Raw genomic sequence first — 72,089 nt, 5'->3', positions numbered from 1 at the left:
AGTGTCGCTTAGTTCGAGATCAAGAGCACATTGCTCTGCAAACCTTGTGTACACAATCCCTTCCCTGCCATCCATTTGTTACAATTTGTTACCCCTAACCTCGAGATAGCCGCGAGTAATCGGCCCCCACTTTACTAACGTTAGTTTTAATTATTTTGTAATCTAAACAATGAATATCGGCTCCGCAAAGCTACCACAAATGAGCCTGGAAAAATAAACGCATTATAAAAAAAAAAGATGACAAACGAACATCATCGCTCGGGTTCCGGTCGATGTTTTCCATTCGTCATCTTGTGAGTCCCAGCTTTGTTTATTCAATTTGGGGTACTCTACTTTTCACGGATATAAGTATGAGATCCTACTCAAATTTGGGTTCTTTAAAAATAGCGTGTGTATCGTGTCAGATCGTCCTTTCACGTAAAGGTTATACTTTTACAAACGAGACTTTTCAGTGGAGTGAAAGGATATCCGAACCGCTATGTTTCACGAAATTCGACATTTACTTATGGCGTTTCCCTATAGGAGTGAACAGTTGCAGAGTCGTCGTCAACGCGAATATTTTCACCAATACCAAAACAATGCTATCCTAAGGCGAACACAACGTTATCAAATATAGTATGTAGGCCATATGGCGCGATTCACAAATTACGTAACGCAAAAAATACGGATTACATCCTGTAGCCCTACAATGAGAAATGACAGACATCATAACCCTTGAAAAATGTTGCAAAACTACGGCCGAAACGTCATCACCATAAACAAGCATCATTATAGATTGAGAAAGCCACCCTGGAAAAATAGTTCCAATAGAATTCTAAACATTGGACAACGTTGTCAAAATTGTGCAAGCTAATACCATAGAGGTAACTCTAAGACCAGAAGGTCCCGAAGAAACTTGCTAAATTTTTTGACTCAGCTCTGGTACTATCTTCGGTCCCAAACTAATAGATGCACCTCTCGAAACATAGGAAAATCCACGAACCCCTAATTTTATCTATCAAACTTTCATACCGAATGAAAACAAACATAGTGTAGTACTAGAATTTCTACAGGAATGGGGAACGTTAATCGATTTGCTTGTGACCAATAGGCTAATCAAGTAGTGAGCCAATTTAAAATCGTTAGTTTCCACCGATTGCTATTACTATTTATAGCAGCACTTATATGTATAAGATATTACGCGTTTAAATTTTACCCCGCACATCGTTAAATGGAGCATCCTGTAAATATATAAGGGTAAGTGCATAAGTCTTGGCCATAGTTTCCTATTTTGATCATACCTCCGAAAAACGATTAATCCCCAAATTCGTGCGTTTTGTGGGCAATATTCATGTGTAACCCAATCATTCTCAAGATCTGAAACATAAAGCAACGTTAAATATTGTCAAAACAGGCCTAAAATAACAGCATGGTCAAAATATGTGCGTTCCGTTTACCTATTTTGATGTGTCCTTTTTCCGCTTATGATGTTAATAGGAAAACCTATTCTTCTTACAAGTGAATAAATTAAGAGGTCTACTATTGCATAATACTGTATTGATTGTGCGGCATGAACCTAACTCAGGAACGACGAAATAATTGCAATCCAAAATTCTCGGGTAAAAAATATCTTCCACTAGACGGGAACTTATTTTCATCGATCAGGTACTGAATTATACATAAGTTTAACACATAATTGAGAATTAATAAATGAAGCAACACGATCACTGTATACTGTATATCCCTGAATGTTCCTAACAAAAAAAAAACAAAATCAGCTTTGCAGTATGGAACCCTAGCCGGTTTCTGCAGCTGTTGTTGTTGTAATCCTTAATTGCTGCAAGCCCATTAAAAGTGGAAATATCCTAGCTGTGACACTTAAGCTTCAGGTATAAGATGGCAGACGAAAAAACCGCCCTGCCACCCAGTTCACATCACTTATACCAGATGACCGACTTCCAATTAAACGCGCTAATCCAGTCTTATCCACACATTTCCTGGATTGTCTAGGCACCCATCTAAAGACTTTTACTTGATTACATCATTAACCTCCGCGAAAGCTTCACGAGTTAGACTGACTTCTGTAATCATCTGGAAGCTTGCACACGACACGGAATGCCGGTCATCAGCCACTTCTAGCCGCAACGCAATGGCCATCAGATGCTTGCACAGGTTCAACCGGTCATCGTCTAAATCCAAGTGTTGGGAATTTTTTTACCCCTGAGAAGAAAGTCTTGCACACTTCCCGCTCGCGTAGATCCTCATTTGTTGACTGTAGGAAGACAAGCTGTTAAATAATATTCATTACTGATCATTAACACGCATAGGCTTGATTGCAGCTGGCCCAGCCACTGGAAAACGGTGATCACGATCTTTGCGCGCGAAGACGAGAGTTTTCAGCGGGAAATTATTTGCTTTTACCTTATGGAACGTAAGTGTAGCCAAGCTAGAGCTGCGGTTCGTTGCGGTCCATCTCAACAGTAAGCAGGGAATCCACAGAGCATGAATGGCGCGCCAATCAAGTCAATCCAAATTAATAAAAATCTAATTAGATAACAAGTTTCATTGGTTATCGTGCGCACGAAAAAGTGAGCCAATCACATGGAGCTTGTTTGTTTATATTGGATAAAGCATGCGGCGGTCAGTGGATAATTTATGGCCCTGAATGTGGGTAACAAGACCACTAGTACTGCGTGCAATTCCGGACCCTAGCGGTTCTTTGCGGATTTTGCGGCTATAATAGGTAGCTTTGGAAAACGAGAAACACTATACGATTGTGGTGATAAATGACATTCAGCTACACCACTTGTGGTGGATTTGAAACCGGTTGACAGTCACCGGAGGAAACGAATCGGACCGATTGGCGGTTTTTGCATGGTAAGAACTGTTTATAGACATAATTCGCACCACTTATTTCATCTTCAATCAATTCTTCCACGATCGATATTCAGCCTTCGAGAAGAGAATGACCTCATCAAAAACATAGCGAACCGATGGTTCATTGGACGGACGCTGCCGGTAGCTTGTTCTGATGTTGTAAATTCTGGCTCTTTTTTGCTTTCTTTGTTTACCTATGCCGAAACATCCGTAACAAATCTGGTAATCTCTTCATCGATTTCGATTTCATAAGCATGGTTGCCTGACTTGGTGCGTATCTTATAGGTATAGCCACTCGTAGATGAACGGAGATGATGCCAAGTCAGGCGGCGTGAGCTCCCGAAACAAGAAACGACAGATTCGGCGTGAAGAGCAAGATTACAGAAGAAGTATAGGTACAATGTTGTAGTTTGGAAATGTGTTTGTGCTTCGGGTTGCTAGGGATGTAGAGATGAAAAGAAATCAATTTCAATCGATGGCGTTAATAGCTTCCGGCGAGTGTTCAATGTGAGGGGATTTTGGCGTTCGTTGTTGCTGCAAGGGCCGAAGGAAGGCCTCCCGGCCAGTCGCCGAGGTTCTAGTGCGCGCTTCATGCCGGGCTACAATTAGTTACTTTTTGAAGAAGCATTAGACGAGAAAGCTTTCCGTTGCAACCGGATGATTGAGCATGTTTTGATCCATCAAACACTGTTAATACACCAAAAACATTCTTTTTTCAACTTGGCACCAGTGGCATTAGTTTTGTCGAGACTAAAAGGGTCTCCTGGTTTTTTTTTTTTTTCTCGATTGGTCAGTTGGTTTCCATTTGTTTGATGATAGTGAAGAATTGCATTTATGTGAAAGTTTCAATAACAATTTAGCTCGTGGAAGAAAGTTAAAGATTCTGATTCGTAAAAGCTTAGAGAAACTCTCGTACTTCGATATTCTGGGACATTTTCAGATATTTTAAATATGTTTTTTAAGATTCTGAGACTAATAAATTTTGGACACAGAGAAATTTCCGAAGTGTTGGACTTAATTTTTTCATAGTTTCTGCAACTGACAATATTTTATCTTTTTTGTTTGCGTGGATTCCTGATTCCGGTAATTTACAAAATGGGATATTTTGTGATTTTGTCAAACTGGAATGCAAGATACTCTAAAATATAGATATTTTCGGCATAGATAAAACGCGAAATGCCAGAAAGCAATGTCAAAAGATATGTGGGAATTGACATGGTATCTTCCGGTTTATGCAGGAAAAGTATCAGGTACTGAGTTAAGGATTATACCAGATTGATAACAAGTTCTGATACCCGGTTATCAAGATTTGATAACTGAATATGTTATCACTGTGGTTGAATAAGCAGCCAACATAACACAAATAATAACAAAAAATTACTCGTGGATATAAAAAAAATACTGATTTAGTTATCATTGAAAACATCTTGGGGCCTCCCTTAGCTCAGTTGGTAAGGGCGCAGCTACAAAGCAATACCATGCTGGAGGTGGCTGGGTTCAATTCCCGGCCCGGTCTAGGAATTTTTCGGGCTGGAAAATTTCTCGACTTCCCTGGGCATAGAAGTATGATTGGACTTGCCACACAATCATACCAATGCAAAAATGGTACAGGCATCGAATGCTCTCAATTAATAACTGTGGAAGTGCATCTAGAACACTAAGTTGAGAGCACGCAATAAACTAATATGCGATATGCAATAAGCTTGAAATGCGAAGCAGAAGAAGAAGAAGAAGAAGAAGATGATGAAAACATCTTGATAACAAATCCTGTGATCCATGCAAATATTTTCAATAAATTTCAAATAATTTTTTCGATTTGGTATTAAATCCTTACGGACCATGCGGATAATATTTGAAGTTTTAAAGTAACCTTGCATCATTTCATATTCTTACATGATAACAACTCATAACAAAATTAGTCGATGTTTGTAACTAAATTAGTTATGCGATAACAACTGAAAACAAAATGATATCTGGAATAACAAGACTTGTTTTTAAGATGATATCAGGTTATTATTTTACTTTGCTCGGGTACCCTACACCGATTAAAAATGCATGTACATTTCCGCAATATATAGCGCTAGATTTGACGAGAATGTGCACGATATTTCATATAAATTTTAGCGAAATACTCAATAAATCAACATTGTTGTATAATTGTAAACATTCTCATTGTTTATGTCAGCTATAATAGCTCCAAATTAAACGAAGAATTTCCATCTTTCTATCAATTTCTATCTAGATACTTTCGGAACCCGGATGTAAAAAATCGGTGACTGTCATTAATAATAAAATTATATTATTATAAAATACAACTTCCGATTTTCTAAGGAGTGTCAAATAGTGCCGTAAATATTGATATTTACGGAACGAGTATAAAGAGGACTCACGGTGTCCGTGTTAGCATAGCATCATAACAAAAAAATCATTCCCGAAACCTTAATCAATCGGAAACAGGAGACTTTTACTGTCATTTTGAGGCTACTAATGATATGTTTCACCGGGTGCATCTTTTCGTACATAATATGGGTCAATATGGGATCACTTTTCTCTCAGACAAAAAGTCAGATGGTAAATATCGAGAAAAAAAGCAATTGTTCCAGACCCCTCGATGAATCTATGTAATAGTCTCTAAATGACGGGAAAAGTTTCCTCTTTCGAATGGTGACGGTTTTGGGAATGCTGATGTTTTTCTTTAAAGAAACCTCCACACGCATCAATTTATTGACGAGAAGGAGAACTTATGACAATAATATTGATGATGTGAATACCAAAATCCGTTGGTCCCCGGTTCATGAGTTGATAAAAAAAATCATGTAAATTTCCGTGCCCTGAGACCGACACATGCAAGCGGCATAAATGACATAAGAATCAGTCAAAAGAAACGAGAAAATAAATTCAATCAATCGCACTTTTCGTCAAGTTGTCGTATGTTTCGGTTTGGGAACACTTAATTTTACATGACATGTTTGTTTACGTTCCATAATTTACGTCAAAGATGGATTACGTCTCGTGTAAAAATAGTTATCTTTAAGTGTGTAGGGTCCAGGTGTGCAAGCTGCATCCCTGGCATCGGTAGCATTGGTACGCAGTACGGGAAACAAGATCGGTGAAAAACAAATCAAAGAACGTTTCCATTCTATTGGGATTTTCTTAAATTTCTCTTGGGATTATAAGGAATCTTTCTTGAGACTATTTATAACATATTCCTTAGTAAGATTCTCCGATTTTCTTTAATTTTCAAAAAAATGTCATTGATTGTCAAGAAATATTACGCAATAATCCTTCTTAGAGTGCTTCGGCAATTTATATGCTATATCCTATATCCAATTTTTCGGTATGGATTCTCCAAAATTCTAAATAATATTTATTCCCTCAATTCTTCGTGAAATTAATCTAAATTCATTGTTATGTTCTTCATCTCTTGTTGGCATTCTATAGAATTTCGATTGGGATTTTTTGAGTTATTTGATGTTCCTGTTTGACTCAGAATGATAGTTGGAATACTCTAGAATTCCAATCAATTTTCTACAGAATCGCATTTGAGGTATCTCTAAAATAATTTTATTCAGGGTTCTGTATTTTCGAAACAAAGAAAACAAAATGAACTCTCCGCAAAATCACTTCATTTCGAGCAATATCATTTTCGTGTAAGTCATCGTGTGTCTTGTTATCGAATCACGATGAACATTCCTCTTTTCAAACATGACAGGACTATCACTTGTTTCGTTCGTCGAGTGCTTCAGTTCATTTCATTTGAAGCAAAGACTTGTTTCAATTGACGCAATGAATGACTTGAAAACTGCTTCCTTCGTTTTTTTCCACTTTCACTTCAATTCGGGGCTCATTCGACTTGTCACGACCTGACGACTCAGTTATCAAAATATAGTATGCGGATAGTATCCGTACAATATAGGTTGCCGATAGGAAAGGCATCCAGATAAGGTGTAGTAATAATATATTATTTTATATTGAACGAAAATTAAATTAACGACCATTCTGCACTCCAAGATGGCAGTCATCGGGGTCAGGGAAAATCTCAAATACCCCACAATTGGGTATTTTCGGAACGAAGACGACATGAAGGTGTGGAAAATCGATATTCGACGTTATTATGGAATCCAAAATGGCGGCCATCAAGTTTCCTAAAACGTGTCAAATACCCTAAGATATGGCTATTTTCGGAACGGAGACAACGCGTGGCTGCCGAAAATCGATATCAGATACCATTTTGGAATCCAAAATGGCAGCCATCAGGGTTCAGAAAGTGTCAAATACCCTACAATATGGGTATTTTCGGAATGAGGACAACAGAAGAACAGAAAAGCACGGGAAAGTAAAGTAAACTCTTTTTATTCATACGGCCCAACGTGTACATGCCAAAAATCGATATTCGATGTCATTTTGGAATCCAATGTGGTGGCCATCGGGTTTCACAAAAGTGTCAAATACCCTAAGATCTGGGTATTTTCGGAACGGGGACCACGCGTAGATGCTGAAAATCGATATTCGATGCCATTGTAGGCTATTTGACACTTCTTCTTAAATTGAATTTCAAGATGGCTTCGCATTCCAAAAAACACGGCGTGACATCAATTTGCGGCATCTATGTCTCATCTTCATCCTGAAAATACCTATATTTTAGGGTATTTGACACTTTTTCGCAAATCGGAAGCCGCCGTTTGGATTACAAAATGGCGTTGGATATCGATTCCCGGCTTCTAGACGTTACCCGGATTCTTTAAAAAAAAACGTTTGTATGGGTATTTGATGGATTACAAAATGGCGTCGGATACTAATTTCCAATCTCCAGACGTCACCCGATTCCAAAAATACCCATATTGATGGGACGACATCAGCATTTCCCATTTTTCTGAAATAAGAAGCCGTCATATTGGATTTCAAAATGGCGTCGGATATCGATTCCCGGCCTCTAGACGTCATCGCGATTCCAAAAATACCTATATTGATGGGTATTTGACAATATTTCCCACTTGTTCTGAAATCGGAAACCGCCATCTTGGATTTCGAATTGGCGTCGCATATCAATTTTCGATTTGTAGACTTCATACCGATTACAAAAATTCCAATATTGATGAGTATTTGACTGTATTTCTACTTTTTCGTAAATCGGAAGCCACCATCTTCGATTTCAAAATGGCACCGGATATCGATTTTCATCCTCTAGACATTATCCCGATTCCAAAAATGCCTTTATTGATAAGTATTTGACAGCATTTCCAACTTTTTCTTAAACTGGAAGCCACCATCTTGGATTTAAAAATGGCGTCGCATATCAATTTTCGATCTCTAGACGTCACCCCGATTCAAAAAGTATCCATATTGATGGGTAAACAAACTACCCAACAATGATAAATTTAACAACCACTTGCACAGATCTATGCGCACACGCTTAAATGAACCGAGTGAACAATCAACAAAAGTCATAAAAACTGCGTGAATTTGGATCAAACAGCTTCGCTTCAATGTAAAAGAAAGTTCATTTGACAATGAAAGAAGAAATGAACACGACTCAAGCCAAAACAAACAGCATGAAAACCGATCGAAAGTGGTTCTGTTGATGTTGACGGGGATCTGCTCGAAGCGAAGACAGAATGACTTTCAATTGAAAGTGATGGTTTAGAGCTTCATCGTCACTTGAAGATTTTCGATTGAAAGTGACTTTGTGGGGCCCTGATTTTATTCATACTCTGGCGTCACCTAACAAGTCAATTAATAACTAAACTGATTGCTGCCTTAATGTTCTTATCCAGATAAACAACTTTACTGAAGTAAACGAAACAAATCTGGTCACGCTCCTGATTTATCACCGAAAAAAGAATTATACACAACTCTATATTTTTTTTCTGCAACCAGTCAATTCCCAATTAAACTCTTCACTGCTGAACGGGTCTTGTACATTCTTCCTCTTTATGTGTACTCTGGCGCCACCAAGTGAGTCAGTTCCCAACTAAACTGTTCAGTACTGAACGGATCTCATCCATTTGAACAATTTTGCTGAAGACATACCTGGTCTCGATCCTGAGTTATCAATGGAAGAACTTTATTTGTACTCGAGCGCCACGTAGTGCTGAATATCAGAAACTGCTGTCTGGTCTCGATCCTGACTTATCACTTTAAATTCCCAGCTAAACTGTTCACAACTGAACGAATGTCGTCTATTTGAACGATTAGACGTGTTTGTTATCGGTCGCTGGAGTTGTCGGTTCTGATTTCGCAGTTGATCGCTAGTCGATTCAGCCGGTGACGAGCTGGTGCTGCATCTTACAGACCGTGCACTGGCGAACTGAAGCCGTTGTGTCGCGAGTGAATTATTTCCATCACCACGGACGCAGTCCTTTTTTATCTGCTGAGATCCCTCTAGTTGGAGCAGCTAGAGTGTGTTTCGTGGTAGAGAAATATTCAATGTGTTATCAACTCTTGATAAAGATTGTGAGAAGGAGTAGGCTGTGCGTGTGATCGAACCTGACGTTTTTTTCCGTGGAGTTTTTTTTTTATCTATAGTCGGTTGCTGACCTGGTCAAAACGAGGCATAGGAGACAATTTCTAATTCCTCAGTCCCTATTATTTGCCGCTGAGAAGCTGTTCCGAAGCCAAGTAGAACCTCCACGAGGCGTCCCAACATTCGTCCCATCATTAGTTCCATCATTCGTTGAGTCGCAGCGTTGAACCTGACTATTCCTGTTCAATCCCAGTCGGCGCCGCCGGGATGTTCTGAGGCATAACATCTCTGATCACGCCTTCCTTCGGAAGGGAAGTAAAGCCGTTGCTCCCCGGTTCATGACTTGATGGGTCGATAGATGTAGGGTCCAGGTGTGTGGGAGCTGCCTTCCTGGCGTCGGTAGCATTGGTGCTCAGCACGGAAATCAAGATCGACGGAAAACAATTCAAGGAAAAAAAGAGTTAGTGCTCATGTCCCAACTGTCAGAAGAAAATGGAGCATCACTTAACCTTTCTAGCTTTGATGCTTCCAACGACCAACCAATCATATAATTACCAAAATCGGAACGTACGGTACGAGATGACCACGTTTCATCCGTTTATTGGATTCTGAATCTTCGATTTAAACAGGCCCGATGTTTTCTGAATCATCTTGCTTCTTAAATGCTGCACAGTAGGCCTGGCCGGTTTGATATGTGTGACGCATCTTTGAAGTGAAACATATATCAAATTGACAAGAAAAATTATGGAGGTATATCCATCATTTTCCAGGATGCTTTCAAGAACTGACTGTGTTCGTGTTAGATTAGATTAGAGCGAGTGTCGTCTATTTGAACAACTTTTTTGAAGAAAGGAAACTTCTATCTGTTCTCGAACCTGAGTTATCAATTGAAGAACTTTATTTATATTCTGGCACCACATAGCAATTTCATACACACCAAGCAACTATTCCTTTGTCTTACGCATACTTATTTAAAATCTCCTATATTAATTATACATCTGTTTCACCCAAACTAATGAATATGGATACTCCAAATGATCATTTCACTAATACATACTTATACATGTTTTATCAGGAATACTGAACCCTCTGTGTACAAGAGGATTTCTTTTCCTCCGTGACCCCTTTTTTGAACCGTGCAAATGTTTCGTGCAGTTTGATTCTACCTTGCACTTCATTGCTTACCTGTCATAAGTCTATCTCGGCCATAGAGCTTTTTCTCGTTTCATTATCGAGGAGCTTTTTGTATGGAATGACATCACTACAGTAATGTCGACTAATGTTTACCGTAAATAGTAAACATTAGAAACGATCGAGCTGTCAGCGTCGAATGCTAAATATTTTCACATTTTCAATCAAAGGAAGTTCATGGTAAGTACTCTGTTCAAATTATGATGTATTAACTATTATTTCGTTCCAGCATATCTCTTCCACAGAGAGTTGACTGTAATTCCACACACACGATCCCTCCCTCGGTTAACAACTTACTCTTAGAGAACTTTGATGAGTTTTCAGTCCATTCGTAGCTAGAACGGCAACTGGCAACTTCAATGGATCGAATTCGACAATACGCGCTATGATTGTTTCATGATCTCCGAGAAATGAGCGAGACATGAGCTATTGTTGAGCTATAATGTTGAGACAATAACTACATGGTAATCGGTGAAGTCAGGTGGCTATTTAATATACGCCGAACACACTGAAAATAAAATTTCGGTTATGCAACGAAATCACTCAATTGTTCCACGAATCTATTCGTTGATTTCTGAAACGAACTATATTCGTACATCAACTTGACGATCCCACCTCAAACAAATCCATCAGCATCATTCACAGCATAACAGCAGCAACAAACACCTTTCCAACACACAAAATTCAACACATCACCGCCATCAAGAACAGGAGCAATAAAATATGAACGGGCACCTTTGAAGACGAGAAGAGCAGCGGTTTGCAGGTCCTTACGAAATTCAGCTCGTGTATTATGCAAATAATGCATAATATTAGCATTTAACCCGATGACAGGCAATGCGATTATTTCGTAAAATTTTCTAAAAATATGTCTTATCTATGAATCTCATTTGTACGAAACGAACTTAAAATAATCTACGGAAAAATATGTTCAGTGCAGCAGTGAAAAGGTCTTTCGTTGAAGAACTTGAGATCTAAGCAACAGATGTTCCGAAAATAACACTGCTGTGAGATGACAGTGGGACTAAAATCAATTTTGTGGATTGTTCAGAAAGATTGGAGGCGAACCAGCCTAAGGCTGAAAGCCTCCTAAATAAAGCTTAATTAATTAATTGTTCAGAAAACAGTTATTTTTGTGAAAAACACATGTAAATTTCAGTGCTCTAAGACCGACACGTGCAAGCGGTCCAGGTTACAATGTTCTGTCACCAAATACGAGAGGTTGAATTGAATCAAACGTGGTTTTCGTCACGTTCCTCATATTTTCCGCCATTTGTCGTGAATATTTTGCTTACTTTTTAACATTTACATTTACGTTAAATGAGAATTACGTTTAGTACAAAATTCACTTTTCTTAAGTGTTAACATGTTAACTGCAATCTTTATCAGTCGAGAACTTGAATGTTATGAATGATACGTATACAATCTATGTCCTCTGTGCATTTCCTCAGTTCGTTGTAGGTTAGTATTTAACGCTCGGCTGTCCAAGCCTCGATTGGTAGATCGGTTTTTTCAATGGTATTTTTGTTCTCCTTAAGCGAAAAGAGATATGTTTCATCTAGGCGAGTAAAATTTACTAAACGAAAAGAAGTTTAAATCCACATTTCATATGATGATATTTGAACTGTCATTGTATGATTCTCACCAAGATGCAGTTAAGTAACTTAAATATTATGTAGTATTCACGTACGTACGCTGGTGTAGTGAATAGAGATGCGCATTCAATGGACAACGATGAAGGCACAGAGGAAGTGGTTGAAGTGCTGGAAGAAGAGATAGTGAAGATGGATATGCCGTCTCCGGATGCTGACAAGAACAATGGAGAGGAAGCAAGTGCTGCTGAGAAATAGCAGCCACCAATTGCGCACATTAGAAGTGCGATCTTGAGTGCGGAAACCAGTCCAGTTTCAAATGCAAAATACAATACTAACTCGAATTCGGGATAGTGGACTACACCGAGAAGGAGCGGCTAAAAGACGAAGAGGAGGCCAAGCAGCGGGCGCTGCTGAAGGAAAAACAATTGGAACAAGTATAGTTGAGGGCACGACTGAATACTGAAGCTAAGCTCATTGTTCGTTATTCGTGGAACTTGTTCAAAGCATTATTTTGGGTAATTTATGCCAGGTTAATCAATATAATATTTAGGTTTCGGTTGGTATTAATATGTTAATTTCTCCGGCTCGGGTACACACACACATATATTCATTACCATTTATGTAGTAAAATAACCTATGCGTCAAATTTATCCATAAACACCATTAGCAATGTCATGACACATTTCGCTTAAACCATTCACCAAGTAAAATCACCTACCTGTAGCGAAAGCTATCCTGAATGGTGCAATCTTAATCCAGTGCACAACGCCTATTGATTTGCCGGCGACTTCTCCAATAAACAGCGAACGATTTGTTGTGCAATTTCCTGCCACAAATCTCCAATTGCACCACCGACCGTGATCAGACAGACACAATTATCACTTCACACTAATGTATCACTCACGTTGAATTGCAGCACAGCACTAAGATGCAGATTTAACGCTCTTTCCTCCTAATTCCATTTAATCACTTATTCGAACTCACTGCGCTTCGTATGGGTATTCAATTCCAATCGAAGTCTTGTCGGCACAAAACGGCTCTTCGGTTCACCTTTTATAATAAGCACCTTTTTCCGCACTCAAACCACAACAAACGCTGCAAATCCTTTTAACTAAATCGACTTAAGAGCAGTGTGCTCGTCATCTCCTACAACGGTCGATGGCGATGGGTGTGTAATTGGAGTAGGTTTACAACAACAACACATGAACACTGGATCCCGGACTGGCGATGATGGTATAGACCTGAAATTAACATAAATCACAGTAATAAGAACATCCTTCTTGGTTGCTGAAGTTGATGGGGTTGTATGTAGTACACGCAATAACAGAAAGGAACAAACAGCACAAAGCCTCCCGATGATGATGTCGTTTATAGAGTTGTACTTTTCAATATTGAGCCCTGTTTTTTCCCATAATCCCATCACGACCCACTGCAGTAGTGGTATCGGCTCTTCTTGAAGTCCCACCCAACCGAAGACGACCGAGCGCACGACCGGCTGTGGCTGGCAGCGGAGATGTGTCGTTGGCGTGTGAACTACTTGCGGGTGTACACTAATGGAGTGCGGTTAAGTAATTTGCATGAAACGCATATTTTTCTTATAATCGCTCTACTGCGCGCTCGGTACAAGATGCAACGGCAGATAGGGAGCGACGAGATAGCCGCCGGTGATGGTCCGAAACGATCTCTCCTCTCGAAAGCTACGGCGAAGAACGAAACACCACCGGCTTTGCGTGTGGGAGATGCAGTACGTAATCGCACCACACTCTGTGGTAGTGAGTCTGTAGCCGGTGAACGATGATAAATCGTGATGAGAATTTGGAAAATTATGAGTTACACTGTGGGTTCACGCTGCACTTTTTTTTTGCGATTCCACAAAGGGTTGATTAAAGATTGGGTTCTGGGAAACTGGGTAAGACTGTTTCTCACAGATGATGTTTCGCGTAACTTTGCTGACGGGATGCTTTCACTTCGAAATTTTCTAGTTAAACATCTTATGCTATTAGCTTGCATAATGTTGCTCATAGTTAAGACCGTAAAATTTCGTTAAATTCCGAAAAATTCCATCTAATACTGCATACACCCAAGGTGACTACATAGAAGGCATGTACTCGAAAAAATGCACCATTTTTATCCGTGTGTAACTTTTTTATCCGTGGGTAAAAATTGATGAAAATCTGGGTATAACGAGTTTGGAGTGGTGGTTGTTGAGATGTCATCGAAACAAGAAGAAAATCGCCGGAGAATTTTGCGCTCCGTCATGGAAATTTCGACTGCGACCATGAGATGGATCGGAAGACAACTGGGAATCACCCATACAACTGTGTCTCGGGTGGTAAAATCGTTTAAGGAGTCCCAGACGACCGAGCGGCGGGCTGGAAGTGGAAGAAAATCGAAGACAGCTGACCCTGTGAAGGCTCGGAAGGTGTTGGATTATTTCATAAGGAAGAAGAAAGTGGACAAATTCGACAAAAAATACTTGCTCTGGCAGGCCATATGCCAATGCGGTAAACTGAGTAAACCGTGCATCACAATGGGTACCATCAACAGCGAAATTTACCGCACCGAGTGCCTTCAGAAGCTGGGTAAACTAGTTTTGTTCTGATGAGTAGAATGTACCCAGATTCTGGGTAAATGATTCTAATTGAAATTTTCACAAACTTAAACATGACGCAGATTTGAAAGGGAGATTATTGCGCTGCCAGTGAAATGTTTACTGCTCAAAATATACAATTCTGACGCTAAAAATGTTGCAGCTACGGAACTTTTTCGGTTGCGAATGCTACAAGCACTATAGCTGTAAGTATATTGTTAGTTTCTGAAATTTAAACTTTCTTATAATTCTAGGTTATCGCTTTTCTTGATGACAAATGGTTGTTGTTGTTCCTAATTTATAAAACTTATTTAAAATCAAATCTGATCTGCATTTGTAACATGATATCCTTATTTGGGAATTGCAATGCCGAATTCCATCGTTATACATTTTTTCGACAATCATTAACAGGCTAGATGGGCTGAGCGATGAGCTATAGTCGTGTGAGGTTATGATTGATAGAGCTGCTGCAGTGATCATATCAACAAATTTCTATTAAATGTGCAAAGTTTACCCAGTTATCAAATGTTAACATCTGAGTAACCGTTACCCAGTTTCTGTCGCAAGTACGGTTACCCAGATTTGGGTACAGGCATGTTTACCCATTTTTGGGTAGGTTCAGTTTTGACCGAACTGGGTAGTTTTCAAGTAGCGTGTAATGATACAGAATATTTCAATGTGATACAACGAGTTGTTTCCTTGATGGTTGTCAACGATATGGCTGAATGAGGGGTGAAGCTAATTTCTTACTCATCAAGCAATCCACCTGAGACCTAGTTCAACAGCAATATTTGCTTCAGGGGATAAAACAGCATCGAAAAAAGTACCCTGAGAAATTGTAGAATATATTAAAATGAAATATAATCATTACAATTCAATGAAATTTGTGTGAATATATCTGAAGTTGTACATTGCTCCAAAGAGTAGGGAAGGGACTGGGGGTACTTGCTTTACAACTACTCTTATGAGATTGAGCAAATGTTTTTGAGTAACCCATCCGAACAACTCCGGAGATAGGAAACTCTGAAGTTATTTTAGTCTTTATCTTTACTTTCATTGATATAAGTGAGGGTTGGAAAGCATACAGTAAGCCCCCCCCCCCTCCATATCTAACTACGCATATTAAATGGAGCTCATGTTTTTGAATACATCTGAACATCCCAACTTGGCAAGATCAGAAACACCGAAGTTATTGCAGTTTGAAGCCTTACCTCCATTTATATGTTTGAGGGGTGCGGGGGTAAAGTTAGCCCCCTCCTTCATCTCATAATATGCCTATGAAATTGAGAAATTGTTTTTGAATAATTCATCTGAACATACCAAATCAATAAGATAAGAAACTCCGAAGTTATTTCAGTTTGAAACTTTACTTCAATTGATATGAGCATACACCTATGTATATACGATCCAATTGTAATGGTCTGCATATGTGTTTCGCAATAGTCCAACAAATAATATATTAGTTACCAATCAAGCCACCATGACGAACCCAGTTTGCAACGACTCGAAACCAACAAACATCCCAAAACCATCCAACAGACCTCACCAGCAGAACTGGCAGCGACAGAAATCAGGTGACAACGACACGGAATCACAAACAACGTTTGGACTGCATCAGCAGTAAACATCCGGACAACAGCGAAGACGACGATGACGACAGCAAACGATCCTTGGACCAACATCGGCAGGTATGGGGATGCTAGGTCATCAATTGTGTAGTTTTCATAGGGTAGGTTTTAAGCACCAATCAATATAGAAGTTAGTCTTTTTCGTGCAGCGTAACTGTTCAGATCATTTTTCAACAACTCGTATCCGACTTCTCGTCTCTTAAGTTATTTAATATGGACAAGTTCTTTGTCACACATCGTTATCAAAAAATGCCTACGGATTTCCACTAGTTAACCCATCGAATGACAACAACTTAAATCCTATAGCGGGATGAAACGAACAGTCATCATCGAATTCGATTGATTTGTTCCGCTTTTAAACATATCCATGGATCTACGAAAAAAAAATCTGACAACAGTTGTAGTAAAAGCAACATCATTGTGGATGGATATCAGCACCATGGTCAGAGATTTGTCCGATCTTCATGTGTCAGATTTCCCCCCTGGTCTATTTCTCACTTCCTGACCAGTTTTTGTATTCCAAGATTCGTTAAAAACCCAAACAGGCCCAAAGCTTTAATCCTACACACAAAATGTAGCCCCAGAAGAGGGCTGTAAGTCAGGAGGGGACCACGCTTTTCAGCAGGTTCACTCACATGTTTCGGATTTTTGATTCGTGCATGGATATGTTTACTGTCAGTTCTTATTAAATCGTTTGACAGATTTGATGATTGTGTCTGATCCATCATGGCCTGTTTATTTTGCTGCAGAAGCAGAGAGACCTCAATCACAGGATGACGACGGGAGGAAAGAAGTACGCTGGGCTTAATAAAAGAGAAACGCACTGGGACGATAAATCATCCTTACCACTTGCGACCGGTCGCCGTCGGTTAGCTTGCTGTGGTGGAAAAAAGGTAGAGCTGACGCCGCGGCGTATTGATTCGAATTGGTTGCAGGCGGATGAAAAATGTCAATCTTTGACGAATCTTATCGGGGAATTAGTTGAGCTGAAGTGACATTATATATTTCTTCTCTGACTCGATAAGCGGGGGTACGTAGAGAAAGAAACGTTTAGCAAACTTTTATCGGGATAACCAGAGAAAGCAGTTGAACCAGATTCTTGTATTGTAATGCGTACAACTTTCCAGTAAGGCTGTTTCATACAACTCGAATCGGTTTTCACATGAGTTTAAAAAACTTATTTGGGAGTACTCGGATGGGATTCCAGTTCGTGACAGATCTCAGATCTATTTCAATCAGACAGAAGTTAAAGTTGATTGATGTAGCCCACAATTGAAACGCCAATAGCCTGATTTTCATAGAGAAACGTTCTATTTAAAATGCCTACTGAAATAGATACCGTTTACGAAGTTGCAGGTGAATGATGACTTTTAGAAATACAATCTTTGGCGTGTCTCTTTTAACCTTCCTAATGCATTAGGAAAAACTTACAGGTATCTTGTATATTTATCTGATGAGCAAAACAAATATGCTTTTGAGGAAAATTTTGATTAAAAAAGGATGGAGAACTTCAAATTTATTTTAGGCAAAAAAAAACAGGAAACAGTGAATATTTAGGATCATGTTGTATATCTTCACCTTCTTGGTTTTTACGCTTGATGCTCTATGCAGGGTGGCCACTAAATGTTTCATTTTGAAATTCCCGACTTTTTCTAGGTTTTCCCAGTTAAAACCTAAAAAATTCAACAACTTTTTTTCAATCAAAGAACGCCACGGAAACAATAAATTATGCGAAGAAATGTTTTTCTTCTAGAAAGTTTCAAATGCTCTTGGAAAAATTGCAGTAGGGTAGAGCGCTACTTCGTCGTAGTCGCCTATTTCCGCTCTATTTATCAGAAAAGATCAATAATATCAATGATTTCACCGTGCACAAATCAACACAGCTACAACATAAATCCTGTTAAAGCGCATTGTATGAATATTTAAGCTCATTGTTCTCAAAACAAAAGAAGCGCTCCTAGCAAATCCCCTTTTTCTACGTTTATCCGTAAGACGAAGATAATTTAATGGCGTTTCAATGCGTTAGAACGGAATTGAAACTCGTAGAACGAATTTAGAAGCAAGAAGCAGTATTAGATTTTAAACAATATCTTGACAATTTGTGACTCTTTATCAAATCCAACGGTACATATGGAAAGGTGAATAAATTTAGAAGCCTTTGACAGTATTTGACAGAAACATTCCAGTTTTCATTTGAACTCGTTCAGAAAAGAGAAGCAAAGCGTGGGTTGTGCTTAGAAGGACGGAAATCAGATCAAAAACCCTATTCCAATAATTCAAAGTGTTTTTATGTTACTTCATACGCGAAGTTAGCGATTTTTAGAGTTGGTTGGAAATGCTAACATGAAGCTTTAGTGTGATAATTTATTAGCTAGAGAATGATCTTTAGAAGAGGGTAGGTGGATAGTTCCGTTAGAGTACGGCAGTATGAAAATTGAATAGAAGTTGAAAATGAGCGAAGGGTCATTAATGCGACAGTTTTTAAAGTCAGACGCACACATTTTGCCTAACCCGTACGATGTACGGGGAGGTTTGAAATATGTCTTCAAATCTACAAGCAAAACGTGTGCGTCTGCCTTTGCTCATTACTGTCTGCGGCTGTGGAATAGTTATAGCGACGTTTCATCACTAACTAAAGCCCCACGTTGCCGAAAGCATTTCCAGTCGATGGTGTGTTATAATGCAATTCTTCTTTACCCATCTATTGTGTTGCTCCTCTCGTCATGACCAACGTGGTCATCTCAGAGTGAAAGCAGTAGGGTAGTTGTTGCGTGCTGTACCATCATCAGCATTGTTGACGGCTACTACCGCCTTGAGTTGTTACATTCAAAATGCTTTATGCTACTTCATACGCGAAGTTTGCGATTTTCAGAGTTGGTTGGAAGTATCGGAACTATCTACCTACCCTCTTCTAAGATCATTCTCTAGCTTGTAAATTATCACACTAAAGCTTCATGTTAGATATCATTTAAAACCAACTCTGATTATTTTGATACAATCGCTAGAAATTAAGAGGAATTCTCTGAGAATTTCAACTCCTTGTGAAACGTATCCAGATCCTGAATAAAAAAAAAATCCTTCAAGGCTCAACGCAACCTTGATCTTAACTTCAAATCTGGAAACATGAATATGGGTCATTCCATCTCAAGTTACCGAGCAAATGCAACGACCCTCTTGAAAAATATGCCGAGGCCCATTCCGTCACTTGTTCCACTCAATCGTTCTGACGATTTAGTAAATCATGTAATAGTTCCTGTTGAGAATACTATTGTGATAGTCGTCAGCTTCCATCATCAACCATCGACCATTGCTCTGAAAATGCAAATAACCTTCATTTAAAAAAAAAATCCAATGATTCGGTGATAAATTAGTTCTAGATCCTACCTGGCCCGGATATTCAATCAAAAAATTGGCCTTCCCCTCGTCGTCGAAATCATCTTAAGTTATACCAAGCTGGAAACCCGAGAAAGATCCTTTCTATCCTGGCATTAATCAACCTTCTCTTGGGACTATCAAATCTGTTCGAAAAAGAAGTATCACTAGCTAGTAACCCAAGCAACACCATTTATTTCTAAGCGAGTAACAACAACCCTAGTGTGACTAATAGACTAATTATGGACAACGCACCGCATATAAAACCTCATTGTACCTTAAAAAGCGCAGAAGGTGGAGTCTCTTTGCAACTTATGTTTGTGGCATAAGGTGTTGCAAATAAGGTGCATGTAACATGATATTTGAATGACACAAGTTGTAAATGAGGTTTTAACTGACTTAACTGCAATGTTTCACTGAAATATTTAAAACAGTACTGTGATGTTTTCGAATACATGTAAATGACATTCAAGTTAACCGCATAAATCTATTGAATATTTTTGTGAGGTGATGCGGAAAAAGCATACTGATGATTTTATTTAGACTGCAAAATCAGAGATGAATATCGTAAAAAAAAAGTCATTTTAATAAAAGTATGAAATTAAATACTTTAAAATATTGATAACCTGTCTGTTTTTTTCAAACGCATCTAGTTATATGGTGAAATTGCACATTTTGCTTCGATTAAATATATACACCTTCAAAAACTTACAAATTGATGCCACAAATTTGCAGCTTAAAAACATGTCGAAATAAAAAAATAAAATATTTATTTTCAAACCATTGGAAAACATTACAGCTGTAATAAGTAGGGGAAATGACGGCTTCGGCATGATAGACTATTTTCGGCAACACAAATTGAAACACTATTTTCACTGGATTTTCTTACGAAAACACTTCGCTGAATGCATGCAAACGATTCTTTATGCTTTCAGCTTCAATTTGACTATATTTTTTACCACTTAGAAAAAGCAATCTAGCAAGGTTTTCTTGAAATGCAACACACGCACTACAAATTGTAGCTGATTTCGAGTTGCCGATAATAGAACAGCAGATTTACATGCAGTTCAGATGGAACGGTTGCCGAAGAAAAACTGGTTGCCGACAATACTCGCTCTCACTAGAGAAGATTGGAGCTTTGTAAAAGCGTTTCAAAACAGTTTTTGACAATTATTTCAACTGAAATTGTTAGAGCAGCTGGCAGCAAAAGATTGTAAACAAACCAATACTGCATATGTGTGCGTTCCTTAGAGAAAAAGGCTATAGAAATAAGGTCGCTGCTTAGGTTGCCGAGAATACGTAAATTCCTCTATTTCATGTTTTTATGTTAAAAGGGTGTGAAAAATGAACAAAATTCAAAAATAAGTTTATTATGTTTATTTCTGGTGGATTACATATGGCTGCCAGTCTTACCAACAGCATTCTGATTGTCTACATTGCGGGTCAACATGTTCAGTACAACCATATTTATTTGTATGTTTCGTTTCATTCTAACCGAATTAAATTAGCATGATGATGAGTTCTTAAAACTCAAAATTATGTTTAAAAAAATAGTAACCATCAATGAAAAATCAATGGGATCAGTGGTCACTCTACATAATGTACCCAGGCACTTTTTCGGCTCTCTGAGGTAAGGCAGCGCTCTGTTGTGAGCCGATCACCGACAAGATATTCTGACAAGCTGGTAGATGCCACATTCCGTCAGATCAGTAGGCAACTAAAACACACCTACCAGACCCCTATTTCATGAAGTGTCCGACCCGTAGCCGCAAACCTAAATTCTAATCAGCATATTTAATTTAAAATAAATACTTTACAAGTAGCAATCAATCAAGGCCTAAAAAGTGATCAGCTTTTTTAAACCAAATAAGCGTTTTTTATGCAGTACCAATAGGCCCTATTAATTTTAATTTTTTAGCTGACAGAAAGTTTATTGAACGCAAAAAGGCTTAAAAACGAATTTGAAGAAGTATTGTATGCATATTGTTAAACTTAAACATATTTTTTTAAATAAAATAAATGGTATAATTTTCCATTCATTTCATTCATTCATTCAATTCATCAATTTCAAAAATCAATCAATCAATAATTAAATAGAAAATGAAATAAAAACAAATTAAAATAGCCTGTAAACCAATTGAAATAAATAACTTTTACCTGCAAACCCCCAACGTCTATTACTGAAAAATGCAAAATTTTTCATAATTTCGTCATTTTTCAACAGAATATTTGTATCTTATCATTGCAATAGAACCGCAAACTTCTCAAGCTTTGATGAGCATTGCAGAATAAAAAAAAAATTGATTCTAAAAACATCATGATTTAAAAATTCAAACGAAAGTTTACCGGCTCGATTTTTTTTCGGTGCATTTTGATTTTTTTAATAGGAAGCCATCCACAAATTATGCAAGGATTTTGAATGATCATTAAATCCACCCCCGCCTCTGAAAAATTTGCAGTTCACAACCCTTCCCCCGAATGTCTTGCTAAGATTTTAAAATTTTCAGAAGATCGTTAGATATCGATTTGGGTAAATTTTTACATGCATTTGCGCATTTAATGTATTTGGAGGTGTTTTGGCATTAAATCACTCAAGATAAAATTATGTTTTTCATCTACTAAATTTTATAAATGAAAATGTCAACCCCCCTCTCCCCCCATTTCGTTACTTAATTTGTGGATGAACCCAAATGTTGGAAAAGATATAAATAATCCAATAAAATCTTTTTTTCCATAGATTTCATAGAAAATTAGCATGCAACAATACGCTTTCAATCTCATCGAAGAAAGTTGGACTCCCAAAAAAACTGAAAGGATGATTTTCTGCGGCTTTTCAGTCCATCTTTGTGCGATGATGTCTGAAAAAATGTATTTAGTCGTCAATATTCTTTAAAAAAATGAGAAAACTTGAGCGATTGCGGATTTTGAAGACGGTCGGTGGAGATCAGTTGTGGGACTCGTATGACTCCCGAAAACAAGAAACAAAAATTCAACTCAAAATAAACATACCAGCTAGCTCATTCTGGTCAAAACATAAATCCTTGCTTTTTGACCCCTTGGTCGATCACAATATTACTATCCAATAATTGGGTTCTTTAAGGGTATTTAGGTAAGTTCAAATTCGTAATCTGCATTAGAAATGGAACCCAAACCCAAAATTTCGTCAATTTTGGTACACTGGAACTATTTCAAATAAGAACGGTTACATTTGCAAAAATCACCCTATTAGCGCCCCTCGGTGTCACTTTGTATGGGAGCGAGCTGTCAGCTTGTCAGTTTAGTGTCAAACAGTGAAGTTATTATTTTGCTTTAAATCTTGATTTAAAAATCGAGATGAAAGTGTGTGGGTTCGAAAAAAATATCGCTGTGCTCAGAAAATGAAGTTCTTTCAGATGATATATAAAAACCGATATATTTTTCAAAATTAAAGAACCCAATTAGTGAATGGGATCGATATTTCAACGCTTAGAGTTCATACTTCAAACCCTAAGGATTCAAACTCCCAGTTTATTGGGCGAGAATTAAAGCAATTTCACTACGTCGATTACGCAAACCGTTAGACTTCTTTTCATAATCATCTAGTCATCATTCACTGATCTTTTAAAAAATAGCTTATAATTATAAAGCAAAGATTTCTATCGAAATTTTAACAAAATACAAATCGAAGCCTTCACCTGAGCAACATTACACCATAAGAAAATATAGTCAATTAAAATGGAGCACTTAATATAGTTCTTTAATGTCCTGCCCCGATAACACATCAAAACGCCCTCCCATAACCATTAACAAGTGTAAAATTCTGAATTGATATAATTTTTTAATGTTTGGAGTAAAACTTTAAACGTCACTTGTCAGTAGCAATGTGACATCGAGTGGTAGCGACATCGGTGCAGCTCCTCCGCCAGCAATCATCAGGTTTCGGCATAATAAGCCACCAGTTCTAGCAATCCACCCGCTATTTGGTGCCGTTTCCAGTTCGCCAGCAGTTCCGTCAAATACGAGCTCCGTCTCTAACGGATCCTCAACGGCCACATCTCCGTTCGGCGGTATCAACATATTTGCTACCCCCAGCTCATACAACAACCAATTCATCGTCACCTCAGGCTTTGCACCGTTCTATTTAGCCCTTTGGAACACCCGGTTGGTTGAGAGACTACGGCCACGCCAGCCGCTGTTGGCATCGTCTTTAGTCACCATCGTCCCCCGCCATCCGTAATCCTATCGTCCTCTTCGTGGTCTTCCATTTCATATGCAGATGTTAGCACATGCATTACGATTGCTCCACTTTTGCCAATGTTGTCCAAAAATATTTTACAACATCAAAGTTACAAGACATATTTGAGCCATGGTAGATACTAGATGGTTACAACAAACCTGTACAGTGCCAACTTGGTTGCAAAACGAAGTATGACAACTTATAGATTCATACGCTTAATTGGAACAAGATTGTAAATAGGTTCACAACGGCGCCGGTGGTGTAGTGGTAAGCGTGATTACCTCTCACCCCAGCAGGCCTGGGTTCTATCCCAGTCGGCGCCGCCGGGATGTTCTGAGGCATAACATCTCTGATCACGCCTTCCTTCGGATGGGAAGTAAAGCCATTGGTCCCCGGTTCATGAGTTGATGAGTCGATAGGTAGGGTCCGGGTGTGGGAGCTGCCTTCCTGGCACGTCGGTAGCATTGGTGCTCAGCACGGAAAACAAGATCGACGGAAAAAACAAACCAAAGGTAAATAGGTTCATCAACACATCTTGATTCGTCAACTTTTTAGTAACATTTCGAAACAGTTGCTCAAAAGGTACGAAAAAAACATAAAGTTCACACTCTGTTACACTCTCATACAACAAACACAACACAAGTTAGATTTTTTGCTCAAGTGTTTTATACAATATCACGTAGCATATAACTTCATACCAATTTGAGTGTAACATGTTTGCTCCTCCCATTTGAGGCATGATTTGACAGGTCATCCAAGCAGTACATTGAAACAGTTGAGTTTCATTATTGTGACCTAAAGTAAATTAAGCAACAAAGTTGAAACTTTGTCGTATCAAGATGTATTTCCTGTACCAGTTAAGGGATTTCTGGAAAACTTAAATAACAAAATAAAAGAATTGAGATGTTTTCTGTGTTGCTTGGGAATTTACTCAAGGACCAGTTTGGTTTTCGAAAAGATTACACATTTTATTTGAAAGCACCTGCACTGACATTGTTAGATGAGGCAAAAGCATTTGACAATTTCTAACATGATGAATTAGTGTACAATTTACAAAGATATGACCAGCCGATATTCCTCGTGAAAATCATTCAAAATTATTTCTCGGATAAAACGTTTCAAGTTTTTTTCTGAATGGTATCATATCAAATACCTTCAACATCTGTGTGGGTCTACCTTAAGGAAATATTCTGTTCAATTTGTTCACCTCTGATATTCCAACTCTCCCAGATGGTGTAGCGTTATCTCTGTTGGCAAGAAAAATATCCATCGTTTACAAGGACAAGGTCATCGGAGTCCTAACTTCCACAATTCAGGGAGAATTGAGGATCCTATCTGAATATTTAAATAGCTGCATGATTCCGATCAACGAGGGGAAGAGCCATAGGTCATAATTTTTCCTCACTCACAATCACCTAGACTTGTTCAACCTGAAAATAATAAATTCGCTATTACGGCTCAGTTGCCAAACCTACACCAGTCAGCAAGCTGGTTTTCAGGGAGCACATTGACAAAACAAAAACCCAGAGCAACATCTTGATAAGATCACTGTATCCTCTTACCAAAAGGAAGTTGACCTTGTCTCTGAAAAACAAGCATGCTGTCGACGAACAAATCATCATTTTCATAATTGAGTGCCGTATGTTAATCTAAGAGTTCTGCTATGTGCCATCTTCTGAACCTACAAAGGATCCAGAGCAAGATCCTTAGAATGATCCTAAACAGTCCTGCATGGAATCTTAATCGTGTTGCGAATTTCTGAGGATCTTTTTTTTTTTTTATTATAGTCACTTTAACACTCTTGGGTCATTCGTGACTTGTCCGGGGGTGAGATTTGAACTCGTGACTTTGGCGTGAGAGGTATGGATGTTAACCACTACGCCGGGGTCGCCCCCGTTCTGAGGATCTTTAATTGCTGAGGAGTGGAGAACGGTTTTCCTGGAAAATTTCAGAGATTAATTTATGCAATCCTATCAACAGATAGCCACGGACTTGGAATGTTTGGTTAAGATAGTTTAAGCAGGTAGAATAACAAATAAGTTACTCTTAGATAAAACATGTCAAAGATGAAGAAACACCACTTAAAGTGTAAATTCATATTGTTGAACCAATTTTTTTTTTCCATGATTTGTTTTCCGTCGATCTTGTTTTCCGTGCTGAGCCCCAGTGCTACCAACGCCAGGGAGACAGCTCCCACACCTGGATCCTACCTATCAACCCATCAATTCATGAACCGGGGACCAACGGCTTTACTTCCCTTCCAAAGGAAGACGTGTTCAGAGATGTTATGCCTCAGAACATCCCGGCGGAGTTGATAGGTCGATAGGTAGGGTCCAGGTGTGGGAGCTGCCTTCCTAGCGTCGGTAGCATTGGTGCTCAGCACGGAAAACAAGATCGACGGAAAACAAATCAAAGGAAAAAAAAACATAACATGCTAGCTTCGTGCAACTATATGATTTTAACTTCACAAAACTGTCGATCAATTTACAATTTACATGGAAATAGCACTTCTTAATTTCAACTGCCACTGCCTACTTCTTCCATATGGGACTGATATGCGATAATTGAAAATATAGATAGTTTTGACATTCGCCACTCTTACATATTTTAATAGCAAAATTTAGCGTAACATGTGATTTTTTGTTTTCATTTATGCATCGTTCACATGAATATATCACTGCAATTGTACCATTTCTATTACAGAACAATCTATGATTCAAAACAAATTGCTCCAATGCATTGGATGAATGTCCTGAAGGTGTTAAAACCACTCGATTAAGAACGAACACTGTGTCATAGTCGAGCCTCATTTGCATTTTAATTTGATCGTAGAATTCAAACTAAGTACTTCTCGTCTCATACATCAGTCTGCACACGCAAAATGCGTGTGGTCAACACTTGATTTGATCCATTTTCAACTCGTTTGTATCACGGTTTTGAAAAATGATAAATTTGGCGTGATCTCACTGCGACTCAGGACCCCCAACATGCGCGCACCTATCAAATGTTGAAAAGTGATTTTAATTTAATGCGAATAGTAATTGAGCGATAAAAACGCTGGGCGAAACTCATTAACGCAGACCCTTTAACTTTAACCGGAGAGCGACTGGTGCGTAAGATATAATCAATTTAAACGTGTGGGATTATGCGTTCCATGGCGACCTCGAGGCTTTCGCCAAGGGGCTGGTCCGTCAGCCATGCCGGATTAATTTAATTCTCTTTGCCTCTCGTTTGACCGGCCTGAACATGGGCAACCTGTTTGTCCGACGACGATTTTTCACATGGCAAATAACTGGTCGATCGATTGATCGATCACGGAATCGTTCGGACATCGCTGTCATTCCACAGTTCCAAATCTGTCAACATCGAGAGGCAGTTCGGCGTTTAAATACTTGCACCAGCAAAATGTGGTATTTAAGCCGTTAGAAATTGTTTTCTGCGAGTATTGAGACATCAATGATAAATGAATGTGAGCACTCGCATATGGGTTTCGTATCAGTCAGCGACCAGCGCAGCTTGTATGGTTGGCCACAAACTCGACCCGCAGAAGTAGGCTAACCGCTGAAGAGGTGTATCAAACTGTGGCACTTGATCGTACCATAATTGGCACCCCGAGGGGCGATGATGGGTGGTTGTTGATTTGCTCCCCATCGGCAGGCAACCAGCACCCGTGGCCATTCGATGCCGGATGCCTAATGGTTTCGTTTTGGGTAAACAGACACCCACGTTGAAACAGCGGGCTCGAGCAGCACCGTGAAATCGATTCATGCCTTTGGAATGACAGGTAAACCGTGGGCATGGTAAATTGACACATTTTGAAACATTGTGATGAGATGGGACGACAAAGATGGCAGCTGCACTTTGGTTTTTGTAATTTTTTTTATACATTGCGAGATAGATGAAATTAAGAAGCAAGCCTTACGTCTAAAAATGGAAGATCCGTTTATCTGCTTGGGGAAAACTTGCTTTGCAGATATTTTTCGAATCGGTGTTAGACATAATTTACCATATTATGGCACGCAAACGAGAAACTATTCCCCGTTAACTTATTGCTGTACTAATTGCTTTTATGGGCTAAGTGCATCCTTCCCATGGTGTGAGTTATAAAACTGAGGTCTACGAAGTACTTTTAAAGTATTTACAATTGACACCGTGGTCAACCAGAAGTTGCATAGACTGAACACATTGCACTGAAAAATGGACAAATCTGGATGGCGTAGCATGGGCAATGTTGTCAGTCCGGCAATAGTTAAGTGAGGAGATAGAACGTAAACACAGGTGGAAACAGGAAATGCTTCGTTGAAGTACTTATTTAAAGTCAATATCAGACTTAAGGTGAAAATGTGTGCTAGAGGATGTGATGAGCGTACACAATTGATAGCTCCATTAGCAAAGGGCAATTTGCGATATCTAGCACACACGTAGTTAACGCTAGATTTGGCATAAATTTACAAGATATTTTATGTGATTTTAAGTGCAAGATCGCATACATCAGCAATGTTGCATACAATCTTGCAAACAGTGTCGTTCTTCAGAATTAAACGAGGGGAGATTTTATGCGGTGGTAAAAATTCAGAATGTTTTTCTGTGCATGCCATCAATTGATGATTCACAGGATTCTATGAGTTTACAATAATTTTTTAGCGTTGTGAGTGTGAGTGCGTAAAAATTCATATTAGGGACGGTTTAAAACTGCTTCTGTTTCCATGTTAGAAGCATTGATCATTGTCCTGATGCGTGAGCGTGAGACTATACAAATCTTCCAAGAGTTAAGATGAAATGATCAACGAGATCGTATCAAAACTAAATAGACTATCCACGACCCCATGATTTATAGAGCTTCCATATATCTGCATTAACATCTTTCGATGCCGAATTCCAGTTCTCCGATTAAATCTTGTTTTCCGTGCTGAGCACCAATGCTACCGACGTGCTAGGAAGGCAGCTCCCACACCTAGACCCTACCTATCGACCCATCAACTCATGAACCGGGGACCAACGGCTTTACTTCCCATCCGAAGGAAGGCGTGATCAGAGATGTTATTGCCTCAGAACATCCCGGCGGCGCCGACTGTGATTGAACCCAGGCCTGCTGGGGTGAGAGGTAATCACGCTTACCACTACACCACCGGCGCCGTTAATATCTAATATAGATAAAAACAAATATATTACTGCACGGAATTTCTAAAAAAAAATATATTGAAAGCAGAAAATTTTTGAACAAACTTTAGAATTTTAGGCCCATTATTTCGTCCATCGATGTTTGATGACACAGTAGGCTGCGCTTGAAAGCTGACCTGTTTTTGTTTTGCTGTGTATTTTTCGACAGCGAATTAAACAGTTTTTTGTTTTAAATTTGTTAATTTGTGTGCTGAAATTGAGTTTCAAGTGTTCATAAAGTTATCATTTAGTGATGTACCGTGTTTTGCCTGTGATTTCCTTGAGTGACTCGGTTGACCTTGAATCTAACCTCTAGAATCTACGACGCAGCTTCAATTCTATTGTTCGGTGTAGGTTCTCATTGCCTCCCGGGAGCCCGATTCTTCGAGTTCGGATGGCACACTTTCGGCGTGTAGTTATATTGAGAGATTCGTCACCGTGGGCGATTTTGAACCCGGTCCGGTTGGTGAATTAGCCCTTGAACGTGTTGATAATGTGTCCGTCGCGAGTTTTGGTCGTGATTCAGCCGTGAATCAGAAAGTTTTCCACTTGCAAAAGTGCTCGGCTGCTGGTCTCTCGCCGGTTCCGAAGATTGCGAGCAATATGAAAGATGCCTCGCTGGATACGCCCAAGACTGGACGGGTGGTAGCTGGTGGCCACGAACCACCTCCCAGATGACCATGGCAATGCAAGAAAATTTGTGTTTGTTGAAGGAAGTATTATGATAAAGGTGCATCACGAAATGAGCTGCAAAGCTTAAAGAAAATCAAAACTACGGAACGCATGGATTGGAGGATCAAGTGAACATGGTGAGACCAGTCCAAATACATTTTACAATTTAAAAAAAAAAACACATAATCTAAATACGTGCCTGGTTTGAAAAGAATATTTTAGAACCTGGAAGCGTGTATGTCATAACAATATCCATTTGATAACGATGATGCAACATGCGGGGCTTATTGTAAGTGAAAGTAACCTCGGAATGGGCGTGACTCTCCAGACATTCTGAAATGGGTTGCTGGATCTGCAATAGAGCTATCACCTTCTAACTCAAGGACTAAAGCTGTATACAATGACCATAAATGCGACATTGTAGAGAGAGTTCTTCCAGACTTCCGAGTTTGACGGTATATTCAACTTGGTATTGAAGAAGCTGAGCACGAAAGTGTACTCGCTTTTGACTGCTATCTTCAACAGATGCTTGGAACTGCACTACTTTCCAAGTATCTGGAATATAGCAAAAATCATACCAATCCACAAACCCGGTAAGGATCCATCACTACCTTCCAGCTATAGACCAATCAGCCTCCTTTCAGCGCTGAGCAAATTGTTCGAGAAAATAATTCTCAATCGTTTGCTCAAGTTTGTCGAGGAGAACAACATTCTCCTACCTGAACAGTTTGGGTTTAAGAAGGGGCATTCCACAAATCACCAGCTAGTTCGGGTGATGAATAACATTCGAAGTAACAAAGCTGTATCCAAGTCCACAGCCATGGCATTGCTAGACGTTTAAAAGGCGTTTGACAATGCTTGTCATTTAAGGTATCGTTGAATGGTTGCAATTCAAACACCTTTTTCATCCCAGCAGGTGTTCCGCAAGGTAGTCTGTTGGGCCCTTTGCTATACAACATCTACACTTCCGACATTCCTCCCTTGAGCAACGGTTGCGTGTTCTTCCTGTTCGCAGATGATACCGCTATAACCGTCAAGGGAATGAGGCCTCGTGAAATAACAAATAAACTTCAACGATGCCTTGATGCCTTTGCTGATTATGCCAACACGTGGAAAATCAAAATCAATGCCTCCAAAACCCAATCAATAATGTTCCTCCATCGACAATCTCCCAAACTAAAACCGGCTCCCTCTTGTACTGTAATAATGGATGGCACAAGGGTTGAGTGGTCCACGGAAGTAACATATCTTGGTATATTATTTGACGAGACGCTCCTTTTCCGCTCGCACATAGTTAAGTGCAGTAGTTAAGTGTTCCAATCTAGTTAGGTGCTTGTATCCGCTAATTTGCCGCAGATCTCGTCTCTCTAGGGTGAACAAACTGGCTGTCTACAAACAAATCATTGCGCCTGCGATCTTCTACGCAGCTCCGGTGTGGGAATCATGTGCACAAACTCACAGGAACAAAATACAGGTAGCGCAGAACAGGGTACTGAGGATGATCCTTGATCGTCCTTTCGATACCCGCATTTCCGACCTCCATCAAGAGGCTGACATTCCGAAAGTAGATTTTCAAATTAACGAAACTAGGAACAAATTTGTGCAGAAATGCAATACATCAGAACATGCTTTGATAAGCAACTTGTATATAGTAGGTTAGGTGTATATAGTAGTTGTAGATTAGTTGTAGCTGTAAATAGTAGTTTTAAGTAGTCTCCTTTTTCCAATTCAAAACAAACCAATCCCACCAAGGTGGTCATACTCTAACAGGCCTGATAGGACTAAGAACAGTAAATAATAATTAAAATTTCAAAATAACTAAAGTTGAAAAGACGCATCTGTGTCACTTGAAAATTCATATATGTAAACCAAACAAATACAAGAAATATAGATCATTCAAAGTCAAAAAAGAGTTCTTCCATAACAACACTGCCGGCCAGTGGGGTTAGATTGAATACACACACACATAATTTCGTCCATCGATGTTTTAATGGAGTTAAATTTTATCATCTATCTAATAAAGAATAGAATGGTGAAGGAAAAGTGAGAGAACGAGACTATAAGTGTGAGGTAAAGTGAACAATAACACTCATATCACAATAAGTTGGGGCAACTTGGTTGTGACTAGAATAAGTTGCAACCAAGTAACCACAATTGATCAGTGACAATTGTGCTGCTAGGGGAGTGACCGAATAGTGACTACTGAGAAAATAACAAGCATACTAATGCAGCAAATTGTCCCGATCAAAGTCGGAGGTATTAAGCTAAAATAGAATATTCACTTCCATGGATAATTAAATAAAAAGAAAATATTCCCTTAAAACAAATAATGTGAAGTAAAATTAAAAAAAAAACGAGAGCTATTATGCAGGCAAAATCCCTGATAATGTTATGTTTGTATGTAACAAAGCTATCTCAAAACAAGCTACTGACTTTGTTAACAAAGAATCAATTATAAAGGTCGAAAGGACAAAAGATTGGAGGGGAAAAAGGTCATAACAATATTTCATAAAATTCAGGTATTATTTTCTCCTTTCAAGATGTTCAGCATATTTTCATTAAAGCAACATAAAACGGCCAAACTACATAAAACAAATTTTGCTTCGAAGACATTCATGTTGTAAATTCAGATGAAAATCGTTCGACTCTGGAGCCGATTCCGAATCGAATTCAAACAAAATACAATTATTAAAAAAAAACTGGTAAAAATTGCTTTAAATCTAAATTTATTTTTTTGGCCAAGTAGGTAAATGCTTTCACACACTTTTGATTTACTAATATAACAATTATTCCAAAAGGTGCAATTTACTAACGTGCGTTTTCCAAATACTAAAACCCAGGTTTTTTTTTATACATCATTTGAGATTTCAAAAATCAGTCACCATATGAATGTTCATCCAATTTAAAAAAAAAACTTGGTTTGTATTTATAAATGTATGAAATTTAGTGTGGCGTGTGTTCTCCACAGTAAATCAGCATTTCCGAAGCATTTAAACGGCCTTCAACCGGTGGTGTAGTGGTAAGCGTGATTACCTCTCACCCCAGCAGGCCTGGGTTCAATCCCAGTCGGCGCCGCCGGGATGTTCTGAGGCATAACATCTCTGATCACGCCTTCCTTCGGATGGGAAGTAAAGCCGTTGGTCCCCGGTTCATGAGTTGATGGGTCGATAGGTAGGGTCCAGGTGTGGGAGCTGCCTTCCTTGGCACGTCGGTAGCATTGGTGCTCAGCACGGAAACCAAGATCGACGGAAAAAAACAAACCAAAGGAAAAAAAAACCGTTATAGTTGGTAGCAATCTTTGGCGAAACGATAAAAACCTAAAATTTGAATAAAAATTGTGATTTTAAAAAATTAACACTTAAAACTATGTAGAGTAACTTCGCAGTAAACTTATCTGAAACTTTAACATAATCTGTCATTACTTCTAACAAAAACAGTTACAAACTTTTGCTAAGAAAATGGACACTTTTTAGTTCAAAAATCGCCACAGTTATGAGAGAAAAAATAAAGCTCAAATGAAAGAAAACTTTGTATAGAAATTTGTGGCAAATTATAACGAAATTTGTCAAAACGTTCAAATCATATGTTCCAACCCAAGTAACAATTCAGTAACCATTTGGCATGCACTCTGATATATAATGGTTTTATAACGGAAATGAATAATCCATTTAGTTTAAATACAGCATTTCAAAGCGTAAAACATTCCTGCTTATTAATTCAGCTTTTTACTGTTTAAAAAACTTTTTTAAGTCGGGCAAGAAAGTCAAAAACTGTCTTGTTTTAAAAATAAATTAAAAATAGCTCTCAATCCCTCCTTAAAACGGATCTGTAATTCAAACACATACGTCATTAGCAATTGTTTATTTATGTCTTAATATAATACTTTATAAACGTGTTCTATCATTGTAAAAGCAACCATAAAACCATTAGTTTTTGCATTAGAGCAAAAAGCATTGGTACTTTTTAGGCTTTTAAAAGTGCATCATAAACTCCCCAATTACTCTGTTTACAAATTAACCACTTCATTCAAGCAGTAAAAATGACGTTGACTACCACTCAAACTTTGAAATAAAACATTATTTTGAGATTTTATCTTCTAGAACCACGAGAAAAGTATTATTATTATTTATCTTTATTAGGGAGGCTTTCAGCCTTGGGCTGGTTCGCGTCCACGAGAAAAGTAGCGAACATTCGTGCGTTTCATAAACAAAAATATAAATTAGTTGGTCCAGTTTTGTGAAATCGCTGGTAGAAAGTCACGCCAAAACTGCTTGACAAAGTGGTCAATTGAGCTTAAAATATGGTTCCTCATAGGTAATAAAAGCCAAATTTATGACAAGGAAATCTCGAAGGATAGACAAAGTAGGATGAAAAATGCAAGTCGATTTCGACAAAATTTATTTCTTTACAAGAATCAGCATACCATCAACGACTGACCATCTGGCGGAGAAGAGTAGAGTGAGCGTGGCCCTCGAATTCATAAAACATTGTCGAAAGTTTAAAAACATACCAGCCTTCTCCAGATCTTGCGAATAGATGACAATCGAAATAACAAGTTAGTTAGCGGAGATTAGCTGGTTTCCGATCCATAGCAGCAATTTTTTTCGGCAAAAGAACCAACTCTTCAAAAAGTTCATTCAAGAAGCAACACCAACACCATCGTTGGATGGTGCACTTCTGTAACCATCCGGAAGAAGGGGAACTTTTTCGGGAACGATTGCGCTTCCAGCTGTTCGAAAAGAGAAATGTTTTAAAATAGTATCGCGAAGTATCTGAGTAACTGCTCAGAATCCATCGGGAGAAAACCGCCTGGAAGAACCCTGGATCCCACAGCGCAACTATCGAAAGATAAACAAACATTGACGTTTAACTTTTTGCAGGTAACTTTGCCTCCATAAATGCAGCCATAACTCTGAATGGGTTAGGATCAAGCAAAATGGCATTAGATAAATACAATTCAGCCTGAAAGTTTCTTCATAAAAGCCATTTTAAAACCTTGTGAATTCGTTGTGGATTTTTTGAAAGCAAAACAACTTTTTCACAAATATCCCATGAAAATCAACTTTTATGCCACCGTCATGTTACAATTCTTTGGCTTGTTTTTTTATAATCTTCAATTTTCAATCTATGTTTTCTTGGATATAATTATATTTTGGTAAATTTTGCAATGAACAAGCATTTAAATGCGAAAATCTTAAAAAAATCCCGGTTAATCTCGATATGAAGATTTTTTTTTTTTTCAATGTAAAATAATTAGTCAATTAGTTCTCAATGCGTTCATCATACAACCTTTTGCAGTAAATCAATCTTGAAGAGCTTCGATGTTGTTTTATAGTTACTTTGTAGTATTTCATAAAACTTAAAATGTTACTTGGGAATGAAAATGTAAAAACGTTAAAACTAAATTTGTCTCATTTTACAATGAAATGTTCATAGTTATGAAAATAAATTGACCGCGTTAAATAAAATTTAACAACTTTTTTTTTCCATTTTCATCGAAAAAATGTGTTCACTTTTCGATGAAAATGGACACAGCATAAGTAACCATCATAATTTTCAAATCAGTTGAGCATGTCTTTTTACAAAGGAATTGGCTAAAACTGTTTATAAGATTGATAACAAATATCCAAATAAGCTCACAGCCTGCATTGGAAGGCGTAACTTTAATAACAAATTGGTCACAAATACAGACGAAATTGGTTGTAACTTTGATTGAAATTGATCACAATGTGTGACAAAATCGCAAGAATCACAACTTCCAACATACTTGAACGGAAATCTGGCGCTTTTTGACCGTTTCTTACAAAAATAGACATGATCACACTTTTCAAATAAAAACGAAATGTAATTGGTCCCATCGGGTCATTTTACATTTTTTTTTTTTTAAACTGAACTGAACTTTTAATTAAATTAGCCTTACTGTTATCAAAACTTCAAAGTTTACGCAACTGCATTCGATCGATTCTAATTCAGGTTCTGATCATTTTGCCAAAATTTTAGCTCATGTGGATGCGATCTCATACTGCACTCCATTGAAGTTTTTATTGGACTTACTATGGGAAACCGAACTTTTTGTTCACCCCGTCGTAACCATTTACTGCAGTGATTTATGGATATACTTGCTATTTGAACTTATGAGAAATTTTCACAAAACTAATTTCATTAAAACGGGGTGTAGTTGATGCTGCGGAGAATTTTTACAGTAGAATATAATGATTAAATTTACTCTATGCACTTTTTTCCCAATTGGAAACATTGGTTCCACATTGTAGCTTAGCGTGTTACCCTTGATATCGTATATTGTTTTTATGTAGTAAGTGCTACATATTTTCCACATATATTTAAAACCATTTTTTTTATTTGTTTATTATCTGTTTGAAAAGGCAATTAATCAATCGCTTATGAAATGAATTTCCGATATAGAAATTACAAATTCAATGTTGTTTACTTTTTGCATACGATGTTATCTAATTAAGTAACCCCAAATAAAAATACTGATATTCAGTCACAAGACTTAAATAATAGAATTTGCACTATTAAGGATCTTCATTTTTTTTTTTTTTCGGAAAATTGGATTTGGAAAACATTTATTGCTGAAAAAATAATTTAAAATATTCTTTAAAAAACTATCAATGTTAAACCATAGTTGAAGATGCTTAGTTTCAAATAACAGACTTAAAGTGGTCATTTTATCCGAAAGATTAGGAGATGAAAGTATAGAGTTGATAGTTCCGTTAGAGTACGGCAGTGTGAAAATTGTAGAGTAGAAAGCGAGCAAGGACAACTTTGAGGAAGGTACGAATCGGGTTGATCATCTCTCTTTACCAAACTCTCCGGTTGGAGAGGGATAGTGAAGGATGGTAGAGCCTTTTCGTAGTTTGATTCGTTATCGTGTGATTTTTATAGCATCTAGATTTCTGAAGAAGCCACATAATATCTTCTTAACCTGAATCCAATGTACCGTCAACAATTTGATCCACATTTCCTAATAAAACTTAAATAAACTTGTTATATCCCCCTAAGATGGCGCATCATACTTATCAGAAAATTACCCTACTTTCCAAAACAGTACATTTTTGTACTACATCCTCATGCATCACAACTGTTCAAAGTTCACCAAGCCGACGGTACGGATCAACTTTTTACCGCTCAGTATTCAACCGGGTTTACCGTCAAAATTTCATGTACCGATCGATTTCTCAAGTACAGAAATTACTGCCTGTGATTAGAACCGGTTGACCCTATCTTCGCTCGCACGTCCCATTATTATTTATTATTTGCATAACCTATAATTTGGCGCTGGCTTTTTTTTTTCGTTTCCATCCTCGAATAGTGCCTCAAGCCGCAAGAACCGTCGTGGTAGAGCATGTTATTTAGTCGCAAATCGTGATATGTGAGAGAAGAGGGAAACAACTCCTCAAACTTCTCCACACCAGACAGCAAGAAGGGAAAACCCCCCGAAGGAAAATCAGCGAATCTCTCCGGACTGCGAAGTGATTTTGCGCCGCATGTCTGGTGATTTATGAATTTCTTAAATACGACACGATGGGATACGGATTGGTACTACAACTCGTTGCTGCTGTCTGCTCAAGAACATGCCTAACATATGAACGATCGTCAGCGAATGTTGTGACGACCGATGTGAAGCACAACAACATTGGCTACAGCTGTAACCTATCCGTATCGGTTATATTGGTGGTGGTGTTGGCGGCGGCAGCAGCGGTTCGTTCATCTCCACTGCGTGGTAGATTTATGATGGGAAAATAATAAATGAAATTACTTGCAAACCACCCCCTCCGCCGTATGTATAGGGGCCGCAGAAAACGCGCGGCATTCGGGAAAAGACCACTTTATGAGCAAGCGAATCCGTGGAACGCGCCATAAATCTTACGACCGTGTTGAACTGCCATTCGGGGCCGTCTACATAGTGCGAACCTGGGCAATGATTTTTGCTTCGAGAAAAACCGACGAATGATAGTTTTCTTTGCCGAACCGAGCTTCTACGCTCGCCTTCGCCGAGTTATGGATTCGATTGGCATTCTCGTGGAGCAACCTGAGCGTGAACTTATACCTTAACCTTGGGTGTACTGGTAATTGCTGAACGCATTCTTATGGGGTGATCTCTGACCGAGATGCAGCAGACGTTGCGAAGGTTGAAGAAATAGTAGAAACTAGATTTATTGTTCGCGAGATGCATACAATTGGAGTAGTTTATAGTGTATGTGATTACTCGACTAATGGGGACCTTGTATGCGTTTTCACATAAAATGACGATAATTAAGTGAAGTTGCGTAAACATCAGATGAAATATCTCGATCAGATGAGATATCGCGTAGATATAAGAATTGTATATTTTATTCAACAGAAAGAACATAAATGCTATTTGCTTCAAATATCAGCAGCTGAAAAAATGTCGGAATAGAGTTTACTTTATTAGTTGGAATGGACTAAGCTATATATAATTCTCATATTATGCTCTGGGTTATGGCTACCTAATTACGTTTTAAGCCGTTATATGATTTAGCTAATATACGTGTTGAAGTAAGTTGGACATCAAAATTCAGTTGAACTCATAAATATACGCTGTGGCACAGTCAAAATCGTATATTTCAGATTAATCATCAACCGCAGAAACTATATGAATTATCGCGTATCTCTGTTGTTCATTATATAGCATACTTAATCGTATTTTGTCGCGGAGTGTTGTGGTTTTGAGATGCTCGATGGCCTTGAAGAGATTGTTTATGCTTACTGAACAGAAAATCATGGGTAGTATTATATTCTTATATTCTACATATTTTCATACAAACATATAAATTCATAGGGTAGTTATGGGCCTGATTGAAGAGATTTGGATGAGGAGAGAGGAATTGTCCACTTCCTGTTGTTTACAGTTCATGAATTGAAGGTGGGCTCTTCTCCCCACTCATTGGGACATCCCCTGGTATGCTGGCTTGTTCTGTATCGGGTTGGAACATTTGTATCATGGCAAGAAGATTCTTCTTAGCGGCCCCGTGGTGTAGTGGTAAAAGTGATTACCTCTCACCCCAGCAGGCCTGGGTTCAATCCCAGTCGGTGCCACCAGGATGTTCTGAGGCATAACATCTCTGATCACGCCGAAGAAAGGGATGTAAAGCCGTTGGTCCTTGGATCATGAGTTGATGGGTCGATATGTAGGGTCCAGGTGTGGGAGCTGTCTCCCTGGCGTCGGTAGCAATGGTTCTCAGCACGGAAAACAAGATCGACGGAAAACAAATCAAGGAGAAAAGGAGATTTTCTTGCTCCTGTTGATCACGCGTAAGTGTCTCTGCGGGTTCACCCTCCGTTGTTGGCCCTCAATACAATGGTAAATTGAATACAACAAGGTATCGTACTTGATGAAGTCATACGAGGTGAACAGTCCACTGTCTAATGGCTGTGTCCTGCAACAATGAGTAGTATCCTTTACATACATACATACATTGGCGATATTTGATCATTTGATATTTTCCCAACACTGATCTTGAGAAAAATTGGGCCTTGAGTTTTGTTTCAATTCATCTCGGTTTCAGTTTCTTCCGGGGTTCCTGAAACATGACCAGTGTAGTTCTGGGCACTTCAAACGAATACCATGGATATATGACCTATATTAAAATCAATCGAGATTGCTAGACAAACATTTCAATAGGTCCTATCTGCATTGTTCGATTCTCTTCATAGACTTTCTCTTTCGTTAATCACTCAGCTGCAAAACCTTTCCCTGTTGTATTCGACGTGCTGGATGCTAGATACGATCCTCCTTTATCAAACTGGCAAAAATAGCGTGAAATCTATTGCATAGCAGTGGTTATCAAAAGAGAAAGTCTATAAAAATCGATCAAAGCAGATACGATGTTTTTAAATGTTCATCGAGATTTTCAGTTTGGGAATCATCCTATATCCTATATTTCTGGGTTTCCACGTTTTGTTCATGATTTTACCTGTTTTGATAGCGATTGTACGATTTATATACCAAGATTTAAATGAGCAAGTTAAACTTAGTAATATATGGATAAAATAGTGTAAATATTTTGAATAATTTGTGACATAAAGTTATATTGTTATTATTAATTGACAATAATCTCCATATACACCGTATGCGTGATAATGTTTGCACCATCGTACAAATAAGGTTCCCGTTTCACCTGTGCATACAATGCCTTGGTTTTCTTTACATGCACGTAACCACAGCTCATACCGTAGTAGGCTGTGAATAAAAGAAAATGATTTACTTAGTTTGACAGTTGCACCATGACGAAGTGGCAGCATATTCGTGAGTTTTCCACGCGCAAATGTCGCAAAAAGACATTTCAATCGCCGTGGGAGTGTCCCGGTGGACCGTCAAAAGAGTTTTAGACTGAGAAAAGAAAGGACAACTATCCGCGAAGGTGGCCACAGGTCGTACGAAGTCAGCTCGGGTTCCGAGGGTTATCACTGCTATCAAAAGGATGATTCGGGTGAATCCAGTGCGTTCAATAAGGAAAATGGTAAAGGAACACGGAATCAGTAGCTTTACGGCACGGAAGATCGTAAAGGAAGATTGCGGGGCGAAGTCGAGGGCATGGAAAAAAAAAACTTACATGATTACCAACCGCATATGGGAGCTACGAGTCGAACGATGCAAGAAAATCTTGAACTTCCTTAAGCGAAAAAATCCGGTAATCCTGTTCACCGACGAGAGCATGTTTACAAGAACGTGTATCTGACCAAGCATCCTGCTAGCGTTATGGTGTTTGGGTTGGTGGCTTCCGATGGCAAAACATGGACCCGGTGTTCATTCCAGAAGGCGAGAAGGTCAACACGGAGGTCTGCATCGGGATTTTAAGTAAGTATGTTCTTCCGTGGATCAAAGAACAGTACGGTCCGAAGCCAAATGTTGTATTTCAACAAGATGGGGCACCGTGCCACACCTCGAACCGCACTCAGAAGTGGTTGCAGGAAGATCTTCCGTTCTGGGCGAAGGATATGTGGCCACCATCCAGCCCCGATCTTAATCCGCTGGATTATTCAATTTGGCGCGTCATGAAGGCCAAGGCCTGTTTTAAACGCCACCCGAGTACAGCAAGCCTCAGACAAACCTGTACCTGGAGAGAAATGGATCCAGACTACATTATTAGAACCTGCCGTGCATTCCGGAAGCGTGTGGTGGCCGTAATTGAAGCAAGTGGAAACTCTTTCGATGATTTACATAGTTTAACTCTGAGAAACATCTCCCCTTTAAATAAATAAAAAAAACTCGAAAACGAATTTTTTGAGAAATTTTTTTTAATTTTGAAATTGCTCAATGGTGCAAACATTATCACGCATACGGTAGAACATTTATAATACAATTATAGTGAATATTTTGAAATGTGTAACGTCCACTTCAGATGTGTAGACCAAGGTTATAGGAATTGATCAGTTTGAGGACAAAAACGGGATGCAACATTTCGTGGATAAAGGGCGGGCTCTTCTCCCCATTCATTGGGGCATCTTCCTGTTGGATGGCTCGTTTTTTGATCAATTGGTTGATCAAGTTGTTGGAAATAGATTCTTAACTGTCTCAAGAAAATGAATAAGTGAGTTGCCCATCAATCCATCCATTCGGTTTTGGCCCTTTATACAGAGATTTACTGATAAAAATCAGAGTTTATTAAGCTCAAGTTCAACAGTGAGGAGACCCCACAGCTATCGGACTAGTTGCCGTGCTACAATGAGTGGTGGACTACTATCATCATCATCATCATCATCATATCAAAAGCAGCGCGGATTGCACGCTATTTCTAAACAACCCAATTTGATTAGGATCTACAAATATCCGTCAAAAGCAGGGCTACTCAAAATTGACTAAACATAGTTGGGACTGACAAGATGACAAATGGACAACATCGACCTGAATCCAAATTTTTAATTATTATCTTGTCAGTTTCAACTTTGTTTACTCAATTTTGGCGAGCCCTACTTCTGACAGTAATGAGTAGATCCTACTCAATTTTGGGGTGTTTAGAAAAAAAAGTCGCTTAAGCAATTTCAAATGGTCAAAATCAAATTGGTCTTATTGGAATACATTGGAAAGTTTGAATAATGCTGGTATGGACACAGTACAAAAGCGTACGACTTCTTCTTCAAATGATAACGTCCAAACTGAACATTATGCCTTCGCCCGACGACGAAAAAACAAAGTTATATGCCATATGAGTTATTCACCATATTGATCGAAAACGCCATCTTGGAGAAGACTTGCCTAGAAGCGTCCACAGACGTACATACAGGCATCATTAAATTTTGTCTTGCAGAGCTTATATACAATTTGATTCTACAATGTCTTAGTCAAACTGTCCATTCGGTCTCACCAAACAATGTTTATTAAATCACCGTGTGGTGATTGCTGATATTCTCCAGCGCACAATGAAGGTTCCTCCCAAGCTGCTAGCTATCAAGGCTGGCCTCAACTGTTGATCGGATTCAGTTCCAATCACCGTGTGTGGTGGTCAAGGCCATTAATTGGGTCATCAAAAGGTAGGCTAAGACTTCCTCTACCCGACAGTAATGTTGATTTGCATGAGCGTTCCTTGAATTCTTAAAAATCATCGAGAGAAGTAATTGTTTACAAAAGCTGTTACGCCTAATTCCAGCTCTATCTAGATATGTTTAAATCTAACATACCATGTACTTTAAGGCAACATTGGGGGTGCAATTTCAAAAACCGAAGTCGGTCGCCGGATGAAAGTGGTCTGATTTTGATCCAGAGATGATGGATTTGAATTCCTAATACGTCAATCGTCAGGATTTTGTTTCTGATAAAATTAAGACTTTATCATTTTTAAAAATGTCACTATTTAAAATTTTAATATGCAACTGTTGCTATGATAGTTGAAATAATCACCGATTGCCTGCGAAAAGCGATTTCCCTAACACAGATTTAAAAGTTGAATTCCATCCGGTCTCACCAATCGGTGTTTATTCAATCCAATCACCACGTACACAAAACAACGAAAGGCTGCATGCAAGCAGCGAGCTGCAGCCCACATGAACATCCATAGAAGGAGGAAGAAGCCGCACCACTATTGATTGGAATCAGTAGCTCTTCGTGAGGTCATCTAAGTCAAGCGCATCATACTAAAGAGTAGAAACAGAGATAACCCCGCTCAAATTCCTATTCCTACACAAAACACAAGCTCCTGCTGCAGTTAACAAATACGATTTATTATATAAGACCACGTAGTCCTACGCCGCCATTGCGTACAACCCTATATGGCTGTCCCTTGTAGTTTTTCATTTGTAAATTGTGTGGCAAGCTCAATTGTAGTCTATGAGCTATCTAAACTCATACAAATCCAATCTAAAGAGCCACTAACGTATTTTTCTGTATTTTTTTAATTGTTTAGTTGTTTCCATCAAGATGACAATATCTATTAATTAAAAACGGCACCAGTGGTGTAGTGGTAAGCGTGATTGCGTCTCACCCAACAGGACCTGGATTCGATCGCAATCGGTGCCGCCGAGATTTTCTGAGGCAGAACATTAGGTATGTAGGTAGCATTGATACTCAGTACGGAAAACAAGATCGACGGAAAACAAATCAAGGACAAACATCTATTCATTCGAGTGGCCATTCTGCAGAATATCATTTCAGCCGAACGTCTGTAGCCTTTAAGTGGTAGGCTCAATTATTGGCACAATCCAGTCTCAACTTCCCTGGGCCTATACTATAGTACACCTCCACACTACAGAAGTTTTGTCAATATTTCCGTCTATATTTTCATGTCAATATTTTCACGTCAATCTTTCCAATAATATTATTGCCGGGTCTTCAATACAGGGCTGCTCCTCACTTAAGTTATTTATCCGATCGACTAATCCGAGACAAATAACAACTTTCCAGACAAAAGATGCTCAGGATCTGGCTCAACTGCTGAAACTTTTTTTATACTGCGTCAATATTTTGATTTATTTACAATATTTGCATCAATATTAATGACAATATTTTTGCTTGTTTTTCGACTCTAATTTTGATTGTGTGATTTCAAATGGCAACTAAATTTAATCAACTTGTTTTAAAAAAAATCACACAAAAAATCTAAGGAAAGTCTGGTACTGCATTCATTCTGCATGAGGGCGAAATTGAGAAAATGAAAATCAAGTAATAACAGAATTGAGAACACATGAAAATGCTTATAAAGATTTAAATAACCTAACGTTAATTCTAATACAAATATTTTATTCCAAATGTTTCATACTGTATGATAATTGAAAATATTCCTTACTTACCAAAAGCAATCCTTAGCATGTTTCGAAAACTGCTCTAATACTATGCAACACACAATAATCCCACGCATAAAGATTCCCTTTCGCTTATTCCGACATAATCAGCATCTGCATTCCAACTCTTAATTTCTTCTAAATCGTGCCTTCGCCTCTTCGTTGATGCAACATTACAAAACTGATACGCCGCACTTGTGGTTCACACTGCCAACATCCAGCTCACTCACGGCGTGACCTCTCACGCAGCCATTCGTGCCCAAACATATGATGAGAAAATCTCCTGGGCCACTACTGCATTGCTGCCAATGTGCTCCCAGTTCTTCTTATTAAATTGCCTCCCTTTTTTTGAAAAATAACACACTTTAATCCAACATCGCCTTAAATGCTTTTTCGCTTCCTTTCGATACACTTGTATTATTTCAACCCTTCTCTCTCACCTCTGCTCTTGCACCGAATCTTCAATCTGCTTCACCCACTTTTGATCCATAAATCTCGAACTTTACAATTTTCCACGCGCACCAAGCATAAGCATAATTTCCACCACCACTATGCCACCGATGCCTCTCTTCAAGTAAACTCAACAATATAAAATTTAATAAAAATCAAGCCAATAACTTTGTCTTAACACAAACTCACGCTATAGATCATACCCCAAACGTTAAGATCGTTCATACTCGTCAGAACAAAATCGTATATTTCCTCAGATCAAACAAGAAAACGCCAACACAAATTGAACCGTCCGTACCGAACAACGTCTTGCGACTATCTAAGGCACGCTGCTCAAGAGAATCACCTCCGCAGACCGCCTGACTGCTCGACTCGAGCCAACAGTCAGCACTCATTCTCAGACGTTCGCTCAGTTCGTTTATGCTCTTCCCCGATGTGAGCAATTGATATCGACCGAGAGGATTCTTTCCATCGAGTTGTAGCTACCTACATACATACAATTGAATGGTTGCAGTGGATGATCTTTCAGTCGTGAGGAGGCTGAATATCATGCGTTACGCATGATTGAGTAATCACGATAGAAAAGAAAAGAAGAAGTACTTTCTAGTAACAAGTTGAAACTAAACCTTGTGGCGGCAATCTACAGTACCGGACTAAACATTTCAATGAGCTTAACTTTTCAAGATGTGCCTCAAAATTTTCTGAATTCTAGACTACGGTCGATCAACTATTCAAGATCTACCGATATGATTTTAAGCTTAATTTGAAAAATTCTTGAGCTTGAAATTTCTCCATATTTCAGTTTTAACTTAGATTTTATTTTCTTAGTGCCGTGCCCAGGGCTGGCAAATGTCATTTTCAATGAAAGATCTCACGCGATATTTACAGAGATACTTTTGTCACTATTATTGGATGAGAAAACGATGATAGAGATTTTCTTCAAAATCTTATCGAATTTTTTGTCATGACAGAATGTGACAGGGTTGTGATCATCGTAATTACTAGCTCATTTAATGCTATTAAATTTACTTGTACCGATGAAATCTTAATAATATATTCACTCTACCGATTACATGCGGTTGTTTGCTTAAATTCATCTAAATTAGTTAGAAATGTTGATGTCAAAACCACATAAGAATTATTCCCATGAGTGCTTGATCATTGAAAAATGACAAGAAAGCTAATGATAGGCAGTTTCGTCTCGTGATAGTGAGAGGACCTGTTTTCTCATCGTCACATGACAGCCGTGATATTTACCAGCTCTGGTCGTGCCTCAAAAATATTTCATATATAACCCACAATAATTCAAATAAAGCTATTTTTTTTTATTAAGTTCCAGGATTTCAAATCTGTAATTCCACATCCATGGTACCCGAAACATTGAACAATATTGATATTTTTATTAGGTCTGCCGTAAATAATAAAGTTTTCTCCGGAACTTTAATATTTTAATCACTATTAAATAAACATTTTACATTTATGAAACTTTATAATTAAGAACGCTCTAGAATCTTAAAAAAATATCCAAAGTCCGGAAAATTGAAAAATTTTGAAACTCGGAAATCTAAAGCCTTTAAATGTTCTAGAACCATTATTAAAAAAATAGACATAAATCATCAACATTTCCTAAAAAATGAAACCTTAAAAGCTATCAAAATGCCAGTACATGTTGAACATATTCCGAGCGACCTTGAAAGAGTTAAGTAGCTTATGACCTTATCATTATTTTTGATTTTAGATTATACGATCTCTGTCGAAGATCCTAAATATTTTAAATTTATCTTAAACAAAATCAAATGTTGCAAAAGACTGACCCTTGTATATAAGTCTGGAATAGTTTGCCAAAAAATTACAAAATTAATAAGTGCTCATTTGAAAATTCCTATTCTATAACACTAATGAACCAAAAAGAACAAGTCTGTGGAAATTCTCGGATGATTTAGAGAAATTTTTTGAGAAAATTAAAAGAAATCCTTTGAAGAATTCCACGGGAAATAATTAGTAAAATCAGGCACAGAAAATGCTTCAAGAATTGAGGGTACTACAAGGGGTAAGTCACTCAATACATTGTGCCGAAATTAAATTCGGCACAACTTGGGCACATCCTTCGGCACATCTTCGCCTTAATTTCATAGATATTGGTTCATTTTAAATAAAATGGGAGCACTGCTGGACAACTGTCATTGAAGTTGTTCACAACATTACGTGCTGTTTGACTGTATATTCAGTAACATCCTCTAATTGAATATACCAGAGGAACTCAGACCAGAAGATAACTTATAGATCTGAATACGAAAAGTAGGTTCTAGAGTGGGCTCAAGAGAAAGAGGCAGTTAATCAGACCACATTAATACCCTTAATTCGAATAAAACTGCAACTCACACCAAACAAACTACCGAAGTCTATTCATCATCCTCTATAGTCGATCTTAAATTATGTTCCCCACCGGTTCCAACTCTTTCCGGCCGCTAATAGACCGTTGCTTTTCACATCATGAAATGCTAGGTTTCTGGTCTGCCTTTGAGGGCATTATAAAACCCTAAAACACAGGACTTTTATTATCCTATGAACCCAAAACACCAAAATTTTGCACACCCGCCACTTCCCGCGTCATCGTCAATCCGATTTATCCCTGCGATTTCAAACCAAAACATTCAAGGTGTCAGAAATACCGGGTTGCCGGGATGGGTGCTTTACAAACAATCGTAGCATTGCTTTATAACCGGTACATTCGGCACACCTGTGGCACACTGACAAAAAAGATGACCCAAGATTGGTGTGCGGAGTGACCTACCCCTTGGGGTACTACTAAATTTCTATGAATGAAGTTTCTTAAGCTTCTCTAAATTCAATTGATCTTTCTCTAAAAAAAAATGTGGAAATTTCTCTAAAAAAACATGATCCAGGATTAAGGAAAAAAAAACGTGATCAAGTAGAAAAAATACATCAAGCTATCCAGTGGGACAAACTTATCGAATTTCAAAGTTGATACGTGTTTTGGAATGTACCAATAGCGTACCTTCAAGGATTTTGAACGCTTCCCGCTTCTCGGAAAACACGTGTCCCGCTGGATAAACATACGATTTCAGCAATGACCGCGTGGATCGACCAGATTTCCACGGAAATGTGATTTTTTTTTCCTTTGGTTTGTTTTTTTCCGTCGGTATTGTTTTCCGTGCTGAGCACCAATGCTACCGACGTGCCAGGAAGGCAGCTCCCACACCTGGACCCTACCTATCGACCCATCAACTCATGAACCGGGGACCAACGGCTTTACTTCCCATCCGAAGGAAGGCGTGATCAGAGATGTTATGCCTCAGAACATCCCGGCGGTGCCGACTGGGATTGAACCCAGGCCTGCTGGGGTGAGAGGTAATCACGCTTACCACTACACCACCGGCGCCGTTAACGGAAATGTGATGTACCAAGTGCGTTGTTTTCGAATCTGTAAATCATTATTTAACGTACCTCTCATTTTCACTTAAATGATTATAATAAACTTTTTAAACTGGTTTATATATGAATTGTGACCATGGAATTGGATTCCTAGAAAAACTGTAGCCCGATTCCATATAAAAAAACATTATACTGAAGTACACTCTAGCCAATTTGAAGACCAAAAACTTTTTTTTTTAATTCGGATCCCTCAAAAATATACTGAAAGCGAACAAAAAGGTTAAACAAATCTTAAATAATTATAAAGGCGCATGCACAATCAGCACCTTATTGGAAAACTCCATCATAAGATAATGGTCAATTTCTGACCGATCATCACCAATGTACCTATCTGAATTTCTGTTAAGTTCGTTAGTCACGACCGATCAGAAAGTGTTCCAATGATGTCCAGGAATATTTTCTGAAAGTAATCTAATCATTTGATCAGGTTTTCTCTAATATGCCTTCGGTAAAATTGGATTTTTAGTTTTATTGAAAGTAAGGTAAGTTCTATCAGAAAGTGAATTTCAGCTAGGTACGTTGGTTATTACCGATTAGAAAGTGTTCTAAGGATATCTTATGATGGAGTTTCCAAACAGCACCATGCTTCCCCATTATTGTTTAAGATTTTTTAACGTTTTTGTCTGGATCCAAATTTTAAAAAGTGTTTTTGGTCTTCAAATTGGCTAGAATGCACTTAAGTATGATGTTTTTTATATAAAATCTAATTCCGGGGACAGAATTCATATATAAACCGGTTTAAAAGTATTTGATGAGAGGTACGATAAAAATGAATTACAGATTGGTAAAGTACGCATTTGGTACATCATATTTCCGTGTAAATCTGGTCGATCCACGAGGTGATTGCTGAAATCGTTTGTCCATCCAGCGGAAAGGTACGCTATGGTACGCTATTGGTACATTCCAAAACACAAAAAAAAATATTCTGGAGAGTTGGTTCGAAATGCTAACATGAAACTTCAGTGTGATAATTTATTATCTAGACCATGATCTTTAGAAGAGGGTAGGTGGATAGTTCCGTTAGAGTACGGCAGTTTGAAAATTGAATAGAAGTTGAAAATGAGAGAAGGGCCATTAATGCGACAGTACAAAGTCAAACGCACACCTTTTGCCTAACCCGTACGATGTACGTGGAGATTTGAAGTATGTCTTCAAATCTTCAGGCAAAAAGTGTGCGCCCGCCTTTGCTCATTACTGCCTGTGGCTGTGGAATAGTTCTAGCGACGTTTCATAACCACCTTTGTACTATCGCATTAATGGCCCTTCGCTCATTTTAAACTTCTATTCAATTTTCATACTGCCGTACTCTAACGGAACTATCCACCTACCCTCTCCTAAAGATCATTGTCTAGCTCATAAATTATCACACTAAAGCTTCATGTTAGCAATTCCAACCAACTCTGAAAATCGCAAACTTTGCGTATAAAGTAACATAAAAACACTTTGCATATTCTGGACCTTGAAAAAACTTCAAGACCCCTTAGATTGGACTAGGTTTTCAGAATACAGTAACTTTGAAGAAGTATTAAGAAGTATTATGAAGAAGTATTTTGAGGCTCCAAAGTTGAAGGAGATTTTTTAATAAATTCTAGAGATATCATCTAGGAATTTCAGAGAAAATAAGTTTTCGAAACAGCTCTAAGAGAGATTTGACTAGAACTCCTGATCTAATGTAGTAAGAGTTCCAAGGTAGTTTTTTGAAAAGCTCCAGTTGAATTAAGGGGATAGGCCAGTGTAGAAGCTGAAAAAAGGGTCAATTTCGAGATTTTTTGGCGAACAGAAACACTTTAAAGAATGTGGATTTCAGCATTTTAATAAAAATATTTTGAAAAACATTTTCCAAAAGTTCCAATTTAGAAATATGCAGCGAGGTGGCGTTGCAGTCGTCTAAGTGATGACATCCCTGACGTGAAGTGGTTTGCGGGAGGAAACAATTTGCAGCCAGAGGTAGTCCTAGAACAAAATGGATAGTAGTTTAAACTAGAATGTTTAAACTAGTGAAGTACCTGGCCTATTTAAAATATATTGATTTTCGACAAAAGGGTGCGCCTTTTAAAAAAGTTGTCTGATTTTCAGGCAAAAAAATGAATATATTCGTTATTTACATAAAACAATACTTTTAAATATAAAGGTAAAACTCAGGTACTTCACTAGAAATAAGTAAGTAGAACAAGCTACAAAAAAACAAGTCGATTAATCAATTAGAAATATGACTTTCGTTTTAACTTACTTACTTACTTAATGGTCATGTGCACCACCAGCGGTGCAAAGGGCCAACGTGACTTTCATCCTGGGCGGCTACTCGCTTTTGCCTTGACCTGGGCCCAGGTCAGATTCCTATCGACTTGCTTAATTTCCTTATTGAGGCTCCGCCGCCATGAGCCCCTGGGTCTGCCTCTGCTGCGATGTCCTGCCGGATTCCAATCCAACGCTTGCTTGCAAATTTCGTGTGGTCGACCCACCTCCACTTTCGCTCTCGAATTTCTGTTGCTATCGGCTTCTGATGACATCGACGATGGAGCTCGGCATTGCCCGTGTTGATATCCAACGATTTGGTCTTGTTGACGTTGATGGTGAGACCCGCCGCAGAGGAGCGTTCGGCTGGTCATTGAGCTTACTCTGCATATCAGAGCGCCGTTGTGCTAGTAGAGCAACATCATCAGCCAAATCGAAGTCGTTGAGATGCTCCATGGTGATAGGCTGCCAAAGCAGCCCACGGTTCAGTACACGGTCAATTGCACCTACCATGATCTCGTCGATTACGATGAGAAACAGTAGCGGTGATAGTATACATCCTTGTCTCACACCAGCGATTACCCGGATAGGGTCGGACAAGGCTCCGTTATGCAGAACTCTGCACGCGAAAGCCTCATACTGCGCTTCGATGAGGTTGACGATTTTATCCGGGACTCCCTTGCGTCTCAGGGCGCCCCACAGATTCTCGTGATTGAGACGGTCGAAAGCTTTTTCGTAGTCAATGAATACCAAATAAAGGGACTCTTGGAATTCATTGACCTGCTCCAGGATGATGCGGAGCGTGACAATATGGTCCACACAAGATCTTCCGGCACGGAATCCTGCCTGCTGCCGTCGGAGAGTCGCGTCGATCTTCTCCTGTATCCGATTCAGGATAACTTTGCACAGAACTTTGATAACAATACACACTGTATTACACAGTAACATGATGCCTCGCCAATTGTCGCACACAGTCAGATCCCCTTTTTTGGGACCTTCACTAAGACACCCTGCATCCATTCGGCCGGAAAAGTCGCGGTGTCTCAGATATTACAGAATAGTTGATGCAACATTTGTGCGGATAGCATGGGGTCAGCTTTGAGCATCTCCGCTGATATGCGATCGACCCCTGGAGCCTTGTTGGATTTCATGCTTCGGATAGCTGCTTCAATCTCCTGCAGTGATGGGGCCTCGGAATTGACGCGAGTGATGCGCCGTACCCTAGGTGGATCATGCCGAGATGTTGATGGCTGGTTGGCCGTCGAAACTTGAAGAAGTTGTTCGAAATGCTCAAACCAGCGTTTCAGCAGGTCAGTGGGGTCGGTAAGCAATTGTGTCCTTCACTGGCATCCTCGGGTTCATCCTTGCTCCACTCAGGCGTCGTGAGATATCGTAGAGGAGACGTATATCGCCAGTGTTTGCGGCTTTCTCCCCTTCGTCGGCCAGGGAGTTCACCCACGTTCGCTTGCGCCGTCTGCAAAAGTGCTTGACTTCCTTCTCTAGAGCCGAGTACCGTTAACGAACTTTGTTCTTGGCTCCTCTGGTTCTCGCCCGGTCTATTGCGGCTTTTGCTTCTCTACGCTCCTCAATCTTCCGCCAGGTTTCATCTGTGATCCAATTTTTCCTCTGGGTACGCAGCTCACCCAAGTTGTTCCAAAAAAATCCATTTTCTGAATCCGCTACAGTAGCCTAAACCCTTAAGGAGAATTTAGAATAGAATTCTTATGATGATCTGAGGAAAATTCCATGACGATTGTGAAAAGAGTTTCTGGTTCATTTCGAACTAATACTCCAAATAAGTTCTGATTTGTATTTCTTGAGAGTTCTAATGATAATTCCAAGGAAATTCTGAATGTGTTAAATTCTGATGATAGTTCCTAATATTCTAGGGATAATGCCATCATAATTTTAAAAATAATTCCAAGTGATTTCTGAACAGAATTCCCATGAAATTCTGAGAAGAATATCAAGGGAATCGAGGGTTGAATTTCAAAGATATTCCGAGAGATTTTTATGGAAATTATTATAGTCATTTGTAGAAGAATATCGATAATTCTGATCAGATTTGAGGTGCATAGCATGAAAATTCTATGGAGAATTCAAGCACATTTTAAATAAATGCAAAAACAGGTGTAAAGCAAATTCCAATGGATTTGCTAATTAATTTTAGAGGAATTCTGAATAGAACTACCGGAAACAGTCCTACTTTCTATCTATTTATCTATTTATTTATTTCGTCAACCAACGTAGACTAGTACAATTAATACAGTTTTGTTTTCTTAAATATATATTTTTATAAAAAAGTAGTGTCAGCTTTCTTGTCTTTTATTTTATGAGTTGTTATTTCTTATGGAATAAAAATATTGCTTTAGTTTATGCCGAGACATTGTAAAGTCAATGGTTTCGCAGTGTTTATTGTAAGAGGCCATCATGCGGTTTAATGGTCCATATTTTGCATAATTTGTGCGATGATGTTTTATGGCAAATAAATTTCGATTTCGGAGTTGCCGAGTGGGTGCATGGAAGTTTAATTTTGATAAAAGTTCTGTTGAGTCAATTCGCTGCGAAACGATATCATTTACAAATGAAACCATTGCATATTCACGACGCTCTTTTAATGTTTGTATGTTTATAAGCATGCAGCGTGCTTCATATGATGGAAGAGGAAATGAAGTCCAACCTAATTTACGAAGAGCGTATAATAGAAATTGTTTTTGTACTGATTCTAATCTTTCTTCGTGCGTGATTGAAAATGGAGACCATACAATGCTGCAATATTCCAGTATTGACCTCACATAGGCAATATATAGTGTTTTAATTGTGTAAGGGTCCTGAAAGTTATAGCAAAAGCGCTTGATAAAGCCTAGCATGTTATTTGCCCTGTGAATAATTGTATTGTAATGGTCTATGAAAGTTAGCTTAGAGTCTAAGATAATTCCTAATTCCCTAACTCTTTCACATTTGTCTACAGTTTGATTTCCTAATGCAATTGAAATATTTGAAGTTGTTCTTTTTCTACTAAATGATATTAAGTTACATTTTTTTACATTCAATTCTAGTAGACTTTTTTTGCACCATATGTAGAATATGTGTATTTCATTCCGGAATATATTGATGTCTTCTTCATTTCTTATTTCCAAAAAGAGCTTCATGTCGTCGGCATAAATAAGCAATTTAAGTTTTTTGAGAATGTAAGATATGTCGTTTACGTATAGAATAAAAAGGAGAGGTCCCAAATGAGAGCCTTGGGGGACGCCTGAAGTTACTTGAATTGGGCTCGATTTCTTTCCGTTGAATTTAATTATTTGTTGGCGGTTAGTTAAATATGATTCAAGCCATTTCAGGAGCCCTGACTTAATTCCAATTTTTTGCAGTTTAAAGAGTAACATTGGTATGTCAATGCGGTCAAATGCCTTGCTAAAGTCTGTATAGAGAGCTTCTACGTGGTTTCCATTATCCATTGCATTCAATGAATAGTCTATAAATTCAAGTAAGTTGGTCGAGGTCGAACGACCCTTAAAAAAGCCGTGTTGCATGCCAGTAATTCTATTTTTGATTTGGAGAAATAATTTTTCGTTGATAATTGACTCGAAAAGCTTAGGAATGCAAGAGATAATGGCTATACCACGATAATTACGTACGTCAGATTTTCGACCAGATTTAAAGATAGGTACTAGAAATGAGCTTTTCCAAATTTTAGGGAAGGTTCCGGATTCCAGGGACATATTAAAAAGCCAAAACAATGGAGCAGTGAGTTCCATTGCTAGACATTTAATAAATACTGGAGGAATTCCGCTATACGTTAAAAACGTTAGGAGTCTATTGTTTTGTCTGGAGATCTCCATACACAACAAAAGGCTTCTAACACTTCTAACGAACCGCAATAATAGAACTTTTTCACCTTTGTGAAAGAATATTATTTTTGAAAAAAAAATCCATGGAAACATTTAAAAAAAAACCTTAAAAGAAATCTCTATACATTTTCAAGGTGGTTTAAAAATAGACATATTTTGCTGTATTTGTAATGGCTAATTCAACTTAAGATTTTTTTTTGTGAGCGAATGGAACAACCTTAACGTTGGGGTTTTTTGCATTAAATTGCTTAAATCTTCCTCTACATTTGAGATTTTGTTCATTGGTGTGTGACCTCTGTGGCTCCTTGGGGTCACATCGGAAGGAGGTCGCCTCCGGTGGGGATTGGTAATTGAGAGTGTACCCCATTAGGCATAAATACGTTAGGCATACGGACGTTAGGCATACGGACGTTAGGCATACGGACGTTAGGCATAATGGACGTTAGGCATAAAGTCATTAGGCATAATGGAAGTTAGGCATAATATACGTTAGGCATAATGGACGTTAGGCATAAAATACCTTGCTGCTGTGCAACTCTAGAAACCTGCTTAACCTGTAAACCTGTAAACAATGCTTAAATTAGGCTTAGCGTTGAATAAAAAATGATACAAGTTAAACAAACATAGTTTATTTAATAAGCACAGTTTGGAATCCATTATTTATCATATCATAAGGGACGTATCTACATATTTACTTAGATCCATGATTAGTAGCGATAGTGGTTAAGTAATCTTACAATGAAAACTCAGCTTAGTTTTGAACTATATCTTGAAATCAATCGCATCTAGAAATAAAAAAATCACACATTTGTTGTAATATATTCTTACACACATATTGCAAAAGTCAAAGAAGAAAAGGTTTTCCTTAAAGAACAGCTTATGAAATAAAGAATGGTGAATTCTGTGATTTTTCAGTCAATAACAAAAAACAGCCAAGGTTGAATAAAATATGATGCCAAAGAACAGCTCATGAAATCAAGAATGGTTAATTCTGTGGTTTTTCATTCAATAACAAAAAAACATACCTCCTACTTCCAGGATTTCCTGCCATACTTTTCGATACAACGATTCTGATTTTGTTGTCATCAGAATGAAAATTAGCGGAACCGTCTGCTGATGTGAGGGAGCGATACTTCCATGAACAGTGACGAGTTGCATTATCATCCTTCTGGAATTCATCCGGTAGATTATGCCTAACGTCCATTATGCCTAACGTCCTTTATGCCCAACGTCCATTATGCCTATCGTACATTATGCCTAACGTCCGTATGCCTAACGTACGTATGCCTAACGTCCGTATGCCTAACGACCGTATGCCTAACGTCGTGCACCCGGTAATTGGGGGGCATTCTAGGGACCTGCAAAGTGGACAAAACTTACTTTTATCAAATAGACCTTATTCAGAACAGATTTTTTTTTCTATGTGAACCTCTAAAACCCAAGAAAAACGATTTAAAAATTTAGAAAAAATATCTTAAAAAAAAAGCTGATTTTTCACTGTTTTTTCCACTTTAGGCAGACCTGAAAATTATTTATTGGTATTTTTTTCATGATATCAGTGGTTCACATAGAGTATTTCCTATTTCCTTTAAGATGCGCCAGGTTTCAAGTCATTTGGATGAGAACTTTTTGAGTTATCTTTCCCGCCAATTTAGAAAACACCGTTTCGAGAAAAACGCGTTTAAAGTTTTGGGTTGTGTAAAAACCTGATTTCTGGAACTTACGGTTAATCGGCGATACTGGGGCCATAGATCACTCCTTCCTCGTGGTCGTAGCATTTAAAAAAAATTAAGTAAAATATAAAAAATCGATAAAAAAAAATTTTTACTTGTATTTCCCCTTTAGGGGCTGTCCATATACTACGTAGACAGTTTATGAGGGGGGGGGGTTGACAATTATCCACGGTCCATACAAATTTTAAAAATTTTGTATGGGCGATTGTCTACGCAGGGGGAGGGGGGGTCAAGAATCCCAAAAAACTGTCTACGTAGTTAATGAACAGGCCCTTAATGACATTATGCTTAATTTGAATGTGTAGCGCACAACCGGGAAAAATTACAAAATTCCAGGCAAAACGGGGAAATACACAAGGAAATTGTTTATTGGATTTGGTCATTATGCAAATTTGAAAAATATGTAGGCAGTTTGACAGAAATTTAGTAAGACAGAAATGGTGTGTAAAGAACACCAAATTATAGGAAGGCAAATTTTAAAAAGATCTGTGATCTGTGACTTTTTGCGAAAAAAAAACTAATTGGATTTAAACATCTGAGCCACATTGGGCATCTCGAAACGAAACACTTTTTGTACGAATGCTTGTATGAAAAAGTTTTTCGTTTCAAGATGCGCAATAAGCGGCGCCGGTGGTGTAGTGGTAAGAGTGATTACCTCTCACCCCAGCAGGCCTGGGTTCAATCAAAGTCGGCGCCGCCGGGATGTTCCCCGGAAGAGAAGTAAAGTCATTGGTCCCCGGTTCATGAGTTGATGGGTCGATAGGTAGGTGTGGGAGCTGCTTCCTTGGCGTCGGTAGCATTGGTGCTCAGAACGGAAAACAAGATCGACGGAAAACAAACCAAAGGAAAAAAAGAGATGCGCAATGTGGCCCCTGGAAGATAGGAAAACGAAGTGTGGCCCACGCTTTACGCAGAGACTAGCAATTTTATCCGCAATATCTTCTTCTTATTATTATTCTTCTTCTTCTTCTTCTTCTTCGCATTTCAAGCTTATTGCATATCGCATATTAGCTTATTGCGTGCTCTCAACTTAGTGTTCTAGATGCACTTCCACAGTTATAAATTGAGAGCTTTCGATGCCTGTACCATTTTTGCATTGGTATAATTGTGTGGCAAATCCAATCATACTTCTATGCCCAAGGAAGTCGAGAAATTTTCCAACCCGAAAAAATCCTAGACCGGACCGGTAATTGAACCCAGCCACCTCCAGTATGGTCTTGCTTTGTAGCTGTGCCTTTACCGACTGAGCTAAAAAAAAAACTCACGTGCAAAAACATTTTTTATAAGTCATTATGGCATAAAGTTGGACTCAAAAAACCACAAAACATCGACTTTTCGGTTTTTGTGAGAGTCCAATTTTTTTTGCATGGTGAGGTAGAAAAAATATTTTTACATGTAATTTTTGACAAAAATCTAAGGAAGAAACTGATTTATTTTTTTTATTTTTGATAATTTTTCCCAATATGTTTAGAAAGTTAAAAACGTACAGACAATATTTTATTTTTATTATTTTCGGGCCGGTAAGCTTCCCCTTAAGCATTAAATTTACATTAGCGCCATTGAACATAGTTGATGAACCAATATGCAAATTTTCTCTCAATTTCAAGATGTTTAACCTCGATGACATAGGATACATTCTAAGATAAGAAACAGGACAGTTGTCATCCCTATTTCATTGCTGTAAAACGCCACTAGTGAATTGGGACAAATGTCTTGTTCTTGTCTGATGTGGGAAACAAAATAGATGCATGAGGTGTGCCTACCAAACGGAACGAAATGGCACGTATTCAAGCGAGCCTTCGAGCTTGATCCAACAGATTGATTGCATTCAATTCATATGCCATGTATATACTATTCCCACCGTTTGACTGACACATGTGTCCGTCAACATTTATTGCAACGGCAAGTTTCACTGAGAAAAACCGATGATAGTTTGATTCAGATAAGTGAGAAAATTTGTACCGCTTCAGCATACAAAACAAATCTCCAGATAAAGTTTGTTTCCGTCATTCAAAGTCTTTTGGAATGCACATCCGTACCCCAATGGGAGGTCAAAACGAACAATTACGTTGATCCCCGGCTAGATCGAGTAGAGGAAAAATGCCATTTTAATTGGGCTGTACACACTTTCATTCTTGACTCCGAGCAGCAGCAATTTAAATTTCATCTGGAAATTGCCGCCATCTCATTGCGCTCGTTATGGAATGACCGCCGCGTTGAAAGATCCAACGCCTTTGTTGGAGCGCGGATTGTCCGGTTGAAAAGTATAAATTATGGCAATAATAAGATGCGTAATTCGGTAATAAATTATTTTCAATGATACTGCACATTTTTTTACAAATATTTCCCTCGTTTTTTTTTGCCTCGCGTTTCTCGGGTGCTCTCTTTTTCCGTGATTCTCGACGATGCGGTTGTTGAGCGTCAAGCTTACGATTATCTTACAAACCATTCAACTTTTTATCATATTCAATTCATTTCTTTCGCTCCGACTCGAGAGGTGTTCCCACTCTGGGGAGTTATTTTCCCGTTGCCGTCGTCGTTTGTTCAAAATGAAGCAGGCGACGAACGTCACATCACTATAACGCGTATGCGCCGACAGCTTTTTTGGTGGTGGGTGGCTATAGGACGAGTCACTATGCCCGAACTGAAGGCTTTATGCTGAATGACCACCATCGAGGTTGCTGGAACAAAGAGTCAGAAGCCAGTAGGTTGAGAATGAATATAAAAGGCTTCGAGTACTATTTCATTTTATTCAAGTCACTATCGGCTTGGACGTCTAATGGGCATGATATTGCCAAAATTTCATCTCAACTGAACTTGGTTACATTTGCCCTACCACGATCGTGTCATGTTTGCTTGACTAGGGACAGGTTTTTTTTTTTTGGCAAATTGAAAAAGGTGTCGAGGCAAAAGCCTATGATTTCAAACAAACTGGGCAACTCACTTCCGTTCTTTTCTTTGCGCGTCGGGATTTTCTTTCGGGTTAGGTCAACCGTGAAGCTATGCGCGATTCGTTCGCTGTTGAAGGCGGATTAAGCTGCTTACGAATTCAGCGATGCGGCGGCCCCGGTGACGCTTCTCTTTAGATCCAAGTGGATTGATAATAATTACAATAATCATGACTGCGAGCTTAACAATTTATGGCCGCGGCCTAATTCTTTCCCATCAATTATCATCGTGGAGTTTCCTGCCTCACAGAGCAGCAATGTCGCTGCGTACACCACTTGAAGGTATCGAGCTCCAAACTTTAAAACTGACGGAGAACGTCACGATGAGTTGAGCTTCACATAACAACAATGTTTTACGGACAACCATAAATCTGAAGATTTACAAGTTCCTCGTCACCCGATAGACAGACAACTACCTTAGAAGGCCCACCGGAGAAAGGAAAAGGAAAGTGGATCAGGTTTGGCCGGACAGTCCGAGCGTAATTAACGTAATCGGTGTGCTACTGACTGAATTAGTTTGACAAAGTCTTGCTCCGGCTTGAATGGCAAGATTACTGTGAAATAGCTCTATTAACTTAGGATTTATGGCCTCGACTGCTTACGGTGACGGGCTGCTGCTAAGGGTTCATAAAGATAAACTGTTTGGGTAAGTTTGAAGTGCCGTTTTTATGTAGATGGAAGATCTTGGTGTTTTGAGCTTAAATGTTGCGTAAATGGTTTTGTTATGGATTTGACAGTTTTTCCGTTCAGTTTTTGTTGCTTGCCTCACCCAACTGGAAAATGTGGGATTCTTTAACAGTTGTGTATAATTGATTATAGGTCAATGCAGAAACGGCAGCCCTACTTTTTCTCAATAAAACAAATGAAATTATCCTTAATAATTAAAAAAAATCTCCTTAAAATAGATCGGGTTGCTCCTTAAATGATTGATCAAAATACGTTAAAAATCTTAAAATGCTCAGTAAATATTTAAAGTACGCTCCCTAAAATAGAGAAAACTGTACATTAAGCATCTGAAAATTCTCCTTAGTATGCACCGCTTTGCACCAATTTTGAAGTGTAATTGTACCATATATCATCGAAAAAGCTGCTGTAGAAAGGTTAATAAGTACCATGAAATCAGTTGAAATGTTCAGTAAATCATTGTGTGCACTTGTGCATTTTTACTGAACATTTCAGCTGATTTCATGGTACTTATTAACCTTTCTACAGCAGCTTTTCCGATGATATATGGTACAATTACACTTCAAAATGGTGCAAAGCGGTGCATACTAAGGAGCATTTTCAAATGCTTAATGTACAGTTTTTTCTATTTTAGGGAGCGTACTTTAAATATTTACTGAGCATTTTAAGATTTTTAACGTATTTTGATCAATCGTTTAAGGAGCAACCCGATCTATTTTAAGGAGATTTTTTTTACTTATTAAGGAACATCGTCATTGTTTAATGATTCATTTACCTTTTTACCATGCAGAAACTATGCAATGGAATGTAATGTCGGTGGCTGAAGACTTTTCAAATAACAAATGTACAGTTTACTCTCCACTGTTTTTGAGGTCAGTACTAGGATTTACGTTTACGCACAGAGGCAAACATATGTGAGGGCCCTCGAGTGCTCCAAAGTCAACTTTACAACTCCAAACCAGACATCTGAATAATACATTTATTGATACTTTATGACTTTCTAAGCCGGGCTTCAATTCTGAAGGACTGATAAACACTACGCCGTTCACAAGAACAATTAATAAACTGATTGATTATTGAAAGAAGCGATCGGTTTTGATTCTCATATGGAGGAAGTTTCGATCTAAATGGTTTCAAAAAAGATAAGAGTCAGTTCGCCAACGGCTGTTTCCAAAACCGCAGTACTTTTCGTACTGTATACTCAATAACAGCTATTGCTCAGAGTGATTTGTTGAAAATTCCGATGGCACTGACTGGGATTCAACCCAGGCCCTTTAGAGTTAGAGGCAGTCACACTTAACACTACCGGCGCCGCTAATTGACTAGATTGACAATATTGCAATATGCTGAACAAAAGTAAGTAGAGATACGCTTGTCGTAACACTTAATATGAGCACATGCATGACCATCCACCAGAGCACAGTGGTACTAAATAATACATATTCATACATAACACATATGCGGAAAATATGTGAGAAAACTAGTAGTTTAACGTCAATAGTGGCTTCATGATAGTTTTTTTTTTTTTCATTTCTTTCAGCCAATCCTTTGATGTATTAGCGGCGCTGGTGGTGTAGTGGTAAGCGTGATTGCCTCTCACCCCAAAGGACCTGGGGATCCGGGATTTTCTGAGGCATAACATATCTGATGATCACGCTTAGTTCTGCTCGCTATGAAAGCTAAATTAAGACTATTTTAGACATGAGCAGAAAATCCAAACACAGTATAAAGGCTGACTAAAAGTAAATTGGTACGCCTCTCGCACGCCACTAGCACGCTTCTAGTGTTGGGAATCGAAAATCTTTGACAGTGGTTTATTTACACTTCTATAGAGAACAACTGGTGCAAGTTTGATCAAAGTGGTCGATCACGTCCAGAAATAACGTCAAATGGAACTCGAAGGATCAAAAAATATTGTTCACCAACACCTGGAAAATCCGGAGTGGTCCGGTTCCAAGCTGGCTAAAGTGCTGAAGATGCCGAAAACAAAAGTTTGTCGAGTGCTCAAAACCAACAAGGACCCTGAGTGTGGAAAGGAATCAGCGGACCTACGAAAAAATTGGAACCAGGGATCGTCAGCTGCGCAGCAAGGTGTTGAGGTGCGTTAAAGCCAACCCCGGTATTTCGATCCAAGATGTGGCCAAAAGGTACAACGCCAACTTTCAAACGGTGCGGAACATCCTTGCCAGGGAAGGATACAAGTCGTTCAAAGCCAGTAAACATCCGAACCGGCACATTAATCAAAATTCCGTGGCAAAAAAGCGTGCAAGGCTCTTGTACAACCGTGTTTTGACGAAACACAAAGGCTGCCCTTTGATCGTTGACGAAACATAAGTCAAACTCGATTTTAAGCAGCTTCCCGGTCAAAAGTTTTACATCGCGACAGGACGTGGGCAAGTGCCGGGAAGATTCAAGTTCGAGTTTTCCAACAAGTTCGCGAAGAAGGCCATGATTTGGCAAGCGATTTGCAGTTATGGCCTAAAAACGGAACCATTCGTCACATCCTCGACGATGAAATTCCAATTTTACATCGAAGAATGTCTGAAAAACCGTGTATTGCCATTCACGCCATTGCCGCAGAGCTGGTGCTAGTGGGCGCAACTTTATGCCAGTTTTTTCTAGCCCTTCTGGCAGCCGCAGCCGCTCGATTGACTGACAGATACGTTGTTTTTAATGTTACATTAGCAACTAAATATTGGCCTGCTTTAAGAAGTTCGTTCTTGTTTATTTATTAATGAATCACACAGCAAAAATAAATTTTAATATTACATCCAAGAGGATGCACTTCAATCATGTCAAAAATCTCGTGTAATCTTTATGGCAACAAAAATAAGCAAATGCAGTAAAAGCAGCGTAATGTCAGTTAATGCACTTTATTTATGATAATTTTGTCATTTTTGGGAAGTAGGGTTTTTGATCTAATTTCCGTCGTACTAAGCACAACCCACGCTTTATCTCTCTTTTCTGAACGAGTTTAAACAAAAAGGAGAATATTTCTGTCAAATATGACTTCTAAATTTATTCACCTTTCCATACGTACCATTGGATTTGATAAAGAGTCACAAATTATTGAGATATTGCTTAAAATCTAATACTGCTCCTTGGTTCTAAATTCGTCCTACGAGTTTCAATTCCGTCCAAACGCATTGAAACGCCATTAGATTTTCTTCGTCGTACGGATAAACGTAGAAAAAAGGGATTCGCTAGGAGCGCTTCTTTTGTTTTGAGAACAATGAGCGTAAATATTCATACAATGCGCTCTAATAGGGTTTATGTTGTAGCTAATGAACTAACGCATCGGCACATACCTATTATTAATTTGTGCACGGTGAGATCATTGATAATATTGATCTTTTCTGATCGATAGAACGGAAATGGGCGATTACGACGAAGTAGCGCTCTACCCTAATATTACACCATATTTTTGACACGAATGAAGTGCATCCACTTTGATGTGATATCAAAATAATTTTTTGCTGTGCAGCCTGCAAAACGGGAAGACCCTAATAAAATTGTATAAGGGCGAAGTGCAGTTTGTTTGCCGAGAAGAAATTCGTCTACGATTCCTGGAACTCGTATGTTGTTGTTGTGGATGGTACGTTCGAGTGCTACCGATTGCTGCCCAACGCTGAGCCCTTGGTGCGACGCGTAAAACCCAAAAAACACAACGTAGGGGTAATCGCGCCATCAATGATTTTTCCAGAAAAGTATCCAGAATTGTCTACCGGATTTCTTCAGAACGTTTTGTACCGACTTTCCATGAAGTTTCTTCAAACGTCTTTCGGAACATTCTTCAAGTTTCCCCAAGAAAATTTTTCCAAACTTCCTCGGAAATTTCTTCGAACTTATCCTTTAAGCTTTCTTTCCTATATAACACAGAAGTCCATCTGGTTTCCATTGAAATTAACTTGCAACTACCCAGGATTTATTTTCTACCACTTAGAACTCACAACGTTTCTCTTGGAAGATTCTTCCACCATCTATCAGATGTTTCTTCTTGCTTCGCCCGATTTTCTATTTTTTCAAGATTTTTTTTTTCCCGGAAATTTCTTGAAACTTTAACTTCTATCTTTTTAGATTTTCCCAGAAAGTTTCTTCCTACATCCACTAAATATTTTTTTTGATTTCAACGGAATGTTTTTTCCAGCTCCCGATCAAATTTTTTCGAAAGTTTTTTTCAACTTTCCTCTATTTTTTCAGAAAGCTTCTTGAAATTAGCATCGAAAGATTCTTCCGAGTTCTCCCAGAAGTTCCATTTATCTTCCTCTGGAAGTTGATTCAGCCTTTACCCGGGAGTTTGCACTGAATCCTAGAAATATAATACGAGGTCTCTCTGACTTCCACTGCCATCGTCTTACGACTTCCCAGGATTTTTGAAATGATTCTTTGAAATTCTCCTAGATATTTATTTATTCGTCAATCAATCAAATCGTAGACTACATATTAACATTAGGACTTATGTTCTATGACTTCGCAGGGTTCTGAAATATATTTTTAATTCTGTTGAGGGCATATTTAGGTCAATCATTTCACAATGATGATTATAAACAGTCATCATCTAATTTACAGGTCCAAATTTAGCGTAATTGGTCCGATGGCGATCTACTGCGAACAACTGTCGATTGCGTAATTGTCGGGAAGGTGAATACAAATTTAACCTTGACAATAGATCAGCTGAGTCAATGCGTTGTGAAATGATATTGTTTAATAAAGAAATCTTTGCGTAATCCCGACGTTCTTTAAATGTTTGAATGTTGATCAGTAAGCAACGTGCTTCATATGACGGGAGAGGAACAGCCGTCCAACCTAACTTACGTAGTGCATATAATAAAAATTGCTTTTGGATTGACTCTATTCGTTCTTCATGCTTTTTCATATAGGGTGACCAAACAACGCTACAATATTCTAAAATTGACCTCACATAAGCAACGTAAAGTGATTTTATTGTATAAGGATCTTTCTTCTGACTTCCCTCAGAAGCAGAATGGTTAGAGACGTTAACGCCGCAATCCTGGAAATTCCGGTGCACCGATAGCCATTGGCGTCGCTTAAAGGGGTGTCTAGGGTGCCTGCCCCCTCCAGAATTTTTTGAAGCCTTAAATAATTTAAACTGCCGGTATTAGAATCACCAAAATTTTTTTGAGGGGCCCTGGATCAATCTGGAGGAAGCCAGCTACCATAGGCACGCCAATAGCTACACCAATGCCGATACATTTCAAAACACTCAAACCCCCGAAACTGTAAGATTTTTTATAAATGTTCGAAACTTCGAATTTCCACGAGTTCGTTAAATAATAAAAACTTTTAAAATCATCAAGGCATTCTGAATGCCTTATGTTTTAGGAAAACCAGGAACTCCTGTACTTCAGAAGCCTTTGACACTCCTAGAATTCCAATAACTCTTAGCACAACTGTGTGGCAACTCCTACAGCACGCCAGAACTTTCGTGCTCCTAAAACTTATACATTTTCAGGAACACTGATAAATTTCCGGCATATCGGAAACATTATCTGATAATCTAAATTGATTGATGAGCGTTTTGGTAGAATAACTCCTTTTAATTCTACTACTTTTGTATCACTTTTACGTTCACTAATTCACTTTCACTCTTTACTTTCACTATCACTTTGAACTATTACAGCTACGAACAGATAGACTTCTATGACTAGACACTGAAGAAGTTTGCAAGTAGTAAACGAAATACGTATCTGTTATAGTTCAAAGTGATAGTGAAAGTAAAGAATGAAAGTTATTTAGTGAAAGTGAATTAGTGAAAGTGAATTAGTGAAAGTGCATTAGTGAAAGTGAATTAGTGAAAATGAATTAGTGAAAGTTAAATAGCGAAAGTGAATTAGTGAAAGTGAATGAGTGAAAGTGAATTAGTGAAAGAGAAAGTGTTACAAAAGTAGAATTTAAGGAAGATATTGACTTACTTACTTATTTAAGGGTCCTGTGCACCACCAGCGGTGCAAAGGGCCAACGTGAAAGACTTCCATCCTGGGCGGCTGCTCGCTTTTGCCTTGACCTGGGCCCAGGTCAGATTCCTATCGACTTGCTTAATTTCCTTATTGAGGCTCCACCGCCATGAGCCCCTGGGTCTGCCTCTGCTGCGATGTCCTGCCGGATTCCAATCCAGCGTTTGCTTGCAGATTTCGTTTCCGCCCCGTCGAAGTGTGTGGCCGACCCACCTCCATTTTCGCTCTCGAATTTCTGTTGCTATCGGCTTCTGATGACATCGACGATGGAGCTCGGCATTCGAGATCCAGTTGTGAGGCCACCAGGCACGAATTATATACCGCAGGCATCGGTTGACGAAGACCAGCTGATTTTGAGTGTTCCCCGCCGATACACACCACGTCTCGCTGGCGTATAACAACATAGATTTCACGTTCGAGTTAAAAATTCGGATTTTGGTGCGTTGACGTATCTGGTTGGATCTCCATACGTTTCGTAAACTCGCAAAGGCAGCCCTAGCCTTCTTGATTTGTGCACCTATGTCGCTCTTGGTCCCGCCGTCCGACGCTATTTGGCTGCCAAGATATTGGAAACTTTCGACGTTCTCCACTGCATGCCTCGCTACCGTAAATTTGGAAGGGTTGCCCGTGTTGTTATCCAACGATTTGGTCTTGTTGACGTTGATGGTGAGACCCGCCGCAGAGGAGCGTTCGACTAGGTCATTGAGCTTACTCTGCATATCAGAGCGCCGTTGTACTAGTAGAGCAACATCATCAGTCAAATCGAAGTCGTTGAGATACTCCATGGTGATAGGCTGCCATAGCAGCAGCCCACGGTTCGGTACACGGTCAATTGCACCTACCATGATCTCGTCGATTACGATGAGAAACAGTAGCGGTGCTAGTATACATCCTTGTCTCACACCAGCGACTACCCGGATAGGGTCGGACAAGGCTCCGTTATGCAGAACTCTGCACGTGAAAGCCTCATACTGCGCTTCGATGAGGTTGACGATTTTATCCGGGACTCCCTTGCGTCTCAGGGCGCCCCACAGATTCTCGTGATTGAGACGGTCGAAAGCTTTTTCGTAGTCAATGAATACCAAATAAAGGGACTCTTTGAATTCATTGACCTGCTCCAGGATGATGCGGATCGTGACAATATGGTCCACACAAGATCTTCCGGCACGGAATCCAGCCTGCTATTGACATATTGATGAAAAAGGTATTATCTTATAACTTTGATAGATTTGGGACATTACGAAATCTGCAGGAATTTCTGATCGTTCCAGAGTTGTTTTTGGAGTACTCGAAGAAGATCTCTGAGTTTCAGGGTTTGCCGGAATATCGAGAGTTCTAGAAGTACCTATATGTTTCCCAGCCAGCGTCCCTGTCAGATTTAAATTCGAAATTCTCCTGGCTTATCAGGAATTTAGGTTCCTGAGAATTATGAATGCTTCAAGAGTATTTAAAATTCCTGGGATCTGGAAGTTATCATAATTCAGTTTCGGGTGTTTTCTAAAATCTCTGCACTCGTGATCATTTAACTTCTACGAGGAGATTCGAAACTCCTATAACCTTCAAGAATTCTCAAATTCTATGAACTTCCAGGGTTCCAACCAACAATATCAAATACACAATAACAATAAATTCTCATGACACTACTTATGCCAGGATTTCTAGGATTCTGAGTTTTGGAATTCCAATAACTGCCGGAAATGCGAAAACTTTTGACACTTCTACAACTCTTGAAACTCTCGAAACTCCTGGAACCTCGATAATCTCCGATTCTTTGGAAGCTTTTAAAAGTTGTTGTTTCAACGATTTTGATTCAGCCTTAGTTTGAATGATTTTTTTTTTGTTAATTACTTTATTTGTACAGGCTCATTCGAATAAACTTTACAGAGCCAAGTTATCATTTTCTTTATACATTATAAATGTCTTAAATCTAAAATTAAAGGATTGGAACCGATTACTCGCGGTCTTCTCGAGGTTAGTGGATGACAATTGTTTGGATCGGGAGAGGGAAAAGGAGATTTGGAATATGATTTATGATTCAAAAATTTCACTATTTCTAAAACAAATACTTAATCCTATCGACGTTATATCAACTCTGTAATTGTACAATTATTACAGAAACAAATCTACAAAAAAAAAATACACACACACATACAAAACACAAACTAAACACAAGGTTAATCAAACTTACAATCTATGGTTAATATTCTTCAAGAAAACATATATGAGTTGCATAAACTCCAGATCGCGTCTAGCCAAAATATCCCGAACTGGAACATTAGGTTGTCTACCTCGAGCCCGAAGGGAATCGTACAACTCGGATCTGACTCCACGGTGCTCAGCACATGACCAAATAATGTGATCTGCGTCCTGGTAACCTTGTCCACATTCACAGAGATTACTGTCCCCCAGCTCAACACGGAACAAGTGAGCGTTTAACGAGTAGTGATTGGACATGAGGCGAGACATCATACGAATGAAGTCTCGACCCACATCCAACCCCTTGAACCAAGGACACTTCGACACCTTAGGGATGATTGAATATAACCATCGTCCCAAACTCCCTTCACTCCATTTATTTTGCCAGCTGGCGAGGACTGTTGACGATAAATGAAGAAAAATTCGTCGTAGGCGATTTGTCGATCGTAAATATCGCCTTCCATAGCGCCCACCTTTGCAAGCGAGTCCGCCTTCTCATTGCCCGGAATCGAGCAATGAGATGGGACCCATGCAAAGGTGATGACAAAAGATCTTAAAGATAAAGCACTTAGAAGCTCTCGTATTTTCATGAGAAAATACGAGGAGTGCTTTACCGGCCTCATGGAGCGAATAGCCTCGACAGAACTGAGACTATCCGTAAAAATAAAATAATGATCTGGTGGCGATCGTTTCTAGCGTACAATGTATTGCCGCCAGCTCAGCAACATATACGGAACAAGGAGCTTGAAGCATTCGAGAGGCGCTATGAAATTCGTTATAAATACCAAAACCAGCGGACGCCTCTATTAGTGATCCATCTGTGAAGAACGATCTTGCGGAATCAACTTGGCCAAACTTTGCAGCGAAAATTGACGGAGCAATCATGGAACGATGATGCTCTGGGATTCCGCGAATCTCTTGCGTCATTGATAAATCAAAATGAACAGAACTGTCGAAGTCGGAGAAGCAAACACGATAGGGATTATGCTGCGAAGGGCTGACATCCTGTGTTATGTACACGTAGTACAATGACATAAAACGAGTTTGAGGGTTTAGCTCAAGAAGCTTCTCAAAGTTTTCGATTACCAGCGGGTTCATAACTTCACAACGGGTGAGGAGCCTGAGGGACAATTCCGAAAACCGATCCGATAGTGGCAACATGCCCGCCAACACTTCGAGACTCATCGTATGAGTCGAGTGCATGCATCCTAACGCGATACGAAGACAACGATACTGGATCCGTTCCAGTTTGATGATGTGCGTTTTAGCCGCCGACTGCAAGCAAAAACTACCGTACTCTAAAACCGATAAAATCGTTGTCCGGTACAACGTTAGAAGATCTTGCGGATGGGCTCCCCACCACGTTCCGGTAATTGTTCGGAGAAAATTGATCCTTTGTTGGCATTTCCGCTTCAGATACTCAATGTGGGATCTCCAGGTGCATTTTGAATCGAACCAGACCCCAAGATATTTGAAGGACATAGAATGAGTGATCGGTTTACCCAAAAGTTGAAGCTTTGGTTGTGCTGGGCTATGCTTCCTAGAAAAAACGACCAACTCAGTTTTCTCCGTGGAGAATTCGATACCTAGCTGGATAGCCCAAGTAGACAAATTGTCTAAGGTATCCTGTAAGGGTCCTTGCAGGTCGGCCTCTCTGGGTCCTGTCATAGACACTACTCCGTCATCTGCAAGTTGTCTCAACGTGCAGTTGTCCCTTAGACAATTGTCAATTTCTCTGACGTAGAAATTATACAGAAGGGGGCTTAAACATGAGCCCTGGGGGAGACCCATGTAGCTAAATCGTGAAGCTGTAGAGTTTCCATGAGAAAAGCTCATATGTTTCTCTGACAGCAAATTGTACAAAAAGTTATTTATTAATGGAGAAAGGCCACAAGCGTGGAGTTTATCTGAAAGGACTTCAACCGATACTGAATCAAAAGCCCCCTTAATATCCAAGAATACAGAAGCCATTTGCTCTTTATTAGCAAAAGCCAACTGAATTTCAGTGGAAAGCAACGCGAGACAGTCGTTCGTTCCCTTGCCCCTACGGAAACCAAATTGAGTATCTGAGAGTAGGTGGTTCAACTCAACCCATTTGTCCAGGCGAAAAAGGATCATTTTCTCCAACAATTTTCGAATACACGATAACATCGCAATGGGACGATACGAATTGTGATCTGACGCGGGTTTTCCAGGCTTTTTAATGGCTATAACTCTCACCCGCCTCCAATCATCCGGAACAATATTAAGCTCCAAGAACTGACCAAACAAGTTCAACATGCGCCTCTTAGCGACGTCTGGGAGGTTCTTCAACAAGTTGAACTTGATTCTATCAGCCCCCGGAGCCGAATTGCCACACGAAAGGAGCGCGAGTGAGAGCTCCAGCATTGAAAAAGGCTGGCTGATCTCGTCTACCGAATTCGTCGTTTCGCGAGGAATCATCTGTGCCGGCACAGAATCAGGACATACTTTTCGCGCGAACTTGAGAATCCAACTATCGGAGTACTCCTCGCTCTCGTTGTTTGAAGACCGGTTACGCATCCTTCGCGCCGCATTCCAAAGCGTATTCATCGCATTGGCTTTGATGAGGCTCTTGAGTTCGCGTTCAAGAGTCGAGTACGCTTCGAAATGTACGGGTGTTCCACGTTTCCGGAAAAGCTTAAACGCGTCGGACTTTTTACGATAAACCTCAGTGCATTGCTGGTCCCACCAAGGGGAAGGAGGTTTCCTACGGAAAGACGTTCCTGGAACCGGCCGAGTTTGAGCTTGGAGCGCGCTGTCCAAGATCAGATTGGAGAGGAAGTTATAATCCTCCAACGGTGGAAGCCCTTCTACCGACGTTAGGGCATCTTCTATCACATTCTTGAACTTTGTCCAATCGATATTACGGGTAAGATCGTACGCGACGTTAACGGGTTCCGACGGATTGAACCCACTGGCAACTGAAACTTTGATCGGCAAGTGATCACTACCGTGGGGATCTTGGATCACATTCCACGTGCAATCCAACGATAATGAGTTAGAGCAAAGTGTGAGGTCTAATCTACTTCCATTCGAGGATGGGCCAGCCAAACGTGTTACTTCTCCATTGTTAAGAATTGTCATATTAAAGCTGTCGCAGAGGTCATATATCAAAGTAGAACGGTTGTCATCATACAGTTCCCTCCAGCCTGTACCGTGGGAATTCAAATCTCCCATAATCAACCGTGGAGCAGGAAGTACAGAACAGATATCTGAAAGTTGTTTGCGATTAACAACGGCTCTAGGAGGAATAGAAACAGAAGCAATACAAAGGCTCTTACCTTTAATAATAGCCTGACATGCAACAACTTCAATACCTGGAAATTGTGGAAGATTCACTCTATAGAAGGAATGGCACTTTTTGATCCCCAAAAGTACCCCTCCTCCACGCGAATCCTCACGATCCAGTCGAATAATGTTAAAATCCAAAAAAGGAAGATCGATATCTGAAGAGAGCCAAGTTTCACAAACAGCAAATGCATCACAATCATTATTGTGAATTAAGAACTTAAAAGAATCTAATTAAGGAATGAGACTTCGACAATTCCACTGTAGAACAGTGATCAAATCCCCGACCTCGTTTGGAAAATTATCCATCGAAGGAAATGATTGCTGCAATGAGGGGCCACTTCAATGTCAATTGCTTCAAGAGGGTCTTCACAGAAGGAAGCATTGCCAGAACAATGCTTTTGAGAGGATCAGAAATATTGAGGTACTTGAGAATATCGTCCACAATTTTATCAAATGAGAACAACCCGGATGAAGAAGGGGCTTCTGTTCTTAAAAATGGGCCATCAGGGTTTTTGATGTCCCCGGGAGAGATGGAAAGTTCTGGTTATAGTCAGTTCTGCGGAAACCAGGAGGAGTTGAAACTTCCTTTTTTCCATCACTCCTTGATTTGGGCAAGCTGATTTGGGGTTCCTTATCTGCAACTTTCCGCGAACGGATGCGTTTTCGTTTCCGTGCAGAACCTTCCGGAAAACTGAAAGAAACTCCCTCCTCAGCCAAGTCAGAGTCAGACTCGTCATCAGACAAAACAGCAAAGGGATTTTTGTCGTTGGTTGATGGTGTGGCTGTTTTTAGCATTGCTGCAAAAGACTGCCTGGAACGCTCCTTAAGAGAGCGTTCTAGTTTCTCCCCGCGTTGTTTGTACGCCGGGCACGATGAGAGACCATGAGGAGTTCCCTTACAGTACACGCATTTTGGTGCAGTGACTGTGCAGGCGCCATCCTCGTGCTTCTCCCCGCATTTGAAACAGCGTGCCTTGCTGCTACAGTGAGAGGCCGTATGTCCCAACTGTTTGCAATTTTGACAGTTCATGACCCGAGGAACAAACAAACGCACAGGTAGCCGAAGTTTTCCCAACTCGATGTAGTGAGGAAGGGCTGAACCAGAAAAGGTCACCCGAAACGAGTCTGTGGGGGTAAAGCTCTTTTTACCCTCGCTGAAAGATACTGAGTTCAGCTTCTGGACTTCCAGTATCTCAACCGTGGGAAGCAAGGGGTTCTTGAAACGGCCAACTGCTTGCTTCGCCA

The sequence above is a fragment of the Ochlerotatus camptorhynchus genome, unplaced genomic scaffold (genome assembly GCF_037179485.1).
Source record: "Ochlerotatus camptorhynchus isolate MF236.1 unplaced genomic scaffold, CSIRO-AGI_Acam_v1.1 ptg000284l, whole genome shotgun sequence".
NCBI classification, from domain to species: Eukaryota; Metazoa; Arthropoda; class Insecta; order Diptera; family Culicidae; genus Ochlerotatus; species Ochlerotatus camptorhynchus.
Note: the sequence above shows the minus strand (reverse complement) of the source record.